At 41.7% G+C, this 72,089-nt stretch overlaps 1 protein-coding gene across 1 annotated transcript; it reads right to left on the reverse strand.

The window, feature by feature from the left end:
• Positions 1–2,105: 2,105 nt before the first annotated feature.
• On the reverse strand, positions 2,106–54,913 carry gsg1l (gsg1-like). Its single transcript, XM_063472477.1, has 5 exons — positions 54,327–54,913; positions 38,064–38,111; positions 12,920–13,072; positions 7,517–7,628; positions 2,106–3,178 (listed from the first exon to the last, which is right to left on the reverse strand). Exons 1-5 carry the CDS (start codon positions 54,661–54,663, stop codon positions 2,818–2,820), a joined length of 1,011 nt encoding a protein of 336 aa, XP_063328547.1. The 5' UTR covers positions 54,664–54,913; the 3' UTR covers positions 2,106–2,817.
• Positions 54,914–72,089: the final 17,176 nt, after the last annotated feature.

Raw genomic sequence — 72,089 nt, forward strand, 5'->3', positions numbered from 1 at the left:
GGAAAAAGCATGGCGGCGACAGAATGAAACGGATGAACCAGAATTGGTTTGTAAAAATGCTGCAACATCAGTGGTGTGGAACTGGTTTAGCTTTCGTCCGTCAGATACACAACAAAGCACTATTTTTGGTAGAGCATGCTAGCGGGCCGTCGTTATTACCGTTTTTTTTAGAAAATACGGCACACTTAAAATCAATCCTTTGATTTTTCTGAAAATCGACAGTGCTCCTTATAATCCCGTGTGCCTTATGTATGAATTCTGGTTGTGTTTACTGACCTCGAAACGATTTTATGTGCTACACGGCGCTCGAAAATCTGTCAAATGTTTCAGTACGACTTTGCTAAGCTACGAAGCTGCACCGCTTGTTTGTTGGAGCATTACCTCGCGGAGTGATACGTACTGTGCTTCAACATAATGTTACCGTATTGTTTGTGTATAACCTCTTTAAGTTTTGTGGATATTATACATGGTTATGCTGAGGATATGTTGGCCTTTATTTTTGCACTAATAAAGTTGTGGAGTGGTAAAGTATTTTGTCTAGTGTCAATTATATCGTCAGTTATATCGTTATCGCAAATTTTCAAATGTATATCGTGATAAATATTTTTGGTCATATCGCCCTGCTCTAACTCTACCTTTAATTTATGGACATTATTCTGCAGAAAAAACATTGTTACTTTTGATATTTTATGCACAGTTTTCCAATATTACAGTTTTATGTGTACCGAGGTGTTTTCATCGTGTTTCCTTGCTTCTTTTACCCAGTAGATCTTTATCCATAAAGTCTTTCCTAGTGAAATTTAACATGTTAACATTCAACTGAGAATTTCTTTGGAAAAACAAATGTAATTAGTAAAAATAATAAAGTGCATTAATTCATAAGTAAAATAAAGCACCTTTTTTAAATCATGTGTATCGAAAAAAAGGTGAATGTCACCAACTTGTGGACTGTTTTGGGGACCAGAAGTTGCCACATTTGGATCAGATGGTGGAGGACTAATTTATCAGCCTAAAGCCTGGGTTACATGTGCATTACTGCAGTAAAGTTGGAGATTTTAACATATGTATCTGCAAACACTGACTCGAGAAACTGCAGGTCTTCTTCAATGGCTTCTTTTGTCAGTCCTGGAAGCTGGTGGTTGATGGAGGCAAAGAAATGAAAGAAAAGACTGGACTGAACCCTCAGCGCTCAAGATTTTCGTTTATACACCAGCTCCATATTCAGCATCAGCAACAGGATGTGGCCTGAACACGACCTGTAAAAGTGCAACGTGTGGTATTTCATTTTAATCTGACTCAGGCCAGAAATAATCATAATCTCTGTTGCTTCCTGTCCTGAGGCCAACTTTTCTTGATTTCCCACAGTTTCTGTGTTTCTCTCTCTCTAAACGTTGCCTCATTTTTCTGCAGACTACATCAGATAAGAGATGCCAAGGCTCACAAAGAAGCATGTCTTGGAGCATGCTTGATCGGTTGGCAGTCTTGCTTGCCCGGGAGATTCTCCAGGGACTGCTTTGACCTGGAAAATTGAGAGGTCGCATGAGCTACAAAGCCAGTGTGTTAATCTAATAGCATGTCTACTGCAGGCATGTTCACTACCGGGCCAAAAAAATGTGGCTTGAATGATATAGTTTAAGGAAGGAGTGAACTCAAAATATTATGTTTTGCAGATTTAGCTTGGCTGTTTCTGCTCATTGGACCCTACTACAGCAGCTTTGCATGACTCAGCCCCGCACATCATAGATCTGAAACAAACTTTTAAACCAAAAAAAGAAGATTTGAACAACAGGTGGGCGGGGCTTCTGTATTAGGAATACCTCCTCTCTGTCTTCAAAAACCAACAGGTGGTGTCACAGTAACTACGTTCATCTTTATACTGCCTGTGGTGTAAAGTGTGTTCACAGCCCAGCACCCACAACAAAGAAAGTGATAAGAAATCAGTAATCAAGTAACATATTTGTTACTTTTTAAAAAAATTTTAACAAATAATGAGTAATAATTATTTTTTAGTAACAGTTCTAAAACTGCATCAGTTGCATCTGTTGAAAACAATTTTAAGACAAGAAGCGTAACATATTTGCGTTTTTAAATATTTTAATGACTATTTGAATATTTAAAAATCACGACCATCCCAACTGCAAAGCGATCGCACTCCATCGAAGTGGACTCGGGGGACAAACATGCTCGAGCACGTCAGTAGTACAACTCACTCTGATATGACAAGTAGCATATGTGGCTAATGTTAGCTAAATTAGATATTGCTGTTCCTCTACGTTAGCCCTGAGGTGCAAAACACACACATACACACACAAAATTTAACTGTGAATAAATTATCGTTACTGCTGAACAAACCACAAATAACGTTTATACCGTGTATAGTCCAATAACAGGGTATGCAGCTGTTCTTCTACTTCTGTGTTTTGGACTTCAGGGCCACCGTAATTTCCGCTTCTTGCTACAAGTTCGCTATTCAGCAAAGGCTTTCACCATTTTTCAAAACTGTGACGATGTATTGATGTTAAAATACTACACACAGCACCTCAAAATAAGCAGGAGAACACCTACTTTCACCCACAGTCTATTTCTCACACTTTACACTGACTTTCACTTCAAACACAGTGAGAACATTTGTATTTCCTTTTTGTAATCCATGTTTAATCTGCCTTTTAGTTGTCCTCTTAAAACAGAAAATAAGTTCTGCCTCTGCTTTCAGTTACAGTGGACAAACTAGCAGCCGGTCCACATGTGAAGGTGCAGTTCACCTCATCGTGTAGCCACGCCCCCAACCCAGTCAATCCCCTCATTCCAATGTGTGACTCAGCACTGCTCCTCCCCCAGTGAGTCCGTGTTCTCCCCCAAGTCTATTGAGGCAGACCCCGCTCTCATCTTCCCACGTCCCGGTCCGGGACCTGGACCGGGGCCTGCGCCGGGCCCCCCGACAACAAGCCCGGCTCTGGTGCCGCTGTGGCCGGGGTAGACCTCCACGGTGCTGGAGATGGACTGGAGTGAACGGTCCCGGAAGTAGTGGAAAGCTTCCTGGTCCAGGTAGTTCTGTTCCTCACGCAGACCCTGCTCGAAGAGCTTCCGCTTGTGTCTGAACTCGATCACAGTCTTGGTGTAGGAGTTGAGGGTGGTGACGGAGGCGGCCATGCAGCAGGTGAAGGATCCCCACGCCATGCTGAGTGGAATAAGAGAGAAGAAATCAATAAGTATGAAATATATCTTTGGAAAAATGTAATTATAATTTTACTTGAAAGCTTGAAAGAAGAAGGCAACTGGACTTATGTAGGTCACATAGATTGGGCCTGTGGTTTTACCCTTAACCTCCAGTGACAGTAATTACCCACACCCCTTTTCAAACCGTGGGTTATGTGACGACTCACATAGTCAGTAGTGGGCCAACCATCATCTGGACCACATAGAAAGAAACAACGCCCACTAGGAGTTGATAGACCTGGGACCCTCGACCTTTTGTGTCTAAAGAACCGTCTTGGATGAGAGGTGAAACATCTTCACCTTCTACCAACACAAACTACCATGAACTGAATGACTGAGAACTTGCACACTTATAGATATTTTTGCTCCTATTTAAAATAAAATAATCCCGGTAATCTTTCGATTCAGCACAAACAAGGGCATCGTTTGTTCATCAAACCTCAGTCTCCAGGTCTGCTGGGGAACACCGATGTGTTCCCAAATCGACCGGGAAATGTAATTCCTCCAGCGTGACATGACATCATCACGGTCCGTGTATAAACACCGCTCGGTACTTTGAGACTGAGGGGTTTAATTCTTACGAAATAAAACTCCCCCAGAGAAACATCTTTGAAGATCCAGTGAATATTCTGAGCTTTTCATCTTCATTCCTTCAAATGTTAGCAGGATGATGATCGATGCTCGGCTACCTCAGAGTGTGTGGTGACCAGTGTTGGGTGTAACGCGTTAACGCGTTACTGTAATTAAATTACTTTTCCACTGAAAAAGTAGAGTAACTAAATACTGTTCATTTTTAGGTATTTTAATTACAGTTACTTACAATGTACTTGCGTTACATTGTAAAATAATTAAACTCGCTGAATATCATTATTTAATTTCAATAATTTATCTTCTAAACGTAGAAGTAAACTCTGCTGCTTTAACATCGCTGTAGTGCAGCTGCACGTCATTTCGCGCCAGTTTGCTGCATAGTCGCATTCTACAGCGGAAGATGTCGGACTCGGCTGAAGCGTGTGGCTGTTTTATGAAATGGACATATTCCCGTCTCTTCACTTTTCTGAAACAAGCAGACAAGAATATTACAGTAATATGTAAGCTATGTCCTGGGGAGAAAAAACTATCGGCTGCTGTTAATAGCGCGAGTAATCTACTGAAGCGCCTGACACAGAGCACAGACGAACACTTCTGAGTGATCCTTGTTCATCATCCATGGATAACACCGCGGCAACTCCTGCTAAGCAGCAAAACTTGATTTTACTTCAGCAGCACAGAAAGTGTCTGAAGGTGAGCTTAAAAAATGATTGCAGCCTATATTGTGGAAGAGATGCTACCGCTGCGTACTGTAGAGCAGCGGTCCCCAACCCCTGGGCCTCGGACCGGTACCGGTCCGTGAGTCGTTTGGTACCGGGCCGCGAGAGTTGAGGCTCAGCTGTGAAATGTATGGTTTTCAGGGTTTTTATCGGTTTTCAGCGTTATTTTGTTATCGTTTTTATCGTTAACACAGTTTTCCTGGGTCTTTTCACGTGTGTCATGAATAAATCTTCTTTTTTTCGGTACCGGTACTAGTTTTATTTTGTTGTATTTATCCGCGACACGTTAAAGGCCGGTCCGTGAAAATATTGTCGGGCATAAACCGGTCCGTGGTGCAAAAAAGGTTGGGGACAGCTGCTGTAGAGTCTCCGTCTTGAAAAAAATGTATTTATTATTTAAAGAGTTTAATTTCTATAGTTTGTCCACTCAAGGTTTATAGGGATTTTAAAAAGTATTTAGTTAAATTACTTATTGAGTAATTAAGTTACTTTTCTGACACAGTAATTAGATAAGTATTTTAAATACAATATTGACTAAGTAATTAGTAATTAGTAATTAATTACTTTTTTAAAGTAACTTACCCAACACTGGTGGTGACTCTGGAGTGCCTAATGTTGAGCAAACAGTGTGGGAAATAAATGCTCTACAGCACAAAAAAAACAGGCAGCGGTCTTTAAACATGCTGAGCAAGAAAACCATGAAAGCAAACTCAGAGATAAAACAAAATGACGCATGAAATCCATCACGTTTTATCTTGGGACAACAGGAATCCAAAGTGTGATGTAATTTGGATAATGCACTATAAACTGTAATCAATCACTTTTCCTTCCCTATTGTAGGATTATGTTTACAACTGAACCATTATTGTTCCTCAGAGGAAGCAGAGAAACTGTTTAAAGGCAAAACCAAATAAACAATATGAAATTACAGCAATAAATCTTCACGTATAGCACCACAGTGAAGCATATAACAAGTCACCACAACGTAAAATATATAAATTACCCTCAGTCGATGACACAGTTTCTTCATTTCTTTTGTTATACGACAAATGATTCAGGTTTACTGATTACATATCAGTTTTACACCCGATTACTGTTGGAGCTACAAGCTTATTATAGTCAACGTTTTAGTTTGTTAACATTTAATATTACAGTCTGACGAATCTTTGATATGTTTATTAAGTATAAAATGAATATTTGGCATATGTCAACCATACACAGTAATCATTAAAACTAACACTGAACTAATAAAAATGAAATTGAAACCTCTGTAGAAACTAACTGAAACTAAACAGAATTTCAAACAAAATAAATAAAAACACAAACCAAGTAGAAAGAACTAAAATATAAAAACTGTGCAGTGGTGATCCAGAGCTGTAAAATACTTTAAAGCCTTTCGGATAGTACAGCTTTTATTTGTCCAGCACTGAATTTTCACACCAAGCACCAGACGTTTATTTTTAAACGTTTTAAAAGGCCATCGCTTTACACCCAGCTAGCACCTGTCAGTCAAAAAGGCCACGCCCCTAACTTTAAGCCTCAACAATTTTGTTTTTGTTTTGTGTCTGCGGTTTTTGTTTTTTTTTTAAATCAGACTGTAAACATGTTTGTTTCTCTGTAGAGTTGGACATTTTAACATGGGAGTCTATGGGGACTTGCTCCTGAAGCCCCTGCTGGGCGCTAGAGGAACTGCAGTTTTTATCTCTTGTGTGTTTTGTTTCTCACCAAATCCCTCCTGAGCATGTCTGCTCCGTCAGCCACACACCGTACCTCCACAAGCTCTGCTGCCTTTTCTCAGGGGATCTTTCTTTGTCTTTAAATATGATTCAAATGAAAACCAAAGAACCAGCGGTAGATGTGGTGGGGGTTATTAAAAAATATCCAAAATAATTTGGACTATAATTTCTTTAACAACATAAATGAAACAGACTTATCTTACTGCAAAGCATAAAGAAGATCCTCACAGTAGAGGCGTAACAGGGGTTACGCTCAGTCCTGATGAGTTTGTCTGACAGAACGTGACACAGAGGTTGTTTTCCCGTGAAAAAAGACTCTTTTCTGCGTCTTCAGCACAAACAGTTCTAAAAGCAGAGAGCTAGAAAACCCTGCCAGCGACCTCCTGCCAGCAGATGAAGAGCTGCTTTGTTTGTGTTTTTTCCGTCTTCATATTAAGCGTTTTCTCTTATTTCTAACACCGCTCGTGCTAAAATCAAATTAAGGTTATTGCTTTCAGTGGAGCTTTAAGCAGAAAGTTTGAGTGCACATCAAGCGTCCGTCGCCATCGTTTCATTCGTCCTGAAGGAGCATTTTGGCCTTCTGTTCCAGCAGAGGTTAATCCTCCTTTCCACTTTAACGATCCTGAATGGCTCCCTCGTGGTGGTAAATGGAGGCTTTCGCTTAAATGACTAACACTGAAAATCTTTCTATTAACAGGAGCAGGTGTTCTCGTTCCAGGTGTTTCCCTCCTTCTGTCCTGGTTTACTCGTGTTTGGTTGAAATCCGTGTTTGTGCTTCTTCATTTCTGCTCATCTGTATCACTTATGCACCTCTTTATAAGGCACAGTCACTTCTTCTCTCTGTTAGTTCAAAAAAGGACTTTTTTTGAACTCAGCAGCTGCAGCTCAGCTTTCAGCAGAGAGAAAGGACAATTATCAGAGTTAACAGCAGGTCCCTGCATACCTGCAGACCACCTGCTGACAGGCTGCTGCACACCTCCGCCCACAGTCATTACAACGAGGTATTTGGAGAAGTGATGGGTCTGTCTGTGAACATCTATGTGTCATTTTGTTGAATTCTTACATAAATATGGACTCTGTGGCCTGTCAGTCACATTCCATTCTTCACATCAAATATTTAGCAGCCATAACATGAAGAATTTTAACATCTTTGACTGTCTTCACATACAGTCATTAAACGTTATTATGAACACAGGTTTAATGTTAGGGTGAAGCTAGTTGGGGGTTAATGTGTGTGGGTGGGTGTGGACTGACCAGAAGGACCATCCGTAGTCCCAGCTGTGAGGCCTCCAGTCTTCAGGACCCAGACTGACTGTGATCTGGAACACCTGGGTGTACATCATGTGGGCCACCATACCCAGAAGACCTGCAGCACACACACACACACACACGCACACACGTGAACAAATTCATTATGGAAACCATTAAAAAGGGCTTTTAAGACACAAACCGATCAAAACATATAATATTGGAGCCAAATTTACACACCGTACAGCACAGTCAGTACCCCTGTGCAGCCATGGTAACAGTCTGATACTGTTGCTTAATTATAATGTGAAACTGATCTGCAATAGTTCTAAACCAGCATACTAAACCAACACGTGGTGCACAGTTATAATACTCCCAATGTGACTCCGTGCTCAGAAGTTTAGGTGATAAATACATGTCCAAAAAATGTCTGTAAGGACATTCATCAGGGACAGGTGTGTGTGTGTGTGTGCACGTGTGTGTGACATGATGTCTGATAACCATGTTTTTATCACAGATTGCAGAATGATACTGGGATCAGGTCGACTCAGAGATTATTCCAAATTTTTCAGGTGACGAGGTTCCTTAATCTGATGCTCTGTTCTGCTCCTTTTATAACACGCTAATTAAAAAATTATTAGAAAATGTTTGTGTGCCATTGTGATAACTGCTGATGGCTGATATAAAATATATAATTTTTTAATACTGTCTGTGGTCATCATTTACCCAACTTAACATTACATTAGACCAAGCTGGAATCCTAATTTTACATTTGATTTTTAAACCCAATAATGTGGCTGTAACGTAATAAGCAGAGATGGGCAGTAACTGCGTTACTTGTAACGCGTTCTGTAATCCGATTAGTTTTTTCAAGTAACGAGTAAAGTAAGGGATTACTATTGCAAAGAAGGTAATTAGATTACCGTTACTTTCCCGTAAGCACGCTGCGTTACTGCGTTACTAAAACCGTGAATTTTTTGCGAGAGTGTCTCATGACAATGACGTAAGCGAGTGTGACGTTCGTGGCAACAGCTGTGTGCAGATCAACAATGGATCATATATCGAGTGCGGGAGAGAGTGTGAGCGTGCAGCGTTTAAAGCGTGGAAGTACTGACCTTACTTTGAGTTTGATTCCGTAAAAAGTGACAAAAACATTAGCGTCCGCTGTTCACTGCGTGGGAAGAAAACTTCTTTTTACAGCGAAAAACCCCCTAAACGTCCGAGCGAGCACCGAGTGCGCTACCACGGAATGTGAAACTCACAGAGAAACTGCCGTATCCTTCCACTGACCGCTGCGGCACACCTGCACCAGGGCAAACCTCCGCCTGCCCCACTCCTGCTATACAGGTGAAAATAGAGCAACAGGACCGCTGAGTCTTTGATTTTATTTATTTTCTGCTGTGTTTTACTTGCATCACTTTATTTTATGTGCAGGAATGTGCAGAAAATAGGTTTAAATGTTAAAGAGAAAGAGAATGTTGCATATAATTTAATGTTTGCTTGATGCGTAAAGTTAAAAGATTAAAACTAATAAAACAAGTTTTAAACAGAGACTTTTTCATTTGATTACATTTTATATGATGGATTATGCAGAAAAAGTAGAATTGGGCTGAAAGATCTATTGCTTTATTACCTATTCAGGGTGTAAATCATGTTTTTAAAAAGTAACTAAGTAACTAATTACTTTTGAAAATAAGTAATCAGTAAAGTAACAGGATTACTTTTGGGGGGAAGTAATCAGCAATTAGTTACTGATTACTTTTTTCAAGTAACTTGACCAACACTGGTAATAAGAGGCAGAAACTGAAGATAAAAATCTAGGGAAACAGTTTAGTGACGGACCTGTGATATCAGCTCCCCACATAGACACAGACTCCAGGGGGATCTGCATTCAAGACCATTTTAGTTCAATAAAATAAACTCTTTTTGCTCAACTTTATGACCATTTTATTGTTTCAGTAATTGTTCAGTGAAATTTTGCACTCATGTGCTGTAACAACCTCTTTTTTTTCCCATTATCTCTGCGTTACTGGATAAAAACGCTTAATGAGATTTACAGGAAAAAGCTGCTTTATTGTTCCCCAGTGTAAACATTCATAATTCAATTCAATAAAACTCTATTTATATAGCACCAAATCAGAACAGCAGTCACCTCAAGGTGCTTATATTACAAGGTGGAGAGCCTAAAATAATAGAGAGAAAACCCCAACAATAACAACCCCCTCTGAGCAGGCTCTTGGTGACAGTGGGGAGGAAAAACTCCCTTTTAGCAGGAAGAATGCGTTCAGGCGGATCTGGTTCTGTGAAGCCGCCGAGACTGACTTCGGTGATTCTCAGTGAGAAATGTGGAGACCTTAATTTCTCCACTGAACCTTTAAAATATTGTTTTAATGACTGAATCTCAGTCTGTAAACACATTTCAACATTAAATGTAATCTGATTACAATCAGTAGTTACATTTTAGTTCAGTTTTAGAGTCTTAAAGTCATTTCAGCCTCATCTTCACTCAGATACTCATCTCTGAGGTTCAGCTGTGACGGACATTTTTCCATCCCTGTGAATGATTACAACACGACCAATGATTGATCACTGATCAGTGTGTTATGTGTCTAAAGCTTTACAGGGATCAGTTTGATTTAAACTGCGAGTATGTGCTTCCACTGCAGGAGAACGACTGTGTGTCAGCTGCATCACTGCCCACAGAGTCAGACAAATGAACACTACAGACTTTATTCTCAGCTGATAATAAACCTGTGACATAAGCGCCGTCTCCGTCCTTCCATACTGGGGACTAAATGATCATAAAAGTGCTCTTTTTAAGGACAAAAAATAACAATCTAATGTCCAATGTTTGACTTTAATGTTCAAGAATTTTATAAATGAGGAAATGAAACCGAGGGTCAGACAGGCGCTTCACATTTATCCATCAGTAAATCAAGCAACAGCACAATTTATTCTAAGGCCTTTTCTGGGGGGGCTAATTAAGTTTTTAAAAACTTTTCTGGACACATAAACACATTTAAGCATCACCATTAGACAAAATGTCTTTAACACATTAAATATTCCTGTTTTAATGAGTCCTCTTTAGTCCCAGGTCAGATCAAACCCTGTGAGAACGGTTTGGAGACACATTAGTGTGTTTTCTTGCTCTTACATAACAACAGAAACCCCCAGCACGAGACAGTCTGCCACCATAATTACCACAAAGCAAAAACAACAGTAAATCACTGCAGCCCAACATATTACCAGTAATGAATCAGAACACATGTAATTATCATAATTAGTCATTATACAGAATCAATTGAATCAATGAGCCCGCTCGGAAACATCCAATCAATTACAGAGAGCGACACAATCAGTCAGCAGAATTACAACAAAGTCAAAGCGGCGCAAACGAGTCGATGTGACATTAATGAAGGCGTTATACATCACAATCACGTGTGTGTGTGTGTGTGTGTGTGTGTGTGTGTGTGGTCAAACAAAAGCAATAGGGTCCTTTATCTCCTCCACAGTTTTCCCAGCTCCATATTCATCAGCTTTAAGACACCCACCATGACTTTTTATTTAAGACATCAACAAAGCTGTTTGTTGATGTCTTCACTTTTAATACGCCATATTTATATTCCTGAACTCTACTAGAGCAGATTTGCATGAGTCACAGTTTAAATTTTCAGCTTCCTCTGATTGGCTGGCCCTTGTAATACGAAGAAGGTTGAAGAAGAAGGTTGGCTGGGTGGGAGGGGAAAGGCGGAGCCTGGTAAAACAGGTGGGAGTCCTCATCAGGTGGCTGGGTTCAGGCCAACCGCTATAGGTGGCATCCAATCAGGACGCCGCCTGGGTGCTCTCAGACAGCGAGTAGGCCTTTGGGTAGAGCCACAACTTGCTGGTGAGATTATGTATTGCATTTAGCACGAAGAAGTAAGTGGAAAACTTTTTAGGGAAACTTAATTTGTGGCAGTGATAAATAGTTTATGTGGCTCACAGTGGGGTGGGGGCTCTTAGCAGAAGTTTGTTTTGGGCTCCTGAGAATGCAGGGCTCAGGTGTGGAGTATATACGTTGGTCTCCTTAGATGTAGCTACAGGTCTGAAAAGTGAAGCCGATGCAAAAGTGCTTTAAACCGGCATTCTCTTTAGTGCCCACCAGGGGGCGACCTCTGTGGCTGTAAAAAGTCTGAGGCAAAATGACCCTGGCTTCTTTTCTCTGTGACCTCTGTTGCTTATTTTAGGTCAAACTGAACAAAACATCAAGTGTCTTTTGTAAATGATCATAGCTAACGATGTGTGATTGACAGCTCCACAGACAGATCCAGCCCTCGGTGGCTACGCCTGGTTTTTGGAGTACGTGAGCAGAGGGAAGGCCTGGATTTTTATCTCTGCTGTGTAATAGTTTTCAAAATGTCAATTACCTTTCCCTGGTGGAGAATGAGCATGAGGTTTTTACATAATTCAGAGCAGAAGTGTCACTTGTGATATGAAGTGATTAAGGGAGCGTGCCTCAGAGGCTTGCTGCATAAATGCTGTAAAATGTGCCGCTGTCCTCTGAGAGGAGCAGACGAGCAGAGTGACGGACGCGTCGCCAACTTCTTGTGTAAGAGGTTTAACGTAAATTGGGAGAAAAATCCCTGGCACCGCCGCATCCAAGGCTGCCATGGGATAACCTCTGACCCTGGACGACCTCACAAATCTGCCTCAGGCTCTGTCCGCTCTGCTGCTGATTCTCACAGCAATACTCAGAATATATGTGGGTGTTTTAGATGTAAATGATGCCCAGTGGTGTTTAAAGGTTGTTCCTGATTCCAAATTTCACTGGACACAAATTATCTTTTACCAGGAAGACCAACAGAGAAGAAGAAGAAGTGAAGAATAAAAAAAAGAAAAAAAAGGAAAAAAGGAGGAGAGGGACTAAGAGACGAAAAACGAAAGAGTTAGATGAGGGAAAAGAGAAAAAGCAGGAAGAGGAAGCAGAAGAACAATCAGAACAGAGGAAGGAGGAAGATAAGAAGGTTGAAAAGGAGGAGAAGGATAAAAGTATGAAAAAGAACAGAAAAAGTAGGAGAAATACTGAAAATGAAGAAGAATGATAGTGGGTGAGAAGTGCAAAGAAGGAAGTGACAAAGGAGAAAGAGGGGAAAAGTAAGAAAGAAAAAGAGCATAAAGAAGGAACGCAAGAAGAAGAAGAAGAAGAAGAAACGCAAGAAGAAGAAACGCAAGAAGAAGAAACGCAAGAAGAAGAAGAAGAAACGCAAGAAGAAGAAGAAGAAACGCAAGAAGAAGAAGAAGAAGAAGAAGCGCAAGAAGAAGAAGAAGAAGAAGAAAAAGCGCAAGAAGAAGAAGAAGAAGAAGCGCAAGAAGAAGAAGAAGAAGAAGAAGCGCAAGAAGAAGAAGAAAGAAAGGGGACTTGCATCTTACCGGACAGCACGGTGAAAACGGCGGCGAAGGCGTTGAGTTTGAGTCCGTCGATGACGTTGCTGGAGTGGAAAAGCTCGAGACACATGAGGCTGAAGCCGACCACCAGCAGCAGGATGTAGAGCACCTCGGACACCACGGACAACCACAGCACGCCTACAGACACCAACAGACCGCTCAGTCAGACAGACCTCACATGGATGCTTCCCGTACTTCTGAAGCTACAAGGGCTCAAAACGCTGGAGAGAAACTTTGGAGTTTGAGTGTCCTCCCATTTGTTCCAACTTCAGCCATTCATTCATCTGCTGTCCAATAAGCCACAAACCTGTGATGAAACTTTGATGAATTCTCAGATAATGACACATCTCTCCTCTGTAGTGAGGACACGGCACTTAGAGCTCAAAACAAGGTGAGGTTATTTGTTTCTCATCATCCCAGAGGAGGAGAGGAAGGTGTTTGAGCCCTCTGGTCATAGACAGGGAAAAAAACCCTGCAGAGCTCAGAGAGACATTATAAAGGATGATGAACAACTGTTACAACCCCGCTGTACCGTACGACATTTTTAAAGCACAGAAGAGATGTCATCCTGTAGCAGAAGCTGCCCTTGGGGTCCGCTCTCACTACCACACTTCTTTTCTCCACATGTATTATTTCTAAAAAGGCAAAAAGCTCCTCACGACACAGAATTAAACAGGATTATCTGCTCCTCTCCGCTCTGCTCTGCTGGGGATGAAGAGGAGGTAAAATTACAACCTCCAGGCTGAATTTTCAATTTGAATGTCAGTGAGTTTTGGTGCGGAGCTTCAAAACCCCCAAACTGGGAATATTGATCACTAATTTTGTCTTTCCTCTTTTCTCTAGGCAAGGTGGCAACCTTAATTCTGTATTCAGTGTTTTACATAAGACATGGAGGGTAATGTCAGGACTAAAAAAGGCAACAAAAAGTGTAATTTAATCAAAAGCAGTGATGGATCTTTTTAAGCTAAGAAGAGCTTCACCAACTATTGTTTCCTCTGCATCAGGATGCTAACCTGATCCATGTCATCGTCTCCACGTGGACATATTTCTTCCAAACGGTCTAATAATCATTTCAGACTCCTTAATGAATTGTAATGAGCATCTTTAACTTCAAACAACTGCAAAGGAGAAGCCAGACTCTGTATTTCATGTGGTAGCACTGGTTTAAAGTCAGGGAACAACACTTCCATCCACTTCAGCCAATACAGATCATTTGAATATTGGCACCATGGAGATAAAGAGGAAGAGTCTGTGTGTCTCTGCTTAGACTGCTGTCAGAGAAGCAGGAGAGACCTGTTCACATTCCAGAACAACAAATTTAGTTTGTTTGTTTTGTTGTTTAGAAGTAAACAACAGTTAGCGGGTGCATTGACATCACAGTTCACACAAGCAGTGACACAGATAAGGTGTGGAGGTAAGTCATGTGGGATGATCTCACACTAAATTAATCCACATCAAAAGGAAGGAGGTGGTGTGGGCATCTGACTAAAATGCCTCCTGGATGCCTCCTAGGTGAAGTGTTCCTGGGAGGAGGTCCTGGGACAGACCCAGGACGTCTCTGCTGCGATGGGGACCTGATAATTGGTAAAGGATGGATGGATGGATGGCTAGGGTGGACAGACAGGTGGAAAAGGTGGAGGGATGCATGAACGCATGAATAAAAATACCTAATGGGCAAACTAAAAGAGCACCTGACTGACTCATATGACATTTGCTATTGAAGCGGAAACCAGAATACCACCAGCTTTATTAAACCATCTAAAGATATTTAACATCGAAGTTTTAAAAATTACCAGCGATGAATTCAAACCATCTGAAATGTGTAAAAATAGTACAAAGCTGAATCACTCACATCAGAGCTCATGCACATGATGCTCAGTATTATATTCTCACTGTGACTCTGAATTGGGAAAGAGGTTAATAAAGCAGATGAATGAATAGATGTTATTACCTGAAAATATAATAAAATATATGAAGAATAAATTTAACCTAAATGCACTGGTGCTTTATATGTCACGAGCTGGTGCTGGGAGACTCGTCGGGCACAGATGCCGAAGGACGCCTTGTGCTTGTGGAGATACGAGCAGGTTTGACGGAGCAGCAGAATCTGACACCCCGGAAACGAGAACAGGATGAATATCTCCCAGTACGAGCAAGGCCAGCGTGCCCTGTGTCAGTTATCAGTTCAGTGCACAAAGTGTCTTCTACTCATGTGAGGTTCTCCTAATGTGAAGTGTAAGTGCTGAGAGAGGAGGAAAATAAAGCACATGTGCAGCGGCAGCCCAACGGTGACACAAAGAAGCAGCTAGGAAACTTTCTCTCTCATCAGCCACACGAGCAGATTTTATTCAGATGCGTCCGAGCTCGTCCTGCATCATTCCGTTTATTTAATCACATCAAATTCCCAGCGAGAGATGAAAGATGACAAGAGACACTGCTCTGACTCGAAACCGTCTAACCGGTGTGACCCCGCAGGTCGCACGAATTGCATCTTTTGACTCCACGCTCTCTGATTTCTTATTAGCCGCCGCTGTAATTTCCACACAGTCGATACAAACAAATTGCAGAGGTATAACCGCCTGCGGGGAAATTCAGAGTGCAACAATATTGACCAAAAACTATTTTCTCCCCTGTTTCTGTCTTATTGAATATGCACCAGTAGACTGAGCAGACTTCATTAGACTGAAGGCAGAAAATAAAATGTGCTGTGAAGGACTAAACCAACACTTCCTGATAACAGGAAGGAAGCAGCTCATCAGACCAAGTCTCATGTAAATGATATAATTACACCTTTAATTACTCTGTGCGCGCGAGTGTGTGTGTTTTCCTGAGTTTGTCAGTGGTGTTTGAAGTCAACAGTTTCTTGGGTTAATACATTTCTGACACCATTCTTTGGGTTTTAGAGTTTTTAAAAACATTTTCATGTCATCAAATGCAAATTCTGGTGAATTAATGCTGCTGTAACAGTTTAACTCGATACCTGATAAGATGGTTTTACCTGCTGTCACCCCAGCAGGTAGGTTTGAGTGTTCAACATCCCACCAAAGGGATTTGTGTCTTCTCCTGGGATCAAACTGGGTTTCAGTTTTATCACATTTTAGGAGCTGAAAGTGTCCAAATTTGGATGAGAGGGTGGAGTGCTAAGTGTTCGGCCAACGCTAACTAGCTTAGTTATCTATAGACTGTATGGGAGCAGGACACAGACAGACAGGCCTGCTCAGTAACTTCCAAATTAATTCCTGAAATTCCTAGAAACTGGAGACTTTTGGATGGCCTGTGAGCGCAGTACCAGGACCAGCTACAACTATAACCACCTGTGTCACCATCCAGCTGTCAGCCATTAAGGCCATGCCCTTTATTTCAAGCATCGAGTTTCCACGGACGGTAGAATTATCAGTAATGACCAAACATTTAATGTAAACATGTAAAGAGTTATGACCTTTTGTACAAGGGTGTAAAAATATCTGTTTCTGCCATTGGTGGAGACTGACCAGTGACTGAGTTTCTGACCAGTTAACTAATCATATTACTTCTAATTTAGCTAATATTTAAGACAGCTGAAAAATCAGGTTCATTTATTAAATGTATCTGGGTTTTGGAAAGTTTTGGAAAATGACATTTTTTCCCTATTTTGCCTCAGTGCAGACTTTCAGCTTTCATTCAAGACATTTACCCAAAGTGCTCCACTAACTGTTTGGGCATTGTAGCCGTTTTTATAAACAAGTCCCCATTTTTAGAGGACCAAAAGTAATTGGACAATAGCCAAGCAGTTTCACTGCCAGGCGAGGCCAGGTCCCTCAAATTAAGCAGATTAAAGATCTGGAGCTGGCTTCAAGTGTTCACCGGAACTCTGAATCCAAGGTCCAAAGAGATATCGATGGAAGAAAACAAGGCCATCAGTAAGCTGAAAGAACAAAATAAGTCTCTCAAAGATGCAGGAAAATGTTTAGATGTGACACACTCAACAAACTGGTTAATTCTTAAAAAGAAAAATAAAATGCATTAGTCAGCTCAGAAATACTGAAGAGAAAAAACTTTTACAACAACATGCAAACCATCGATTAGACTCAAGATCAGGGAAGACAGATTCGGTCAGAAAACATCTAAAGGGCCTGCACAGTTCTGGAAAAATGAAAGAAATCTTTGGACAGATGAAGTAATTATGATGAAATTATAGCAGAATGATGGAACAAGAAGAGAACGGAGGAGGAGAAACAGCTCATCATCTGAAGCAGAGCACATCATATGGCGGAGGTAGTGTTATGGCACTGGACTGTGTGGCTGCCAATGGCACCGGGTCACTGGTGCCTATTGATCACCGACTGCTGATAGAAGCAGCAGAGCTCAACTTTCTGTTCAGATTCAGCCAAAGCTGATCAGGCAGAGCTTCACAGTGCAGATAATTACCCAAAGTAAACTGCAAAAGCAACTCAAGACTTTCCCAAGGAAACGAAATGAGATTTGATGGCCCGGTTAGTTACCTGATCTGAACCCACCAGCTTTTCAGTTATTAGTTACAAAACTGAAAGCTGAGAGACGCAAAACGATGCAGCAGCTAAGGCTGCAAATTTACATTTTTTTGGAATTTAGTGCAAACTTTTGCACACAATAAGTCGTGGGACCAAAGACGATAACTACCCACACCTTTCTGACAAATGTAACTTGGCAAATAAGACGAGAGCAGACCACGAAGGGTCTCGTGAAAAGTTAAAAGTCTGTTTGCATATGAAAATAAACAGAAGTGGCCCAACAGCAGAACCCTGGGGTATACCTCTTTAAACTCCAGGATGTCAGACCCATCTTACATCATGGATCAGATGCAGCACACTTTGATGTCAAGTGTCAGTTTAAAGAAGTTTAACTACACATTTGATCCTTCAGATATTTTAATATAAAACATTTCTATAGCAGATAGTGAAAAAACATTTTAATCTATAATCGAATAACCTTTGTGTAGCATAAAAATACAGTTAGAGTCCAAAGCTTATTCCTTTCGATGTCCAGTGAGGCTGAACTGGAGTCTTTGCTGGGTCGATTCTGGACCCGGGGCCTCATGTTTGACACCCCTGCTGTAATCTTTTCCTATGGTACGCACATCTGAATCCCAATCACAGTTTTCAGAATTCCCTGTTCCAAAGAATTTATATTAATTTACAGCACCTATGCACTCACCACTGATAGTCAGCTACATGTTCGTGCAACATGTTTGTGCATCATCTGTATGTTTGAGCTTAATGACACACAGAGATGTAAAGAAAAATAAATGGCGTTTGGTGGTTTGTCGTGTCATCTCTCAAGTGGGTCTGGTTCTGCTGGAGTGGGCGGGACTTGAATCCTGGCTTTGATTCGCGCTCGCTGACTCTTTCCGTCTAATCAAATTAAGAGTTGTTTTTTTTGTTTCACTTTTCATTAAGAGCAGACTTGGATCTGACTGAGGAGCAGCTGCGTGTTATAAAACCCAGCAGCAGGCATGTTGGGCCCAAAGGAAGGCAGATTAACATATCGTATCCTTGTGTGGAAAGCAAGGTCACCCCGCTCAATACATCATATCATCCACCTCTGCTCTATGCAACACTCCTGCTCTTCTTCCAGATGGCATTAACAGATGAAACCATCGGAGAACTTTCATTATTAACTACCTGCTCTGCATGAAGCAGAGAATTAGAGGCAACGCCCCACATGCAGCAAAATATTCCCTTTCTTCTGGATGCTCAAATATTCCTTTCATTCGCTGCAGGATATAAACACCATGAAATAATCTGCTCTTATCTGCAGTTAGGAGGAATCTTGATGAGCTGCAATATTCCCTCATTATTCAGCATCCTCTTCTTAATATATTCTGCACTTCATTTGGGTTTAAAAAGAGTTTAACGTTATACAAGAGGACCTTCTCATGAGGTAAGCCTTTCATGTTCTGGTCAGGTTACAGTCGGCAAAAGCAAACTTTGGAAATGTTGCTTAAAATCTGTCTAAAATTTTGATGTGAACATACGGCCACATCCTCATCTTTGTTAGGCGACAGGCTCCAATAACTTCCATAAATCACCAGTGACACCACACAGGAAAAGACTCAGCCTGTTTCATATCAATTAATAAGTGTCACTTTGCCTCTTCCCCCTCCTTTGTCAATATAATAACGATGACGGCCTCAGGATGCTTCGAATGAATCTCAGAATCTTAAAATCACTTTTCCGAAGACCCAGTTTAGAGATGTATTCCAGTATTTCCCTCATTTTCCCATTTCTTTCTTCAACTCATAGTTCAACTATGACTTTCCTTAGATATAAACTCTCTACAGATGTGCTCCATTATATCTCATTTCCAGCTGTGACACCAAACTTCCCATTGCATTTTTCAGTGGTGGGAACTGGTGTTACACTGGTCCCAGTTTCTAACTAATCAGTGCTGTAATGGTGCTGGTATTGCTGGTTTAACTAAAGTGCCTCTAGAAGCCTCTTGGTATCACATCATGGCTGCAGTTTGGCAGTTATTTCGAAGCTCTTGTCTAAATATTTGGAGGAAAGAGACATAACTTTGATTTTGATCTCTGTCACTAGGAGGAACTACCAAATACTGCAGTTCCTTTAATGCCCACTAGAGGCTCCAGCAGTAAATCTGCCTCCACAGTCTGCTACAAAAACTGTTTTAGTCACTTTAGTTAATTTCTTAAATTTCTTTCCTTTTTTAGGGGCGCGGCCTCTTGGCGAGACCCTGAACTGGACCTCTGGACCGTGTTTGTGCTGTTGGAGCCTTTTGGAGCATTTTTAATGACATCATCTGTCCAATAATATGGCAGCTGTGAGGTGACTACTAACAGACTGTCTGAGCTCCAGTTTTAGTGAGTAAAATTTTATGAATTTGACTGGATGTTGATTAGCACCAGGTAGCAGGTATCTGTGTCTATTTGCTGCACCCATACGTCCAAGGATCTGACACGCTAGTCATGACAGCTAACATTAGCTTAGCCACCCTCTGGTCCAAATACAGAACTTCTGTATTTTAAAAACAGAAAAATATTAAATTGTTCGGGGAAAACGTGAAAGATGAAGTTTAAAAATATCCAAGAACTAAAGTCCAACTTTTATATACAGTCTATATATTTAACTGTCATCTCCTGCTACATTTGGTAAACTGAACATATAAATAAATACACACTCTTTCCTCTACGACGACAGCAGTAATGATTGGAATCTTCTAATCACAAGTTTTAAAGTGCTTTGAGTTGTTTTTATAATTAGACAGAGGGGTTTGTGGTAAATGCAGTTTAAAAAACAAAACAAAAATGCAGCTATGTTGCTTTTGGAAGATTGCATCAGTTTTACTTAGTGAAAAACTGCATGGTACCACAAACTTCAGCACCAGTTGTAATTACAGAAAGGGGTCAGAGGTTAGTCCACATGACCTTATTTAAGGTAGTATGTCCCAACTCTCCGCATACTTCCTGCAGTAGAACGAGCTTTGGAAAGGCAGTTGCAGCCCTGCAGTCTGGCCGAGCAGATGTCACAGTTTATGTGGGACTCGGCATTTTTATTCAGCCTCCTTGTCTGATGTATTCAGCCGATGTCCCACATTTTGATCGGCTTCAAAGGAATTTCACTTTCCACAGTGAGTTTTATTTCCTGATGGATGTGAAGGAAGCAGTAAAGTGTAAGTTAACCCGTGTTTTGCTGCTTAACAGTGAAAGTTGCAGATCACCATGAAGTGTTGAGCAGATTCCAGATGGATACGATGGAAGATACCGCAAAGAAAGTCAAGTGAGCAGAAATACTGAGAAACTGAGTGTTGTCAGATGCATCCCGTTGACCTGACAGAGATAATTGGAAGTAGGAGATGGCAGTTAGAACATTTATGGAAGGCTTCCAAGCTTGAGGTTCATAGGGTACATCTCAAGGAATCAATTTTCTCACTTAACGACATGATAAAAAATGCCAGAACTGAATATTTTGCTAATCTAATAGCTTCAAAAAAGAACAATCCCAGAGTATTGTTTGATACAATTAAGAACATTGTCTCTCCTGATATTCCTCATGTACCAGTCTATACTGAATCTGATTGTAATGACTTTTTAAATTATTTTGTTAATAAGGTCGCTGCCATCAGGTCAAATATTTCTCCATCATCCTCTCAGTGTCACACTGACACCTTGCTTACCTCTGTTACCTGCTCCTCTTTTACTCCTGTTACCTTACAGGACATCAGTGCTCTGCTTGGTCAGATGAAACCAGTGTTGGGTGTAATGCGTTACTAAGTAATGCGTTACTATAATTAAATTACTTTTCCACTGAAAAAGTAGAGTAACTAAATACTGTTCATTTTTAGGTATTTTAATTACAGTTACTTACAATGTACTTGCGTTACATTGTAAAATAATTAAACTCGCTGAATATCATTATTTAATTTCAATAATTTATCTTCTAAACGTAGAAGTAAACTCTGCCGCTTTAACATCGCTGTAGTGCAGCTGCACGTCATTTCGCGCCAGTTTGCTGCATAGTCGTATTCTACAGCGGAAGATGTCGGACTCGGCTGAAGCGTGTGGCTGTTTTATGAAGTGGACATATTCCCGTCTCTTCACTTTTCTGAAACAAGCAGACAAGAACATTACAGTAATATGTAAGCTATGTCCTGGGAGAAAAAACTATCGGCTGCTGTTAATAGCGAGAGCACGAGAGCATAGACGAACACTTCTGAGTGATCCTTGTTCATCATCCATGGATAACACCGCCGCAACTCCTGCTAAGCAGCAAAACTTGATTTTACTTCAGCAGCACAGAAAGCGTCTGAAGGTGAGCTTAAAAAATGACTGCAGGCTACATTGTGGAACAGATGCTACCACTGCGTACTGTAGCGTCTACGTCTTTAAAAAAATTATTTATTATTTAAAGAGTTTAATTTCTATTGTTTGTCCACTCAAGGTTTATAGGGATTTTAAGAAGTATTTAGTTAAATTACTTATTTAGTAATTAAGTTACTTTTCTGACACAGTAATTAGATAAGTATTTTAAATACAATATTGACTAAGTAATTAGTAATTAATTACTTTTTTAAAGTAACTTACCCAACACTGGATGAAACTGACTTCAAGCCTCCTTGATGTCCTGCATTCTGGAAATAATTAATACTTCTCTTTATACTGGCTCAGTTTCCAGCTATTTTAAACAAGCTATTGTTGAACCAATATTAAAGAAACCAAATTTGGACCCATCTCTTCCAAGCAGTTACAGGTATTTTCCAGTCTGGTTTCTGCAAATTACACTCCACTGAAACCGCTTTACCTAAAGTGTCTAGTGACACTCTGATGGCAGCAGACTCTGGAGAGTACACCGTTCTGGTTATGTTGGATCTCACCTCTGCTTTTGATACTGTTGATCTCAGCATCATGATAAATAGGCTGAAGGACTTGTTTGGGATAACTGGTGTTGTTTTAAATGGTTTATGTCGCATCTAACAGAGATCGTTTACTGTGTGTATGAATCATGTGTTGTCTGAAACATCACTTCTGCCCTCTGGGGTACCTCAAGGATCTGTTTTAGGTCCGATTCTCTTTTTGCTGTATATACTCCCTCTAGGCCAAATTATCAGACGTTACAACAATATTTCTTATCATCTCTATGCTGATGACATTCAGTTATACTGTTCTTTCAAAACTTCTGAGTTTTATAAATTGTCGTGTTTAAATAATTGTCTGTCTGAGATCAAACAATGGTTAAATGACAGTTTTCTCCAGTTAAATGCAGATAAAACAGAAACCTTGATTATTGCACCTGATCGCATGCTCTCAGTTTTTTAGACCCTTCATTTCAGTCGCGTCAGAAGAATATATATGATACCTATTTGGGGGGGGGGGGGGGGGGGGGGGGGGGGTGAGGGGTGGGGGTGTGGGGTGGGGGGTGAGGGGTCAGGGGGTCAGGGGAGGGGGGTTTTGCCTGTGGGCATTGCCCCCCACACCCCCTTTGCCGAGCTTAAAAACTGACATCTTGTGCACGTACGAGCACGCGCGCATGCACTCTCATGTACGCGCTTTCACTCTTCCGAAAAGGGACGCTTCCTGCGGTCCCACTGCGCATGCTCTGTCTCCTCCTAGCAGGGTGTTTTTTTAATTAAAGGTTCATCAACCGCTGTAGGCATTTCGGGCTTTTCACGGTAAATTTACACAAACAGGAATGACTTTGTCTTTTATTCTATAGAAAGACTTTTGTTGTCAGAAAATCAAGCTGAAACGTCAGTGTGTTTTATAAGCAGATTTTCTACAGTTAGTAGCTAGTTAGTTGGCTGTTTCAGACTTTAAGACGCTGTTTATCTCAAGAAATGGTGAATAAGGATGTGGAGAGAGACCAAACTTTTATCCCTTTCATTAAATAACTGCATCCCCCCCAAAAAAACCTTTCACCTAAGAACAGCGCCGTTAGTTCGCATTCATTTTCAGTTAAAATTTAAAATAATTAAAACAAAAATAGGCGAGGGCTTTCCCAGACATTCTTTAAAACACAGATGTGCAACGCATTATTTAATTAGTGTTTATCAGCCGATGCGTTTTAGTTTTCAGTGTGAATATATACAAACAGGAGTTACTTTTGCAATAGTGTTTTACACACTCTAACCGAAATGGTAGATTTTGTGTGTTTTTTAACAACTGCACTTTGGGGAGGGGGATAGTTAAGGCGAATTTGAGGTCTGTGCTTTGGGGTGGGGGAAGAGGCATAAAGGTTTATAAAAGCCAGCAAACTCTATCCTTGAGCCTGACACCCGCACGTTAGTTTGTGTATTCGACCGTAAATTTTTAGAGAAAATACGCATTGAATTTTGATGCAATTTTTAAAACATAGATGTGCAATACATTATTTTAATGTCGTTTATCAAACGCTGTGTGCGTTTTGGTTTTCACTGTGAATGAGTTACTTTTGTAAATGCAGGATCACATTTTTTTAATGGTGCTTTTGAGACACTGATCTGAAAGATAAATGCTTTCGGTAGAAGCAGCTTTGCTGGATTTGTTTTTTAACTTGGTGAAACATAGTGCGAAACTCGTAATTTAGTATTTTTACAGGTTTTAACTGCGTTGTCTTTCTGTCTTTCTGGAAAATGTTGGTAAACTTGTGACATGAGAGCATGCACAGTACTCTTCAGACCTGTCAGCTTTGCTCGTTTCATAGATCCTCTGTTGATAAAACTGATAAAACTCTAGATGTAAAATTTTAAGGCTACATATTATTTATCTCGCACTAAGTCTGCTTGGCATATGCTATGTATAAAGGCTCTTTCCAAAAAAGTGTAGAGGCGACTTTAGCGTGATTAATTTATTACAATGTCAGTTTTCCCTCCTTTGTCTAGCTGGTGCAAGTTTTTTGTTTATTTGTGAAACTGAGCGCGGTTGTGGACAATTCCGACTGTGCTGTTTGATTTGTGTTTCGTGCTGGATCACTTTCTTTAATTGTTACTTCTCTGCGAGCAGTGAAGAACCAAACTAGTACTTCAAAGTTTAGAATCAGTTTTGCCCCAGTGGCCAGTGCGAAGTTGTGCTGCAGATCCCAGCATGAAAGCTGAGGGTCCAGCCAGCCGGCAGAAAGGCCAGTTGATGCCTCGATGGGCATTGGAACCGGTTTTGCCCGCACAGAGCGTTTCTGACATGCTGACGTTGCTTATGCATAAGAGAAAAGCAACAGTACAGCGGGCTTCTCTGCTCCAGGACATCCTTTCACACGGTATGTATGTCTGTCTGTCAGCGCTAATTATTCAAACCCTGTTTAAAAGGCGACTCATTTGTTGTCCAAAAACATTTCCTCTAAATTTGCAAAGTTACTGATTTAAAAATATATATTTTCGATTTTAGCTGGATGTCACACTCTAGACTCTTGAGCATATTTATATAGCAAAATTCACAATGGTATAACCATGTTAAATAAAAGATGCCCAAGTGTCCACCAATGCACTCTAATGCATGCCATTAATTACCTCTATAGCTGAAAAGAGTCTGTATCTATAATTTGTGGATCTGCTGATTTGTTTTTAATGTGGCACTTTTTTTTCCACGAAATGCAGATGATGAAATCCTCTTTATTTGAGAAAGTGTCCCTAAGCTATTGTTGTTCATACTTACTGAGTTCCCTAACCACTTCTTTGCTATGTCAGCAAACTTTCTGAACAGGAAAGGTATCGTAGATTTAAAGACACATCTTCATTGAAGCAAAGGCAAAAAATTGGAATGAATTTTATGTTCATATTAAAGAGTGAAAATCCAAAATCTGCTGCAATCTTTTGTATTAATGATCTCTCTCTCTCTCTCTCTCTCCCTGTGTGTGTGTGTGTGTGTGTGTGTGTGTGTGTGTGAGTGAGTGAGTGTGTATAATGCTGTGTGTGTGTGTGTGTGTGTGAGTGAGTGGGTGTGTATAATGCTGCGTGTGTGTGTGTGTGTGTACAGGAGAAAGGTGATGCCAGGAGCTTTTTTAATGCATTTCGAATCAACTTTTTTTTTTTTGTTTTACAAGAAGTGTATTTCATACATTGGAACAAATGTAATCTTTTCTATACTTTAGAACTATGAAACTCTAAAGATTTTAAGTTCATGCACATTGTCAGATCTAAATCTTTCTGTCACTATGATTTCTATAAACGCATGATGTTTATGGGGATAATGTGAAAAATCTTTTGTGGGCTCTAATAATGATCAGTGGTGATTGAAGAGGAAGCTTGAACCCTGGCTCTGGAGATTTTCATGACAAGTGACAGTGCAGACATTTGTTAATGAGAGAACATGTTTTATCATCATAACGACTGTGAATTTAAGCGTCGTTAAAGTGTCACTTCAGCAATACTGCCAGGAGAAAGAAGTGTTGACTGATGTTTTTTTAATAGAAGACTTAAAACACTAAACTCTAATTTCTGGGGTTTATTTTAAGTTTACAGAATATAACGTCTGGTATGACAATGAGTTTTACTCCTCACTGTCTGTGTTATGTGTATCCATTTATCATGTATGCTACTTTGCTCTGTGGACTAAAATGTTTCATTGTATTCATGAAATAAACCAGAATTTCAATGTCCGAATCTTTTTACTGTTTTTCTGCTTTTGTTCACTCCAAGTTTGATGAAACCCACAGCTCACTAACAATGTGGAGCAGTCTCAGTGTATTTAGCTGCTTTTTCCCTAAACACAATCAGTTGACTGAGAGAAATGCCTGTAGTCCTCACTTTGGTCATTGTGAATGTTGAAGGAGATTTGTTTCATAGACACCTTATGCTAGTGTTTCCTACACTTAATCCAACACTACTATGTTCTATTTAAACCCAGATTCCTTTTATAGTTTGCAGTGAAATTTGTTAAACCATTGCTTAATGGGACAGCAGTACAAGTCACTCTTCCCTAACACATTGTAGATAAGTTTATCGCTGGACAACACAGCTAGCAGTCTCACACACTCTTTAGGTTTTTGAAGTTTTGTGTGTAATGGTTTATTCTATCAAACCTTACCCTTTTCTCCCAGTATCACAACAGTATGACTCCCAAAGTACGGAGCAGTAAACAAACAAGGACTCTGAAGTCAGAACAGAAAGATACAGTTGGAAGATGAATGATTGTGTTTTTATGATGCGTAGTAAACTACCCCGTCTTCTTTTTCTCTGTGTTGTTGTTCTTGTGTGTGTGTGTATGCTTTTAAAAGTCAAAGTATACATTAGCCACACTTACAAAAAACATTTTGAATTTCATTTAGAACTGAGATTCTACGTTGTAAGCAGAAATCTTATGCTCAGCCAGAAGCGTGTTTCCCCACTTTCACAATGCTGAGGTGTCAAATCCACAACCCCCAACAGATGGTTTGTCACACACTGGGTTCAAACACTCAAAAAGCAACACAACAGCAGGTTCATGAAGGACAAGCCCCCCTTTATTTGCACAGCCTCACACACCATAGATTTTTAAAGTTGTGGTGTACAATGGTATAGCCACAGATGTGACTTCTACTTTTGATAAAGATCACTCCACATGCATATTTCTTAAGAAATGAAGCGTCTTTATTAAGCTCTTATTTATACATGTCTACACAATAATAGACACCGTGTGCTCTGTGACATTATAGTCTTCTACTTCTGCGTCCATTGGTTTGCATTTTCAACTCCCAACCCTTTAGGTTGTTATGAACGGCTTATATTTCTAACATTTTGTGATGTAAAAGTGAATCATGCAGCTTTTTTATTTTCTGTCTGATGGAAGGACTTAAGACACGAGTTATTTAAACAATTCTAAATGACAGTGTGATGGCCATAGTACTTTATGCGGGTGAAATATGTTAAGGATAATGTTTCTCAATGTAACATGGCAAAGAACTTTTGGTTAGGATACAACATTTTGTAAACAGTTACCTCAGAAGCTGTACTGTCAGATCTATGCATGTAAGGTTAAACTTTCCACAGTACTTCCACTTAAGTAAGTAACCAAACACATAAAGTCACCCTCACCAATAATCAACTGTTCCTTGAAAAAGGTAGCACAAACAGACAACTGACTCAGCAATGATAAGTAGAGCTACCCTAGGCTGATACTCAAGCAGAAGAAAATTAAAAGTTGTTTTGGCTCGAAAGATTGAAGAAAAATATGTTTAATAATTCAACAAGACCCTGCACCTTCAACACATGTGCATTCAAATTTTGGAACAGGCTCAACATTGCTGTTGTTCAATAGTTTTTATCCACTTTCAAAAGTCATTTTATGGTTTTAATATTTCCAGCTGATAAGGAGACTTACAGCATTTCAAATGCCCGTCCAAATGCTTTAAACATCCGCATTGTCTGTAACAACAGCATCAAACTGCAGAGCATTGTTTTTACTCAAATTCAGCATTTTCTGATGAAAATTTAGCTGCTTTTTTTTTTCACTGTAACACCCCCTCAGTGCCATTTTTTAGGATGATATTCTTGGAGATTCATTTTTTATATATATACACTTATGCTTTGGGAGTGAGGGTATCTAATACGCACGTTGTCACTGTGTTTTGTACTACCAACTGTGAGGGCTCTGCTTTTACTTTGAGAAGTCTGGTTTTATTTTGTCTCGTGAGTGTGTGTGTTTTTCAAAGGAGATCTTCATCAGTTTCATTTTGTTACCACAAACTTTGTGTAAAGTTCACAACAGAGGTAAAGAGATTTAAACACACCAGTTTAAGGAGGCATGCAGGGTTTTGGACCAGTTGCACAGGAGAGGTGAAGAAGAGAGTGTCAGCGGAGATGTGCAACAGAAGCAGAGGGAACATTTTACAAGATGATAAATGGCAGATTTAGATGATTACGAATTATGTTGACAAGATTAAAAGACACGTCCGTCAGAGTTCAGCAACATTTCAGTTTGATTAAATTAAAGTTGTTGTTTTTTTTTTTTTGTTTGTTTTTTTTAACTACACAGGGTTTATTTTCTCCTTTGATAGTAATCATATTGAACATGTCAGTGATGGAAACAAGAATATAAAGAAAAATGCTAAACGCGTGTCTAATTAAACTGTTCCTGTGAACCATAAATCATCCTTTAGTATGCTCGGTGTTACAAACTTGAAAAAGCACAGAAAAGATCATCGGACATTAATCTAATCAGTTTTCAGCCTTCATTCATATTGAAATGTTGAAATCTTTCCTGCTAGACCAAAGTGTAGCGTTTGATACCGTTGGCCATTACATTTTATTACATCTATTATTAAATGGAGAGTCCTCTTCACACACTGAAGTCAATTATGAAGCTCCACGGCTTCTGTGCAAAGACTAGTTCTGTTTACATTATACTTGCTTTAGAAGGCATAGCATACATTTTTACTGCTATGTAGATGATACCCGCTTTTATTGGTTAAACTGCTGGTATGTCTTAGATACATAATGAGCTTTAATTTTCTGCTTCTAAATTCAGATAAAACTGAGGTTATTGTAATATGGCATAAAAATCTTAGAAACACTGTGGCTAACAAGATCCTTTCTCTGGGTGGGATCGTCTGTTGTAGGGATTAGACACATTATAAGTAAAATTGAGGCACACAATCCCGTCGCACAACATCAACATTTATTTATATACAAAAATAAAAATGCTTTTTTTACATAAAAGAATTGTAACTTTACAATTCATCACCGATTACGTGGGTACATAGTCCTCATCCTTAACCCATAGTGGTTCGGGTAATTCCTCAGCGCCATATCAGGATACATGGTTGTTTTTTTTTTTTTTTTTTTAAAAGCGCTAAAATGTATGATACATGTTTAAAAATGTGCTAAAATGTATGATACATGTTTGAAAATGTGCTAAAATGTATGATACATGCTTGAAAAAGCGTACATGCTTTTAAAAGATGTGGCAAAATGCAGATTGCGTTTAAAAAAAAAATCAGTCTTTCAGAGAAAGCATTAGCGGCCTCCTTTGTAACATTCTGTGACCATCCACAGCTGTCCGATTTTCACCACATCCTCCCCCACTAGATTGTCGTAGGCCTCGGTAATGGCGTCAAAGACTTTCCTCACTGATTTGAGCTCATGCAAGAGAGTCTCCGCCACTGTGCCGACTTTGAGGTCGTCCGTTTTGATGTTCCGGGCAATCAGCAGGCGTTGAATGGAAGGAATGAAACGAGGGGTGAGGAGTCTTTTTCTGATGCTGTAATAATTTTCAGCGTAAAAGTCATCCTCCAACACTTGCAGACACTCGTGCTGTCTCTGGCTGGGTTGATCGAACTTACAGCCGTTGCATTCTTCGGTGCGGTACTTGTTGATTACAAGGTTGACTAGATGATACACCGCGGTTTTCACGGTATCTATGAATAAAGAAGGTGCCCAACCATCAAGCTCGTCGGCTTGCTGCAGTTTCTCCAAGGGGCGATAGTAACCGGGCGTGTCGGGTACTATTGTGCCCTCAACCGAGGAACTGGCCAAGGAACTGTCCTCCTCAGCGCGACGCAGGGGTGCAGAGTCCATCTTTCTTTCTGTTTTTGAGCTAGGTTTTTGAAAGAATGAGAAAGCGGTCTTCTTTTTAGAGTAAAATAAGGCGGGCGTGGTCTGGAAGTGGGATGTTCTTAGAGGGGCAGGTAGGAGTGGCAGCGATTTTTAAAACCGGAGAGCTGGCCGTCAACTTTAGAAAAGAACAGTAATGTCCTTTCTTATCTGTTGGGGTTGAATATCTCCATGAAAAAATGACACCTTGCAGCCCTTCTGCTCAATCAACCATCAAAGTGGCAGAACTTGGTACATACTTGGTACTTGGTACTATCAGGGACGCTGGGCAATCTTTAGTCTCTGAAGATCCATCCACAAACCCTACATTTGAAGATTGGAGTGAAGACGCACCGTATTCACCAGTATCAGAGTTGAGCCCACCCCCTTCACCGCCACAAGTGTGGACTATGGACACCGACGACGAGGAAGATTTTTTGTATTTCGGCGACTCTCCCGACATTGATGAGATAGACTGGGCATGGCCGCCCTTCCTAGGCCCTGAGGAATTACCCGAACCACTATGGGTTAAGGATGAGGACTATGTACCCACGTAATCGGTGATGAATTGTAAAGTTACAATTCTTTTATGTAAAAAAAGCATTTTTATTTTTGTATATAAATAAATGTTGATGTTGTGCGACGGGATTGTGTGCCTCAATTTTACTTATAATGTGTCTAATCCCTACAACAGACGATCCCACCCAGAGAAAGGATCTTGTTAGCCACAGTGTTTCTAAGATTTTTATGCCATATTACAATAACCTCAGTTTTATCTGAATTTAGAAGCAGAAAATTAAAGCTCATTATGTATCTAAGACATACCAGCAGTTTAACCAATAAAAGCGGGTATCATCTACATAGCAGTAAAAATGTATGCTATGCCTTCTAAAGCAAGTATAATGTAAACAGAACTAGTCTTTGCACAGAAGCCGTGGAGCTTCATAATTGACTTCAGTGTGTGAAGAGGACTCTCCATTTAATAATAGATGTAATAAAATGTAATGGCCAACGGTATCAAACGCTACACTTTGGTCTAGCAGGAAAGATTTCAACATTTCAATATGAATGAAGGCTGAAAACTGATTAGATTAATGTCCGATGATCTTTTCTGTGCTTTTTCAAGTTTGTAACACCGAGCATACTAAAGGATGATTTATGGTTCACAGGAACAGTTTAATTAGACACGCGTTTAGCATTTTTCTTTATATTCTTGTTTCCATCACTGACATGTTCAATATGATTACTATCAAAGGAGAAAATAAACCCTGTGTAGTTAAAAAAAACAAACAAAAAAAAAAAAACAACAACTTTAATTTAATCAAACTGAAATGTTGCTGAACTCTGACGGACGTGTCTTTTAATCTTGTCAACATAATTCGTAATCATCTAAATCTGCCATTTATCATCTTGTAAAATGTTCCCTCTGCTTCTGTTGCACATCTCCGCTGACACTCTCTTCTTCACCTCTCCTGTGCAACTGGTCCAAAACCCTGCATGCCTCCTTAAACTGGTGTGTTTAAATCTCTTTACCTCTGTTGTGAACTTTACACAAAGTTTGTGGTAACAAAATGAAACTGATGAAGATCTCCTTTGAAAAACACACACACTCACGAGACAAAATAAAACCAGACTTCTCAAAGTAAAAGCAGAGCCCTCACAGTTGGTAGTACAAAACACAGTGACAACGTGCGTATTAGATACCCTCACTCCCAAAGCATAAGTGTATATATATAAAAAATGAATCTCCAAGAATATCATCCTAAAAAATGGCACTGAGGGGGTGTTACAGTGAAAAAAAAAAGCAGCTAAATTTTCATCAGAAAATGCTGAATTTGAGTAAAAACAATGCTCTGCAGTTTGATGCTGTTGTTACAGACAATGCGGATGTTTAAAGCATTTGGACGGGCATTTGAAATGCTGTAAGTCTCCTTATCAGCTGGAAATATTAAAACCATAAAATGACTTTTGAAAGTGGATAAAAACTATTGAACAACAGCAATGTTGAGCCTGTTCCAAAATTTGAATGCACATGTGTTGAAGGTGCAGGGTCTTGTTGAATTATTAAACATATTTTTCTTCAATCTTTCGAGCCAAAACAACTTTTAATTTTCTTCTGCTTGAGTATCAGCCTAGGGTAGCTCTACTTATCATTGCTGAGTCAGTTGTCTGTTTGTGCTACCTTTTTCAAGGAACAGTTGATTATTGGTGAGGGTGACTTTATGTGTTTGGTTACTTACTTAAGTGGAAGTACTGTGGAAAGTTTAACCTTACATGCATAGATCTGACAGTACAGCTTCTGAGGTAACTGTTTACAAAATGTTGTATCCTAACCAAAAGTTCTTTGCCATGTTACATTGAGAAACATTATCCTTAACATATTTCACCCGCATAAAGTACTATGGCCATCACACTGTCATTTAGAATTGTTTAAATAACTCGTGTCTTAAGTCCTTCCATCAGACAGAAAATAAAAAAGCTGCATGATTCACTTTTACATCACAAAATGTTAGAAATATAAGCCGTTCATAACAACCTAAAGGGTTGGGAGTTGAAAATGCAAACCAATGGACGCAGAAGTAGAAGACTATAATGTCACAGAGCACACGGTGTCTATTATTGTGTAGACATGTATAAATAAGAGCTTAATAAAGACGCTTCATTTCTTAAGAAATATGCATGTGGAGTGATCTTTATCAAAAGTAGAAGTCACATCTGTGGCTATACCATTGTACACCACAACTTTAAAAATCTATGGTGTGTGAGGCTGTGCAAATAAAGGGGGGCTTGTCCTTCATGAACCTGCTGTTGTGTTGCTTTTTGAGTGTTTGAACCCAGTGTGTGACAAACCATCTGTTGGGGGTTGTGGATTTGACACCTCAGCATTGTGAAAGTGGGGAAACACGCTTCTGGCTGAGCATAAGATTTCTGCTTACAACGTAGAATCTCAGTTCTAAATGAAATTCAAAATGTTTTTTGTAAGTGTGGCTAATGTATACTTTGACTTTTAAAAGCATACACACACACACAAGAACAACAACACAGAGAAAAAGAAGACGGGGTAGTTTACTACGCATCATAAAAACACAATCATTCATCTTCCAACTGTATCTTTCTGTTCTGACTTCAGAGTCCTTGTTTGTTTACTGCTCCGTACTTTGGGAGTCATACTGTTGTGATACTGGGAGAAAAGGGTAAGGTTTGATAGAATAAACCATTACACACAAAACTTCAAAAACCTAAAGAGTGTGTGAGACTGCTAGCTGTGTTGTCCAGCGATAAACTTATCTACAATGTGTTAGGGAAGAGTGACTTGTACTGCTGTCCCATTAAGCAATGGTTTAACAAATTTCACTGCAAACTATAAAAGGAATCTGGGTTTAAATAGAACATAGTAGTGTTGGATTAAGTGTAGGAAACACTAGCATAAGGTGTCTATGAAACAAATCTCCTTCAACATTCACAATGACCAAAGTGAGGACTACAGGCATTTCTCTCAGTCAACTGATTGTGTTTAGGGAAAAAGCAGCTAAATACACTGAGACTGCTCCACATTGTTAGTGAGCTGTGGGTTTCATCAAACTTGGAGTGAACAAAAGCAGAAAAACAGTAAAAAGATTCGGACATTGAAATTCTGGTTTATTTCATGAATACAATGAAACATTTTAGTCCACAGAGCAAAGTAGCATACATGATAAATGGATACACATAACACAGACAGTGAGGAGTAAAACTCATTGTCATACCAGACGTTATATTCTGTAAACTTAAAATAAACCCCAGAAATTAGAGTTTAGTGTTTTAAGTCTTCTATTAAAAAAACATCAGTCAACACTTCTTTCTCCTGGCAGTATTGCTGAAGTGACACTTTAACGACGCTTAAATTCACAGTCGTTATGATGATAAAACATGTTCTCTCATTAACAAATGTCTGCACTGTCACTTGTCATGAAAATCTCCAGAGCCAGGGTTCAAGCTTCCTCTTCAATCACCACTGATCATTATTAGAGCCCACAAAAGATTTTTCACATTATCCCCATAAACATCATGCGTTTATAGAAATCATAGTGACAGAAAGATTTAGATCTGACAATGTGCATGAACTTAAAATCTTTAGAGTTTCATAGTTCTAAAGTATAGAAAAGATTACATTTGTTCCAATGTATGAAATACACTTCTTGTAAAACAAAAAAAAAAAAGTTGATTCGAAATGCATTAAAAAAGCTCCTGGCATCACCTTTCTCCTGTACACACACACACACACACGCAGCATTATACACACCCACTCACTCACACACACACACACACACACAGCATTATACACACTCACTCACTCACACACACACACACACACACACACACACACACACACAGGGAGAGAGAGAGAGAGAGAGAGATCATTAATACAAAAGATTGCAGCAGATTTTGGATTTTCACTCTTTAATATGAACATAAAATTCATTCCAATTTTTTGCCTTTGCTTCAATGAAGATGTGTCTTTAAATCTACGATACCTTTCCTGTTCAGAAAGTTTGCTGACATAGCAAAGAAGTGGTTAGGGAACTCAGTAAGTATGAACAACAATAGCTTAGGGACACTTTCTCAAATAAAGAGGATTTCATCATCTGCATTTCGTGGAAAAAAAAGTGCCACATTAAAAACAAATCAGCAGATCCACAAATTATAGATACAGACTCTTTTCAGCTATAGAGGTAATTAATGGCATGCATTAGAGTGCATTGGTGGACACTTGGGCATCTTTTATTTAACATGGTTATACCATTGTGAATTTTGCTATATAAATATGCTCAAGAGTCTAGAGTGTGACATCCAGCTAAAATCGAAAATATATATTTTTAAATCAGTAACTTTGCAAATTTAGAGGAAATGTTTTTGGACAACAAATGAGTCGCCTTTTAAACAGGGTTTGAATAATTAGCGCTGACAGACAGACATACATACCGTGTGAAAGGATGTCCTGGAGCAGAGAAGCCCGCTGTACTGTTGCTTTTCTCTTATGCATAAGCAACGTCAGCATGTCAGAAACGCTCTGTGCGGGCAAAACCGGTTCCAATGCCCATCGAGGCATCAACTGGCCTTTCTGCCGGCTGGCTGGACCCTCAGCTTTCATGCTGGGATCTGCAGCACAACTTCGCACTGGCCACTGGGGCAAAACTGATTCTAAACTTTGAAGTACTAGTTTGGTTCTTCACTGCTCGCAGAGAAGTAACAATTAAAGAAAGTGATCCAGCACGAAACACAAATCAAACAGCACAGTCGGAATTGTCCACAACCGCGCTCAGTTTCACAAATAAACAAAAAACTTGCACCAGCTAGACAAAGGAGGGAAAACTGACATTGTAATAAATTAATCACGCTAAAGTCGCCTCTACACTTTTTTGGAAAGAGCCTTTATACATAGCATATGCCAAGCAGACTTAGTGCGAGATAAATAATATGTAGCCTTAAAATTTTACATCTAGAGTTTTATCAGTTTTATCAACAGAGGATCTATGAAACGAGCAAAGCTGACAGGTCTGAAGAGTACTGTGCATGCTCTCATGTCACAAGTTTACCAACATTTTCCAGAAAGACAGAAAGACAACGCAGTTAAAACCTGTAAAAATACTAAATTACGAGTTTCGCACTATGTTTCACCAAGTTAAAAAACAAATCCAGCAAAGCTGCTTCTACCGAAAGCATTTATCTTTCAGATCAGTGTCTCAAAAGCACCATTAAAAAAATGTGATCCTGCATTTACAAAAGTAACTCATTCACAGTGAAAACCAAAACGCACACAGCGTTTGATAAACGACATTAAAATAATGTATTGCACATCTATGTTTTAAAAATTGCATCAAAATTCAATGCGTATTTTCTCTAAAAATTTACGGTCGAATACACAAACTAACGTGCGGGTGTCAGGCTCAAGGATAGAGTTTGCTGGCTTTTATAAACCTTTATGCCTCTTCCCCCACCCCAAAGCACAGACCTCAAATTCGCCTTAACTATCCCCCTCCCCAAAGTGCAGTTGTTAAAAAACACACAAAATCTACCATTTCGGTTAGAGTGTGTAAAACACTATTGCAAAAGTAACTCCTGTTTGTATATATTCACACTGAAAACTAAAACGCATCGGCTGATAAACACTAATTAAATAATGCGTTGCACATCTGTGTTTTAAAGAATGTCTGGGAAAGCCCTCGCCTATTTTTGTTTTAATTATTTTAAATTTTAACTGAAAATGAATGCGAACTAACGGCGCTGTTCTTAGGTGAAAGGTTTTTTTGGGGGGGATGCAGTTATTTAATGAAAGGGATAAAAGTTTGGTCTCTCTCCACATCCTTATTCACCATTTCTTGAGATAAACAGCGTCTTAAAGTCTGAAACAGCCAACTAACTAGCTACTAACTGTAGAAAATCTGCTTATAAAACACACTGACGTTTCAGCTTGATTTTCTGACAACAAAAGTCTTTCTATAGAATAAAAGACAAAGTCATTCCTGTTTGTGTAAATTTACCGTGAAAAGCCCGAAATGCCTACAGCGGTTGATGAACCTTTAATTAAAAAAACACCCTGCTAGGAGGAGACAGAGCATGCGCAGTGGGACCGCAGGAAGCGTCCCTTTTCGGAAGAGTGAAAGCGCGTACATGAGAGTGCATGCGCGCGTGCTCGTACGTGCACAAGATGTCAGTTTTTAAGCTCGGCAAAGGGGGTGTGGGGGGCAATGCCCACAGGCAAAACCCCCCTCCCCTGACCCCCTGACCCCTCACCCCCCACCCCACACCCCCACCCCTCACCCCCCCCCCCCCCCCCCCCCCCCCCCCCCCAAATAGGTATCATATATATTCTTCTCGCGTCTCAGAAACTTCGGTGTTATATTTGACAGTTCAATGTCTTTTGAGAAACACTCTAAACAACTTGTCCAGAACTGTTTTTATCACCTAAGAAACATTTATAAACTCAGACTGCTGGTGTCAAAGGCAGAACTTGAGATGATTCATGCTTTTATCTCTTCTCGTTTGGATTATTGTAATGGTCTTTTTCCTTGTCTCAACAAATCCGCTCTGGATCGCCTTCAGTCTGTACAGAATGCTGCGGCAAGACTTTTAACTGGCACAAACAAGAGGTCACACATTACTCCAGTTTTGGCTTCTCTTCATTGGTTGCCAGTAAATTTTAGGGTTCATTTTATAATTTTAGTTGTAACTTTTAGAGCTCTGCACGGTGAAGCTCCCCAGTCTCTGACCTGTTGAAACCTCATGCTTCATCCCGAGCACTTAGGTCGTCAGGTCAAAGGTTACTGGTGGTCCCACTCGGTTTAAAACACGAGGGGATCGGGCTTTTTTCAGGCACCAAAGCTGTGGGACTCCCTGCCGTTGTCTTTACGCTGTCTAGACTCCACTGACTCCTTTAAAAAGCTGCTGAAGACATTTTTATACAAACAAGCTTCTAATTAATTTTTTCACTGTTTTATATTATTTTATTTGTATTTCTGATTTTATTGTGAAGCACTTTGTGATTTTTATCTGTGAAATGTGCTACATAAATAAATTTTACTTACTTACTACTTAGTAGTTAAAAGAAGTTTAACAGTTTCAGGGATAGAAAAAGGGAATAAAGAGTATACGCAGGAAGAAGAAAGAAACTTCAGCTTTTATCTTCAGAGAGAGTTGGAAAAGTCTCCTTCAGATTAAAATCACAAGGTAAACACCAAACCTGTAACCTCCACTGTTCACTGCGAGTTTATTTCAAGTTTGATATGTCAAAATGACCGTGCAGCATTGGTGACGTGTCCCACACAAACACGCTTGTTGTCTCACATGAAAAGATACTGAAAGCATGTTTTGTCATTTTAGATGTGAAGTCATAACACACAAGGACACAGAACTACAGTGATCCAGGAGGTGAGAGGTAATGAAAAACTCTGAAAATCCAGAATTCACATGAATCACATTTTTCTTAGTGCACCACAGGTGAAAACCCTCTGAAACAGTGAAAGAGTCCAAAAACGAAAGATAGTGTGTGTGTGTGTGTGTGTGTGTGTGTGTGTGTGTGTGTGTGTGTGTGTGTGTGTGTGTGTGTGTGTGGTTTTTTCCCTGGTTTTTCCCTTGGCCCAGTGAACAGGTGGGGAGCGGCAGGGAGTGGCGAAGCTGCCTAATGACCATCATCACTCACCTCTCTCCGACGCCGGGGCCAAATCAATGAAGCTCCGACACTTCTCACCTGAGAGGAGAGAGAAAGGGAGAGGAAGGAGAGAGGGAGATGTAGATGTAAAGAGGGAAGAAGAGGTGGAGGAAACAAGGTGAATCGAGTTGGGAATAAAGGGAGGGGGGGAGCAGGTGCAGAGGATGAGGCGATTAGTGGGCAGGAGACAAGGATGGAAATGAATGCACAGGCAGGAGAGAAAAGGATAAAATGAACGTTAGTGCGGCGGACTGATACGAGCTGAAACTACGTCAGGCTCACAAATAAAGACACAGTGACTCCTCAAGATGATCCTCTTCTGATGTTAAGCTACACACTGCCAGGCGTTATTAAGTAGTTTTAAAAGCTGTATTAGTCACATTCATTTGCTTTTGTTCCATCGCATTAAACAAAAGATGTTTATAGCACAGAGCTGGAGTCAGGATGAAAATCCCAAAGCAGAGAACTCAGTTAAATGATTAGAACGATCAGTTGATCCATTTTCTGACAAAGATCTGGGTCATGGTCACGAGGGCAGAGACAGCCACCCAGATCTCCCTCTCCACAGTCACCTCCTCCACCATTTCTAAGGGGACACCAAGGTGTAGCCAAGACACCCGATCTCTCCAGCAGTCTGACAAAACATCGCCTAGATGTCCTCCATTGTTGTGTTTTTGTTGCATACAAATTACGTCATGGGTTTTTCGAATGTATGTTTGTCACACTTAAGTTTCAGATCATAAAACAAATTCAAATATTAGACAAAGATAACAAACCTAAACACAAAATGCAGTTTCTAAACTATGGTGTTTATTATTAAAAAGAAAATAATCCAAACCTACGTGTCCCTGTCTGAAAAACTGATTGTCACCGACCCCGTCATAACATAAATTAGCTGTGGTGTATCACATCTTTGGAAAGCTGAATTCAGTGTTTCTAGCCACACCCAGGTCTGATTACTGTCATACCTGTTCACAATCAAGAAATCACTTAAATAGGACCTGCCTGACGAGGTGGAGCAGACCAAAAGATCCTTAAAAGCCAGACATCACGCTGGGATCCAAGGAAATTCAGGAAGAAATGAGTAACAAAGTAACTGAGATTTCTCTGTTTCTGCAGGCCAGAGTTCATGACTCCACCATAACAAAGAGACCTGGCCTGCATGGCAGAGTTCAAGCAGAAAACCAATGCTGAGCAAAAGGACCATAAAGGCTTGTCTTAGTTTTGCCAGAAAATATCTGGATGATCCCCAAAACTTTTGGGAAAATATTCTGTGGACTGACGAGACAAAAGCTGAAGTTTTTGGAAGGTGTGTGTCCCATTACACCAAACCATAATAGACCAGCAAGTCCACCTCTGACTAGGTCGATCCAGAGTCTTCATTTTGCTTTTCTTAAGCCACTCAAAGTCCTGACCTGAATCCGATTAAGATGCTGTGACATGACCTTTGAAGGCAGTTCATGTGTGGCTGAATTATAACAATTCTGCAAAGTTGAGTGGGCCAAAATTCCTCCACAGCTGTAAAAGACTCGTTGCCTCTTATCATGAATTAAAACTGGTAACAGCTGGTGGTTAGTTTGTGATATTAGTCATTACTCTGACCTAGATTTACTGCTCTTGTATTAAGGTTTGTCTCAGTGGCAGGTGGGTCACATATTAGCCTTAACACTTTGCATATGACTGGGTAGCATTAGGAATTTATATCCAACAGCATTTTTAGTTTATGTGTTTTTGAGTACAGTTTTTAAGGAAGTGCTTCGCTTTCTCTTGTATTTTGATCAGAGTGAGGATTTCGGGCAGGGTGGGCTCCATGGGATGTTCTGGGATTATTGAGAGTCAGAAAGAAGTGGGTACGGTCATTGGCTGACTAATTGTCAATTACAAGTTTGTCATGTGATTAAACTTTTCTTGCTCATGGTTGCTAACCTCTTCATAACTTTGTGATGTGGAGCGATACTGAATGTGTAAAAAAGAAAAAGTGTGACTCTTTCTCAGATTGTTCTAGTTTCAGTTTCGGGTGTCCTCTTTACTTCATTATATTTCTTCCTGGCACACTCGGGCCTCGGTGAGTTCATCAGAGCTCGTGGGACCCTGCAGGTCACAGATCAGCAGCCACAACATGAGCTATAATTCAGCCCGTGCAGTGTCACAGGCAGCAGGCAGGCCCATCTATAACCAGCCCAAACACCGACGCCCACACACGCACGGAGCCATACTCGCTGAACAGCAGATGAAGACACACTCTGTTTGTCACACTGATGCTGAGGACGATTTAGGTTTCCTGTGGTGAAAGAAAAAGAACAGAAACTCCATGTCAGTCCTGCAGACACTCTCTGAGATTCTGGAAGTGCCATTAACTCAACAGTGCATTCAGAAAAATAGCTTTTATGTTTAATTTGCACTTTTATTCTACAGTTACAGCTCACATGATTCTAACCTAGACAGCAATCGGCCGCATTCAGACTTGGCTGACAGCTATGATTCAGGGTCGGTCTGGCTGACTAAATTTAGCCATAGCTTCAGCTCACATGGACCAAATTTCAGGTGTTCTTTGGCAATTGGGTCACCTCTTAACCACAAAACACTTACCCCTGTCAAGCCCATCTCATGACTGATGGGCCATTTCCGCTTCTCCTATAACAGAATAAAAACGCTGCTGGAAATGAGCTGAATAATGACCCTTAACCTACTCCTTCCTGCCTGCTACCTGTTCTCCACCTGGTGCTTGTATCCTTCCTTCCTCTGTTCTCCCCTGGCTTCCTGTTGGGAACTAAACTGAAATAAGATTAAATGTATGACTGTAGCTAAAATCAGCTCTTTGATCGTTTCCTGTTAGCGATGCAGGATGCCTGTTTGACAGAATCTGAAGAGGATGGTTATATTTCATCTTTTCCAAGGTTAAATGTGAATTTTCTCACACCTTGGTGAGCTGAAGTGAAGCTGTGACGCAGCCAAAAGGTGAGCGTCTCAGCGTCTGATTAGGACATGAATCTAAAATGTAATTAAAGAGTGAGCGGGCTCGTCTGTGACCTGATGACAGGACTAACAGCACAATCAGTATTCCTACGCCTTCCTGCCGCACACAGAAGACCGCGCTGCTCTAAAATGTCAATTATCAAAAAAAAAGAGAGAAATTCACGCTCGCAGTCTATCAGGCTGTAATGAAACGGATCCATTTAAAGAAGCTTCAGGTGTCTTCTGTTGTAATTTTGGTTCACAGTCCCGGCTCTCACTTTTGCACCACTCTTTCATTATTCTCCCTTCTTGCAGCCGGCAGCTCTGCAGACTGTTTAATCAATGATCCGATGTCATTTGGGGGTTAATTGCAGCTGTAATGAGTATGAATGCTTTTGTGAAACAACACCTAATGTGCCATTACTTCTACATTTAAAACCGACCGTATAAAACGTCAGATTGAGAACGAACTTAAAGAACATAAAGGCTCCAGTCTCATTTCTGTGCTGATCCAACACCGCAGTTCAAAACTGGACGTGTCGAGTGATCGATGGACGTGACTGAGAAACTGAGGAACGCTGCACAGTCACACGATTATGACTTGCACGGCGTTAAAGCACATCGTCCTTTATCTGCGATTGTTTTTACTCTAATTGGATCATAAATTTCTAAATTAACACCACGTTTTATTCAATAAGACTTCAAACCAGCAACTGAGACCATAAACCCATCAGGAAAGTGTTTACTGAGCCCACAGAGCGAGGCACCGGACCAGTGGAAGCCCGAGGAGTTGCAGCATGGTGGTTAACTCTGTTGCCTCACAGCAAGAACGTCCACCATGTGGCCTTGTTCACTTTTTCCAGTGTTTGCATGGATTCTCTGCGGGTACTCCGACGTCCTCCCAGTCCAAAGACATACAGTTAGTGGGTTTAGGTTAACTGGTGACTCTAAAGTACCCACTGGGTGTGAGTGCGACTGGCTGTCTGTCTCTCTGTGTTGACTGGTGAGTGGCAGTGTGCAAGCTTAATGTTGTGAAGGACGGTGCTTTGAACTGAAACTACAAACTCTAACCTAATTAACTAACTGTGAGCGCCGAAATCAGGAGCAAAAGGAAAACATAAGGTTACACAAATAAACCCAAGACTCAGGACACTTTGTCTGCAATGGTGAGACGCTTGCAGCATCTGACAGAACATCAGTATTTCACACATTGCTCCATGCCAGAGTCCTCAGCAGCCATCCTGAGCCATCTCGCGTGTAACTGAATAATTTTTGTGCTCACAGATATGAAAACATCATCAGTCAGATCAGCTCCAAAGGTTTGGTGGATTTGCCTCAAAGCAACATTTTAAAGACTTTTTCCTCCACAGGTTATACTTCTACGTCACAGTCACACAGCTTCACTGAAGGCTCTATCCACGGCAACAACGCAATCAGCATCTCCAGCTCACCAGAGCACAACTAATGGTCTGATTCACGTTATGGGTACTGGAAGGGAAGAACAGTACTTTTACCTTCATCGTCACTACAGTAATGAGTAAATATGTCTGCACAAACCTCTGCTGTGCATCTTTGATAATGTGCCTGATCATTTTCAGATGCAACCTCCTTCAGCAGTGATGGTTTCCTGTGTGACTTCATCAGTCTGTCACATCACTGTGGAGGATTTTTGGCCCACTCTTCTTTACAGCGTCGATCAGATCATTGAGGTTTGCAACATTCATTTATGCACAGAAAAAACTGTGAAAAGGGCCCACCACAGCCTCTCAGTCAGGCTGAGGTCTGGATCACTGCAGCTCCTTCTTTTTTTTTAAGTTGGAAATGTGCTGCTGTGCTCGGGATCGTCGTCCTGTTGATGACCCAGTTTGCTTTAGCTGTGGGACACAGCCTCACATTTGGCTCTAGAACACTTTGGTGAGGTCACGGTACACTCAGTGACCGAAGGGGCCCAAATCATGATCGGTCCACCGCCGTGGTGAAGGCTGGGTTTGAACTTTGGCCTCATTGATCCTGAAGTCTTGTTGTTAGTTCAGATGCTGTCATGTTGTTTATAGAGAGAAGAGGTTTTCTCCTGCAGCCCTTCCACACAGCCATACTTGTTCCCACATAGCAAGTAGGTCTGGCCCAGGTCTGGCATCAAGCTGGCACTTCTGATTGACTACTGTCATGGCAGAGTGTATGTAAACCAGATGTGCGCCAGGTCTGGCAATGATGCCACTGCTTATGCGATGGCATGCCATATCTGGCCCGATTGTGGTTTAGTGTATGTGGCCCAGGCCCATAGAAAACAGGTCTTCCCCGGATCCGGCATCAAGCTGGCACTTCTAACCGCAATGATGCCACTGTTTATGTTCCTATTTTCCTATTTTCCTATTTTCGTTAGAAGACCCAAATGTCATGTTGCAATACTATACTGCTATGGTAGCCAACGTTTCAAATGCAGGTTTGACAGGTTTGTGAGTTTACACTTTATCCAAAACCTAGTGACAGTTTACTCATGTTTACCACTGGGTGGCTGTAGCTGAGGAGGTAGAGCAGGTCACCTACTGATCGGAAGGTTAGTGGTTTGATCCCTGGCTCCTCCAGTCTGCATGTTAAGAGTGTGAATGTGTATGAATGTAGTCAGGAAGCACTCAGTTTAGAGAAAGAGTGTGAATGTGGTATAGAGCACTTTAAGTAATCCGGGAGAACAGAAAAGCGCTATATAAGAATCAGTCTGAACAGAGTCTCATCATGTTACTTTTGCACTGTTTTGCATGTTCTGGCACATGTTGTTATTACATGGCTTGATTAAGATACACATTATTCTGACATCTGGGGCCAGAGCTGAGACTGTTCTGGGCCAGCACAGGGCCAGCAGTGTGTCTGCAACTGGCCCGTGGCTGCACACAACTTACACATGGCCCACATACCGCAAAGAATGACGGCCCTTTGGTGGCCCAGATCAGGTTTGCCAGAGGTAGTCCACATATGGGCCAGCACAGGACCACCAGTGTGTCTGCAACTGGCCTTGTGCTGGCCCATGTGTGGGCCACCTCTGGCAAACCTGATCTGGGCCACCAAAGGGCCGTCATTCTTTGCGGTATGTGGGCCATGTGTAAGCACATTGTGTGGGCCAGATCCGGGCCATACCAATTTTGCTATGTGGGTTCAGTCTTTTTCTAACTGTGCTGTCCTGAACCATTAAACTGGCCTGTAGAGTCTTTGATGGAGCTCTTGGGTTTGTTTGCAGTTTCTCTGAGTATTACGCAGTCTGGTCTTGGGGTGAAACAGGTTCTTCCTTCTACAATATAATAAAAAGAGATAAAAGACATGAAACAGGCTGCTAAAAGGCTCAAACAGTGACAGTGAGGATTTCACAGAAAGGTCACGTCGATGTAAATTGAACTTTTTTGCAAATTAAAGCCTCTTTTTGGAGCGGCCGACTCTGTTCTCATTACTGCTGTCACTGCGAGATGAGCTCCTTATGAGTCTGTTTGCCAGTCGTGCCAGATTGAAGTGATGTAATGAAGTGAATAAGCCTCGCTGAAGCTTTCATGACGCCATGGCTGCATGCTTTCACTTAACCTCTTATTGCCTGGGTGGAATACAGCATGTCTGGATTCAGATGCGATACCAAATCATAGTCAAAGAAGGTTTAAAAGTTCAGTGAAGTCTGAATTGACGGCGAGACTCCAACATGAGTTTCCCAGCAGGGTGTTCGAGGAGCAGGAGAACAGGGACAGTGAGGAGCAGCACAGTGAGACTGATGAAGAGAAGCAGTAAAGTCGTACCACAGGCTTCGGTAACTCTGGGATTGGCCCCTTCTGAAGCAGTCCAAAGCTCTGAGATGATGGCTGTTTTTAAAGGAAAAAATCCCACTGAATCATTTATTTCCCTCCATGTGTCATTTTTCACAGTAGCTCCAAAGTACGGACCTTTCATAGGAAAGCAGACTGATAAATAATTACTGTGTAGTGCTTGGATAAGTTTCACACAAGCAGAAAAGCTTGAATTATTAATTCAATTATTAATCTATTTTTAATAATAAGCTGCTGTAATATACGGATCAGCTGTGCAACAGGTCACATATAGCTCCAGCTCCAATGGCGGATGGCCACATATTCCAATAATGAGCTCAGCGTATGTGCAGCCATCAAACACACCAAACAAGGAGGCGTTTCTAATATGGAAAATGGCTTGTTTCAGGTAGAGGATGAATTGGCCCACTTTCTAATAGAGCTACACTGAGCACAGCAGGTCTGCTTTACAACAATTACAAATATTTTTTCAAACAAATATTAAAAGAAGAAAAAATAATTTTACTAAGTAATACTAATAACACACAACAGAATATTCAGTACTGGTGAACTTAAGGCCCATATGTTTGTTAAAGTATCATCAGAGATAAGGATCGGCGTGATCATTTTAAAAGTGGATCCTATTTACAAGTCCATGGCACGCAGGTGTGCTGAATGCAAAAAATAGATAAAGATGTTGAAACACTTCTTCTAAGAAATTCATGACATTGTGATGAATGAATAAAATACTGTTGTTTTTTCGGTGGCGTTACATAGAGCTCAAAGTGGTTAATCTTTTTCAAAATGAGCTATCAGCCATCAGCAGCTATCACAATGGCACACAAACGTTTTCTAATAATTTTTTAATTAGCGTGTTATAAAAGGAGCAGAACAGAGCATCAGATTAAGGAACCTCGTCACCTGAAAAATTTGGAATAATCTCTGAGTCGACCTGATCCCAGTATCATTCTCCAATCTGTGATAAAAACATGGTTATCAGACATCATGTCACACACACACACACACACACACACACACACACACACACACACACACACACACACACACACACACACACCTGTCCCTGATGAATGTCCTTACAGACACTTTTTGTATTTATCACCTAAACTTCTGAGCACGGAGTCACATTGGGAGTATTATAACTGTGCACCACGTGTTGGTTTAGTATGCTGGTTTAGAACTATTGCAGATCAGTTTCACATTATAATTAAGCAACAGTATCAGACTGTTACCATGGCTGCACAGGGGTACTGACTGTGCTGTACGGTGTGTAAATTTGGCTCCAATATTATATGTTTTGATCGGTTTGTGTCTTAAAAGCCCTTTTTAATGGTTTCCATAATGAATTTGTGCGTGCGTGTGTTTTTGTGCGTGTGTGTTTGTGTGTGTGTGTGTGTGTTTGCGCGCGTGCTTGTTTTTGTGCGTTTGTTTTTGTGCGCGTGTGTGCGTTTGTTTTTGTGCGCGTGTGTGCGTTTGTTTTTGTGCGCGTGTGTGTGTTTGTTTTTGTGCGCGTGTGTGTGTGTGTTTGTGCGCGCGTGTGTGTTTGTTTTTGTGCGCGTGTGTGTGTTTTTGTGCGCGTGTGTGTGTTTGTGCGCGTGTGTGTGTTTGTGCGCGTGTGTGTTTGTGTTTTTGTGCGCGCGTGTGTTTGTGTTTTTGTGCGCGCGTGTGTGTGTGTGTGTGTGTTTGTGCGTGTGTGTGTGTGTTTGTGCGTGTGTGTGTGTGTTTGTGCGTGTGTGTGTGTGTGTTTGTGCGTGTGTGTGTTTGTGCGTGTGTGTGTTTGTGCGTGTGTGTGTTTGTGCGTGTTTGTGCGTGTGTGTGTTTGTGCGTGTGTGTGTGTGTGTTTGTGCGTGTGTGTGTTTGTGCGTGTGTGTGTGTGTTTGTGTGCGTGTGTGTTTGTGTGTTTGTGTGCGTGTGTGTTTGTGTGCGTGTGTGTGTGTCTCACACATGCGCCCTGCAAGCTGGTACGTTTCTCTCAGCTGTGTGGACGGGTTGTTTAAGTTGTGGCTGTTCCCTCTCATCTGTTGTGTGCAGTTTCATCAGGAAGTTGCATAACTCACATACATTTGTAGAATTATATTATATCTTGGACTCTAGTAGCTTAAAAGTAGGATCGATAAGATGTAGACAGGCAACCAGAACTTCAATCCCAAACAGGAAGCTCCAACAGAACAAAAACAAACACTTGAGTTAGCTGAGGTGAAGCCTATCAGACAGCTAGCAGCTCCAGCTGCCTGTGTCACCATCCACCTGTCAGTCAAAAAGACCACGCCCATAATAATGCAAACTTTATACAGAGGAATTCACCCTCGTACAGCTGTTATAGATGGAGAAATTATCTGTAGAGACCAAAACTGTTTCTGTATCAGGCTGTAAACATGTTTATTTCTGCTGTGAAGTTGAACATTTGAACATGGGAGTCTATGGGGACTGACCTCTGCTGGACACTAGAGGTACTGCAGCTTTTGGCGCTTCTCTGTTGACTTCTTGAGCTTTCAGTGAACAACACGAGCAGTAACACAGAACACAAAACTGATAAAAGTGGTGTAAAAATATTATAGAGAATATTACTGCAAACAAAGGTAACCGAGAGTCTGCTTAAATCTGTGACAGAGAGTGTCATATTCACACAGTAATTATGTATAATGATAATTACATGTAATTTTAATTAAGTCCTAACATCTTTGGAGGTTAATCAATGTTAATTAGTGATGCTCTCGGTGTCTCCATCACCTCCTCAGGATGATCTCACTCGTAATCCTCAAAGGTGATGCTAATAACGTGTTTTATTTCTGTAAAAACAAACTGAGAGTGAGAGCAGCAGAGCGAAGTCAGAGAAGAAAAAGGAATCGATGGCTGAGAGAGGGAGTCACACTGTAAAATTTTATTATCATAACTCTCCGCTCAGCGATGCCAGAATGCCTTTTTATCCAGCACTGCTCGGCGAACCACACTGTAATAAAGATACAGGCCTTTAGCTCGCAGACCAATCACACTGAAAGGAGAAAGGACCGGTTACTGACAGGCAATTCATAATGAGTTATACTCAAACAGATGTTTGATTTTTTTAAAACAAAAACTCAGAAAAAGTCCCGTCAACAGCACAGTGAACACAGTCTGTCTGCAGACTGGGAAATAATCGATACTTTACAGACTGATTTGTGTTCTTAAAGACAGTTTTTGTCCTCTTTTAATTTATGAACATCTTTTATGATGTCATTCAACTTGTTTTTGGCTCTAATTTGGAGCCACATCAGTTCCGAAAATCCAAGAATTTCACTCATTAAACTGGAGCTCAGACTTCCTGGACGGTGCTCCAACAGCACAAACACAGTCCAGAGGTCCAGTTCAGGGACTCCAGTTAGCTGAGGTGAAGCCGAGCAGACAGCTAGCAGCTACAGCCGCCTGTGTCGCCACCCACTAACCAGAGCTGCCATGCTCCTAAATTTATGCCTTAACAAAATCCAAATAGATGCATTATAAAAACATTTCCCCTGTACGGCTGTGATGGTCTAAAACAATGAGCCATTACTGATTTCTGACTTCATACTAGACTCTAACCTCAGTCTCCTGTGTGACAGTCCTACATTTAACCCCATTCATCCACCTGGAGCTTCCCACTGGACTCATGTTAACGTACACAAAGTGCAATTGAAATTGTAGAAGTGCAAACACCTCATACCAAAACAATGCACCTTGAACCCACACAGAAGAAATGATTTTTACTCCTGCTTTGGTTAGCATTAACCTGATGTTAGCAACAGCTAATGCTTAACACGTGCAGACAACAGGAAACACTTGGATAAAGTACAGCAATCTTTTCCCTCTCAGGGACCAGAGCAGGCTTGTTATAATGACCCAGTGACACTGATGTTATTGCACTTAGTCTAAAGGTTCTGCAGCACATCTCGGCCACACAGCAAAGCTTCATCCCAGCCTCTTCATTAAACTGTCTGGAATCACTGCAGCAGCCTTCATGGTGGGAAAACATGTTAGGTTTATGAATTATGATCCACAGCCCCCCAGTACTACCACACATCAACAGGTTTAAGTCCTCTTTATCATTAACAACACAGGGAGAGCCAAAGAATGAGCCAAGATTAGTTTTATATGCATCACCAATCAGCAGCTCGAATCTGTGAGGAAAAAAGACAAAAATCCACAACCCTTTGGTCCAAACATCAACTTTATCATCCAGGCCAAGCTGCAAATCAGCACGTGCTGCGTCACGCCAAAGAAGTCGTCCAGACAAATAAACTACGTATACTTGTTTTATCACAGTCGAGACAGCCAGCATCTCCAGCATTCTGAATTTGTTCCAGAACTGAGGAAACAGCTGAATAAAACATTGGGCTTGGCAGGAAATCCACCATATTTTCTGCTGCTGGGCTTTTCTGTAGAGTTCATCATCACTGGGACAGAAGAAAACACACACGCACGCACACACACACGCACGCACACACACTTATTCAAACTCTCCGGCTCCTCCCAAAGCTCCGCGCTGTGTCACAGGTGTTTGCGTACCTGATCTCAGGTAACACTCTCTTTGGTCTGTTACGCATCAGCGCGGGAGGTTAAATGAGGAGGCGGGTATGATGTTGAATCTTTATCAGCTGATAATTAAACAGCTGGTGTTTGGAGTTGCTTTCATCATTATTCAGCCTCTGCAGCGCATGTATAATATCTGCTTATTAATGTGGGTTGTTTACATGGTTTGATTAAAGTCGGCACACGCTCGGTTCAGCCATCAGGACTAGTAAGAGTGACAGGCGCTGTAAACATTTTTAAAAAGTGCAAATACAAATTATCAGTGGTCTTCAACTCAGTTTGAATCCAATCACCTCAACTGGCATTCCTCAACCTAACCAAGAAGTTTTAGCGCCCAGCGCCTCAGTCACACCGGCCTACAGACGGTGCATGGTGTTGGACCAAAAACTTCCTCCAGGAACTGTTTGAGGTTTGTAAGGAGGGTCTGCAGGCAGGTGAGGCAGGAAGGTAAGACTCCTTGAAAGAATCCTTAACAGGGAAGTATTGACTCAGAGACGACAGGTGAGCAAGTTCAGGTAAGTTTCAAGACCAAAGTGGGAATCAGACTTTACCCCAAGACCCAAACACTACAAACTGATTCCAGTGACACCAACTACATGCACAATGTTAACGAGACTAAAAAAAACTGATGCAAGCTGGAAATGGAAACTGTCGCCTTCAAAATAAAAGCTGCATCTTTCGAAACGTGTTCATTGAGAGTCCGCTGGGGAGTGTTTCCATGCAAGCTCCTGCTGAGGTTGGTGCACCACACGCTTTGCAACCAGTTTCACCCAGCAACAACAGACTAGTTGGCAAATACACATTTATCGATAGCAACATGTGGTTGCTAAATTTAATCAGGCAAAAAGAAAGTGGAAAAACAAAGCAGAGCAAAGAGAAATTTTAGTGCAAATCCCAAAGTTTTCAAAGACAACAAATAATTTAGACTGGATGTTGGGATTGATCTAAAATACAAAAAGATGAATGCATAAAATCTTTGATGAAAATGCAGCTTTGGGTTTAAGTCTAATAAAATGTGCATTCCTGTTGGTGAGAGCAGGGCCGAGAGCAAAAATGTAAACACCCTGTTAAACAAAAAAGGTGCTGCTCCACCAGCAGCTTCTGTTCCAGTGTTGGTCTCAGTGTAAACATCCTGTAGATTTAATGAAGAGCTAGAACAAACCGATCCTTTCAGAATGTGAGGGAGGAATTTAACAAGCTTAAGCTTCGGGGCGTGACAGGATGTGTGTTTGTTCAATACTTGATGTGCTGGATGGGAGACTTTCTTAGTTTTGTACTTACTGCGATCTGAGCTGTCAGAGCTCAGTTTGAGTCGATGTATTAACAGAAAATTTAGAGCAGATTAACAGATTCAACCTTCCTGAGGCCGAATCTGCAACACTCCTGCTCACACCGTGCAAGGCCGCTGAACAGCCACTAGATGGAGCTCAAACTGACTGCAGATGTTAGGCTAAGTGAAGCCAGATAAGAAAGTTATCCTGGGTATGTTGAAGTTTGTAGCACAGCCCCCAGATATCCTCTGTCACAGAGGAGAGACCTCTGACATCAAATAATGCAAAGAAAGATGCAAAGCTCAAAATTAAAACTAACTAAAAAAAAGCTTGTGTCTAAATAAACTCATAAATAACTTATTTTAAGTCATGCTTGAGGAGATATGAGCGTTTAAGTCTCAGTTACATTAAACCATATTCATGTATATTATGTATTAAACATGAATAATAGTTTTTAGGTGCTGTGATGTTTAAAAATGCTCCCCTGGTCTCAGCTTTCCTGTCCTCGATCCACCTTCCTATCGCAATAAAAGCTAAAAGACCAAATAACATTAAAAACACAAGGAGGCGCTACAGGAAGAGCTTAAATATGAGTTTCTCGTTTCTGCTTCCGAAGAATTAAAGGATCCCTCACATGTGGGTTAGTGGTGGTCATCAGTGAGGACTTAAGGCCTCAGGCTGAGCATTTTATTTCCTATTTGTCTCTGATGTGAAAAAGTCTCACAGAGAAATAAGGTTAAAAATGCATTCACATTCTGAACAATGCCGCGTGCCACTGATGCAAATAATGATTCTTTACAGTTACAGGATTATAGAAAATCTGCTGGTTTTTTACACTTTAACTTCACAGATGCTGCTGCTCCTGCACGGTTCATTCATTCGCTCTGGACTTTAAATGTGGAGAAGAAGGAAAGCTCATAATATCAGTTAAACAGATACACACTAACACACACACACACACACACACACACACACACACACACACACACACACACACACACACACACACACACACACACACACACACACACACACACGCATGTGCGGGTTTGCTATCCTCGTGGGGACATCCCATGGACATAATGCTTTCCCTAGCCGCTTACCCTAACCCTAACCATCAAAAATGAATGCCTAACCCTGACCCTTACCCTAAACCTAACCATAACCTAATTGTAACCCTGACACTACAACTACATTTTGAGTGTGAAAATTGCTTTCAACCCCGTGGGGACCTGGACTTGGGTCCCCACGGTGCAGAAAGTCCCCACCAGGATAGTAAATGTCAGGTTGTGGTCCCCACCAGGATAGTAGAAACCCGTACACACACACACACACACACACACACACACACACACACACACACACACACACACACACACACACACACACACACACACACACACACACACACACACCTCTGTGTCCCTGGGATGTTTATTTACTCTCACAGAGTTACAGCGCACAGATCCACACACCGACTGTTTTGTCCTCTTCACTCCCACTCATCTCTGCACAGAACAGATCCTGTTTGTTTGTTTGTTTGTCTACAGCTTCTCACATGGGACAAAATATCAGAAACACTTACAGGACCCACAGAGGCAAAGCTCACTGTAGACTTCACAGCTAAAGCTCCAAGTAATGGGGATCAATCCGCAGCTGAAAGTAGTCCCTGACAAACAGAGGTTTCTCCTGTTTGGTCAAAAACTGCACTGTGGAGCAGTTTTAGGAAGTTCATCACAAAGATGGAAACAGAGAAGGAAAGTCAGAAAGTAGAGAGACACTGGCTGAGGTAGAAACAGTTTTCTTAATAAGAGTCCTGACAGATATGGAAATGTCTGCGAGGGAGCCACAATAAGTCTCACCGGATTATCTAAATACTAAGAACAATGCTTCAGAGTTATTGCCTCTTTTGGCAGAGGATACATTAGACCCTCCTTTATTGAAAGGTAAGGAGATGACACCATCCCACAGTTCAAAGCCGTCCACCATCAGAGCATTCACAAAAACAATCTGATCAGTGATCTGTGTTTTTCATCCCCTGCCATCTTCCATTCAAAAGGCCAGAAGTTAACTTTGAGTTATTAAAACCTGCTTGTTATGAAGTTTGTTTCCCCTGTGAAGCACTTTGTTTGGCAGCTTTAGAAATAACTGTCATGAGGCAGAGTGCAGAGGTGAGGCAGAATAATTCAACAGGAAGCCAGCTTCAGCAGCTGAAAACAAAGTCCAGGAAACAAACTGCTGGAACTATAAATCCAAAAACACAGGAGAGGAAAACCAGGAGATTGGAGAGGGCAGCACCTCCTCAACACACCGTTTGGATAACATGGACGCAGTTACAGCGAAAAGTCCCACTGGTATGAGCTTCTATGTGAGGGCGTCCAGCACATCACCTGAGTGCCTCCTCACTGTGGACTGAGGGAAAATAAGTGATTTGAAGACGTGAACTTTTAATTTTTGAGTTTTCCATTAAACGTCTCATCAGCAGGAAGAGAAAATGTGAGCAGAGAGCCTCATGTGTTATTTATTTATTTATTTATTTATGTTTTACCTTTATTTAACCAGGAGGTTCACAAAGAAACCCAGCCAAGACAGCAGCCATGATGCAAACATGCTAAAAATGCACCAATTGCAACAGAAAATTCAAGATTTACAACAATTTATACAAAATACAAACACCCACAACAAAACCCACCAGAGACCTCACAAGAAAAACATTCACATCTCCTTCACTGCACTCCTTATGATGCTTTTCAATTCAGCAGCAGGTATGCTGAATGTGTTTAAGCTTAGATCTTTCTGCTTTTCTGAGGAACTAACCAGAGCAGAGAAGAGTATGCAGATAAATGGGGACGTTCTTTTTAGAGTTCCAGCTTCAGTCATATTCATCACCCAGCTCTTCACATCTATCCAAAACAGTGTGAATACATCAAAGATGTTTGCACAGAGCAGACCCACACCAGCATCATCCACCATCACATGAAAGGTTAAAGTCTCAGTGCAGCCACACTCTGTTCCTAACTGATGAATTCTCCCTCACCTCATGATGTTTTCCATCTAGGATTACTTGACTTCAGACGTGGTTTGGAGTGAAGGTTTTGTGCTCCTTTCTGGCACTAACAAATTCCCTGAATTCTGTCAACTTTTATCTTTATGACAAGAAGCACAGGCCGAAGAAAAAGCATAAAAATATTTATTTTCAATTTAAATCTAAAAATGTTCCATTTGTTGTCCTGTTATTGAGGGAAACGGATTTAGAAGCTCAATTTCTGCTTGAAAAATGAGAGCGCATTGACTTAAATTGTCCACATCGATCAGCGTGCAATGAGTGAGAGCAGTGTGCTCTGAACGCACCACATCTTATCATTTTAAAATTCTGTCCAAAGACTAAACATCAGTGCGGCTCAAACTCGAAGTGAAAACAGGTTTTACGCACAAACATTTTCCTTTGGTTGTGCGTAAAAATGACGTGACTGGCCTGTTAGCTTTAATTTCAGGGGTACATTGTCTGACCTGTTACTGCAGGTGAGCTAAAAAATAAAATAAATAAAAGCTGAAGTGAAGAGGAGAAAGTATTCCAGATACATCACACTCATCTTAAAGCCAACACTGCTCTAGTTTTATTTTCTCTTAACAACTTTAAGCGACCCCAGAATCTCCCCAGCCTCTCGGACTGATGGACCCACCTGACTCGTGGATGTTCTCCTCGCAGGAGTACCAGATGCCCGTATGGAAGCGGCGGAAGAGGAAGCGGTCGTCCCCGGTCTCCCAGCTGTAGTGCACTTTGTTCTGGTCCGTCTCGTTCACGCCGTAGTCGATGCAGTTGTGGTGCCGCTGCTTGCTGCAGTTGGGCTTGGGGACGCGCTGGGTGCCCTCGCACCAGTACGTGGTGATGAAGGCGGTGGTGGAGAAGAACAGGGCCACCAGGTTCAGACCCACCGACAGCAGCGCGCGGCATTTCCGCGTCGTCTTCATGATCTCGGAGCGAGCGGCCGCGTCCCCGCAGGCAGCGAGAAAGTTCATCCAAGAAGGAGTGCGAGGAGGTCAGACGAGGAGGAGGAGGAAGAGCGGCATAGCGCTGCGAGGACGCACAGAGAATTACGCGCGTGTCCTCTCTGTGCCAGCGTGTCCTCAGTGAGGAGCTCCGGACCCAGAATTTAAATCTTCCATCAGCGTCACAACTGAGAGCTTCCGGCCTCGGAGAGGAGACGGGGAGCTGCTCCTCCGTCACAGAGCAGGAGGCTCACTGAGGAGACGTGATGCTGAGAGCGGAGCACCTCTCTCTCTCCTGCTCTCCCTCCCTGCGTGTGCGTCATCACAGTGACCGGTCACCCAGACAGCTCACACCTCAGCCACACCTACTCCCGTTTTCCCTTTTAGAAATCAGTCATTTTGCATCTTTTGGTATTAAATCTGTGACTCTTTATGGGGGTGTTGATTCCATCACAAAGAAACCCAGCTCAAATAAGACAGCAGGTAATTTGATATCATTTTGTTTGATGCTACCTGCATCTCCTCTCCACCTTCAAGGTGTCCTGCGAAAGTCAGAGATCTAATTTTAGTCTCATTTCAGAGACAAAGGGTCACAGATGCCAACAGACTCAATAAACTGATAAACTTTTAATGACAACATGTGCATTAGGAGGTTGGAGAGGTGCGGCTCCAGTTTGGGGCCACTGTGTTTCGCACTTTTGTGAATTTTTTCCTCTGGCTTATTATGTTAATTTACACTCTTAGTTTAATTTAATCTGTTTTGTTTATTTATTTAAATTATTTTATTTATTCATTCATTTTGCTTTCACTTGACCTTCCTGGTTGTCACTGGAAGGTAAAAACTGCGTAAACATTTGGTTTAAGCTCTAACAAGCGCCTGTGGTTTGAGGTTAAAAAAAGTTTTGGCAAAAGGGCAGGAACAGCTCGACAACCAACTCACAGTTAGTATTACTGTAACGTTGTAGAAGTGAGAACCCAACCGTGACATCTTAGCCAGTAACACAATGACCCAGTAATGCAGTGAGTGTATGTAAACACAGTGTTACTGGGTCAATCCAAAACAAAATCCATCATAAATGGAAAAACCCAAAGATGAGCTGATTTTTTTATTATAAAAACTTTTGCATATCAAATGAAGCCAAGTTAAGTTTTACCTGCATATAAATGATGACAATAAGAGCCCCCATAAAAACATCTGCAAGGTTAAAATTTGATGCTTTTTAAGTACAGTAGATGCCCACGTGAAATTTCCAGGACTGAAAAAACACTTTTAGGCTCTGTTAAAAACTGTGAATGTCATCAAATCAGTTTTTCTCCACATGTCACAATGCAAAAGCAAAATCTCATTTTTCTGAACATCAGTGTCAGCATCATGAATAAATACTATATATATATGTACCCTGGATGTTTGCTCTGTTTTCTGATCATTTACTGCAGAAAACAAGAAGAGCATTCTGGGTAAACCTTAAAGATTCACTTGTGGGATGGATGTCTGCTCAGAACATGTTAGACATGTTCTGAGCAGACACCCGGCAAAAAGCAGAGCTTCGATGTGCTCTAGAGCACATCGAAGCTCTGCTGTTTAACTGAGTCCTTACAGCATCAGTCACAACATTCTCTGGAAGAAGAATCTCAGCGACTTTGGTGATCAGACTTTTTCTCCAGAGTGACGAACCTGACTCGTTTCACTCAGGATGAATTCTAATAACTGGGACCATCATCGGGCTGTACTGTTCCAGTTTATGACCAAATACCTGCAAAGTTTCATTTGAGTTTGCTGCAAATAAAAATGTATCCACCAAAGAGACAGGATGACAAACAGTTCAAGAACACAAGGAGACATCAAAAACCCAGAAACAGTAAAAACACATCACAGAGTTCGATTCATCTAACTTCTATCGATTCTCTTGTTCTTAACTAATTGTGAGCACTTTGGTCAACTTTGTTGCTTTTAAATGTGATAAAGAAAACTGATATTGATTGATATTGATCTTCTTGTGATTCCAGCATTTGGTTCAGTCTTTCTTCAGTTTTGATTATTCTTCGTGATTTCTTTTGACAGTTTCACTTGTAAAATTATTTGTCTTGGTTTCAGTCCTACTGCTGATGATTGCATGCACCTCCGGTAAGTCCATGTGTCGACACTCCTACTTTAGTCATTGTGTGTTAATTGCTTGAATTAAGAAGGTTTTGTTTCCGTTTGTTAGTTTCTCATTTTGTTTGGATTTTTGCTGTTTTTCTTTATTTCTAAGTTCTTTAAAGTTACTCCTTTTGCATGATAGTTTGTGTCCACATCTACATATCTATCTACTAGTTGCTTTAAAAAATTCCTCACAGTGTCTCATTATATGCAGATTGATCTCCACAGTTAAACAAAAACTGTTGGCAGCAGCTCAAGTAAAACAAAACCCTTTGACTCTCTGAGTTGAGACAGGAGAAAGAGAGGAAAATGATCATGTTTGCAGTAAAAAGTTTAAAGTGATGCTCTGAAGAGAGGGGCTGGAGGGGGTAGATGCTGGTGGCAGGAAAAACACCAGCTACAGGAGATAAACAGCCACGATGTGACCGAGCAGTGGTGAAGAGTTGGTTTAAACACAAAAACAACTTGATTAGACTGAGAGAACGATCACAGCCAGGGTTAAAATAACTACCTTTTAAGGTTACAGGACCATCATCGTCATGGTAACAACAATAAAAACCTCAGGTTTTTGTGCTTTTTGTTTAAATTTCCATCTGAGAAAAACATCCCTAAATCCAGTCAGTAACAGCTGTGAAGCCGTGAGGCCACATGCACATCCGTGGCCTCTGCGGATAGCGCACACTTGGGTATTTTGGCTGGGTTGATTAATTATAAATTTGGAGGTATTTGGTTTTCTGGTTCTGACAGTCGAGTAAGTCTGTGTGTTCTTTATGAACTTGGTAAGGTTTGGGCACCAAAGACTACTTGGTTATGTTCAGAAAAAGATGTTGGCTTGGCTTCAAATGCACTAAACAAAAAATTAAGCTTACCAGTTGCTTCTAAATGTGATACTGGGGTACTGTGATACCCTTTTAAGTATGCTCATGACAAGCTGAGCGTGAGAAGCTTTCAGTGTTGGTGCCATGACACATCGACACAGAAGGACACTGTGAGACACCAACAGTTTCGATGGTACAGCAGAGTTTCACAATTTGGGATTGAAAATGGGCCGTTCCTTCACTTCATCACCAGACCAGAGTGGGATTTGAAACTGCAACAAGGACTGGAAATTTAATTTTTATCCAAGCAGCAAAAAAATTTAACCGACACAGAAGTGCCAAAAACCCCTGCAGTTCCTTGCATGTCCACTAGGGGTTCCAGCCAGTGGCGGTCCTAGCCTGTTTGGCGCCCCGGGCGAACACGCCCTCTGCCCCCCCCCCCCCCCCCCCCCCCCCCCCCACGCACACACGCACGCACACATATATGACCCTATATATGAAGAGAGAGAGAGTATGCATAGTATGCAAACGGCTACCAAACAGACATCATAATTCGTCATACAATGGGAACAGGACAATTCAACAATTGACACTGACTAATTAACATTATATTATTGTATATATTGTTTGGAGTTTAGTCTCTTACTGTTACTATTTTTACCATTTCTTCTTGGAGGAACTGTAACCCACATAATTTCCTTAGGGATTAAGAAAGTATTCTGATTCTTAATGTTTTAGGATACATGACCTGCCATTATCCAATGACACATCTGCTTACCTGTATCTTTTGCTCGTTTCTCCTTGTAGGAGCCATAATTAAATGTACTGAATTTTAATGATCACTGGGTTTTCATTTGTTTGGTTGCTATGGTGGTGTGTAACGGGAGTCACATGGGTGCTAGCGGTGACATTAAGAGGGCGTTGTCAGTCTGTCTTTCACTGGTTTGATTTTGACAGAGAGGAGGGCTGGGTAGCCGTAGTTTTTGTTGACCGCAGCACAACGAGTTTCCCCTTGTTGCATTAGAGCTGTGATGTTTTAAGAGTTTGAATCGCGAGCCGATCACATTGCTCTGTAAACTTTTCAAGCACTTTAATAAACAAGCAAGCAATTCCACCTCTCGCATTATTGCGTACAGTTGACAGCGCGTCAGGCAAATAGGCAGGCTCCATCCCCGGCCTCTAGCGACTGTGGAAGTCGCTACACTCCTCCTCTTCTTTTCTCTTTTTTTTAAACTTTAAAAACAGGTTGTGTGTGAGACTTTAAATCAACAAAATATAAAATATACATTTTAAATTGTTATTGATCTCTTTACCCCTGGTCCTAAAGTGTATATTTATTTTCTTACTCTTCTTATAGTTATTATTTGTTTACTTGCACTGCTGTAACTGGAGCCTCGTCGTCTCGTCTCTCTATATACTGGACTGTATGTAGCGGAGATGACAATAAAGTTTACTTTGACTTCAGCAGCGAGCAGGTGCACCGAGGGCTCTCGCGCTCACTTTTCACGTATAGAATTCCGAAAAAACATCGGTGCAAATTATAAGTCTGTATCATAATGTCTGGTGTTTTCGTGTTTGTTGGTTTGTTTTTATTTTGTTTTATTTTGCGAGTTGGTTATTAGACGCTGCTCCAGCCACCCAGAGAATCCCCCGCCGCCCCGCCCTCTCCTCCCTGTGCCGCAAGCAGCAGGCGCACCTCGCAAACGGAGGGCGCCCTTACTCCCAGCAAATGGGCGATAGAAAACCAATCGGTACCTATGCCATTCCCAATATGCGCTGGCTGATGTCGGGGCAGCATGAGTACGAGCAATTTTTTTTTTCTTTGCCGATGCCCATGATGCCGCCCCCCACCACGATGCCGCCCCGGGCAACCGCCCGTGTCGCCCGTATCTAAAACCGCTACTGGTTCCAGCAGTAAGTCAGTCCCTATAGACAGTAATGTTTTGGTCTTTATAGATAATTTCCCCCGTTATAACAACTGTACAGGGCTGGAGGGCTTTTCTTATAATTCACCTGCTTAAAGCTTGCTTTATTAGGGGTGTGGCATCTTTTACTGACGGGTGGATGATGGCTGTAGCTGCAAGCTGCCTGCAAGGATTGACATTTTCCTCTAAACTGTAAAATGTTGTCATTTGTTATTTTACTGTAGAGGATGTGCAAAAGGGTGTTACAACTGCAGTGTGTGCTGTGCATTAGATGGAGGAGTTGTACACAGATAGCCACAGGCAGGGATGATTTTCGGTGTATTGTTCAGCATTGTCCTTAGCTTGGACAACATCTGCCTCTCTGACACCACCCCAAGGAAGGTTAACCCAGTCCAGAGGGGGAGGACGGTCCCTTGTGGTGCCCTTGTGTTGCCCTTGTGTTGCTGATCACCTTCTCAGATACACAATGTTGAAGTGAAAAAACATGACTCTCCCAGTGCTTGCCAGCTGGTCCAGATGGGTGTAGACACGATTGAGCAGGTAGATGATGGTGTCCGAGCTTCAAGGCGTGCTGGTAAGCAAACTGAAGGGGGTCTTCATGACGTGGTAGGTCAGTGCCACAGGTCTGTAATCCTGGGGGCCACTGGGATGTGACGTCTTTGTTACAAGAACAAGCCATGATGTCATCCTCAGCAATGGGACCCTCTGCAGACTCAGACTCAACATGAACAGTTTTTGAAAGACTCCACAAAGCTGGAGGCACAGACTTTGAGGACACCGGGACTCACCCCGTCTGGTCCAGCAGACTTGTCTGAGTGGATTCTTCTCATTTATCTCTGAACCTGGTCATGAGTGAAAGTGACAGGTGGGGGAGGGGTGTCAGGACTTTTACAGGAGGCAACGATGCAAGGTGGTGAGTAACTCAGTGGGGGGGGGGGGGGGGGGTGAGCATTCACTGCAGTGTTGACACTGTTGAAGAACACATTCAACTCATTTGCTGTGTGCCGACCAATTATCTGACCAATAGTATGGTTGCTGTGCAGTTACCATAGTAACAGACCATCCAAACAGATCTGAGCCCCAGTTTTGGTTCTAACTGGATTAATTGGCAGTTCTCTGTGTCTTCAGTATGACCAGTGAGTGTCAGATAAGCGACTGAGCCCATAACCTCAGCAGGATTCTGGGCTGAAGCCTGTTTTCTCGTACACTTCTGTAGGTATTGCCCCCATGTGGCCATTAAAAAGGAGGCGGGTTTAAGCCACTTCCAAGCTAGCTTGCTTTGGCAAACCCAGAAGCTACTTCAGTCACTTCCTGAATGAGTCCATAAGCCAACACAGTGTGAGACTTGCAGAGTCCAGGGTGGCATCCCGGTGGTTACTAGCTGCCTGCTACTGGTGAAAACAGTAGATACAGATGTGTTAACTAAACTGAAGCTCCACCCATTTCAGATTTTATATTTTATCGTGGTTTTACTTGGTGACTGCTTCTTTAAATGCATCGTTTTTTGGAAAACGGCGCTGGTCATGTTTAAAAACAGAAGGGGGTGGAGCTGGAGCTGAGCCTCGTCTCTACGTCACCTGACGTCTTCTATATAACATGCGTCGTTAATCACGCTGTCACGATAAAAACATCACTGGGGCTCGTAAAACGCTGCGTGCACAAACAGCCTGCAGGGTCGTTTTTTATGGGAGGGCAGTTATGTGAAGGCTTGTGGCATTAGATATTGTTTTTCATCTACACAGCATTCGGGACTTTTCTGTAAGGCTTGATAGAGATTGAAGTGTCTCCTGCAGCCTACCAGGGCTTCGTGGCTTTTACTTTATGCACGTCTAAGAAGATTTATCAGTCTCACCCTACAGAGAAGACAGTGCAAGCTTTGAGCTCAAAATCAATCAGTCAGGTTATGACAACGCTGAGGTTATGATGCAAAGGAGACGATGAGTATTTCAGGCTGTATACGTGAAAGAAGGGAAATTGCTGCTGTTTGTTTGTGCAGGTGTGACGTGCTCGATGAATATGTAGAAACCGAGCGTCCCTCTTTATCGATCAGCTGAGCAGAGAGCTCACATCTCCGGCCGCGAAAATCACCAGCGACAAGGCCGAGCCGCCCACCGCTCCGATCCATCACCGCTCATTTTATGGCTCCCACCTCCAGATCAATACAGCCGGCAAGTGTGTGTGAGTATATGTGTGTGTTATATATGTGATGTGTGGAAGCTAAGGACGATTCAGACTGACAGAGAACCTCAGGAGAGTCAATAAACAGAGCAGAACAGGGTGCGTTGATAAATGTGTTATAATGCTGTTGGATTTATCCGCAGTCAGATCTGAACACTTAAAATATTAACGCTTAGCTCATCGAGACCAACCAGCTCATTTTTTTAACTCCAGTACAAACTGGAAAAAGCCCAAACTGGAGAAATCCTGATTTCAGAGCAGAGGAAACCAAGAAATGAGCTTTCATGGTGTCAGTTGTGCCTTTTGTTTGTGTTTCTTTGTGTTTTTATTTTTCTTTAGTCTCCCATAATTCCCTGTTTTATTTTTCAGATACTTCCAGTCTCGGGTCATTTGGCATTTGAGGGTTGAGTTAGAGGTTAGAAGCAGGAATTCAGCTTTATCTGTATCTGATGATGCACCACGGTCCGACTGAAGTACATCTGAAAACTCTAAAAAGTACAGCTCTGCTAAAACTAAGACAAAAAGACAAACACTAAACATCAGCGATGTTTAGTGTTTGTCTTTTTGTCGTTGTGTGTTGTGTGTTGATTTGTACTGCACTGTTAACTTTTTAAAGTACAAAAGGAAAAAAGAAAACAAAATGAATATACTGAAAGTTAAAGCAAATACTCCCCAGAGAGAGAGCCGCCTTAGCCAAGGTGCAGAGTTATTATTTTAATTAAGTTCATGTTTCTGGTTTAAACGCACAAACGCCATCACGTGGCAGAAATAAGATCCTGAAAAACGTTCAAACTTCAGCCAGCAGAGAGTCTGAGGTCATCCAGCCACAACACGAGGTTAGTCATTAATACGTCGCTGCGTGGTTTGCATCACTCTGCTGATCCTCAGCTTCATGTCCACACCGAACAATCAGTCAGCCTGGCACCAAATATTTGAATGCTTTTCTTAAGTGTTTAAATATTTGGTGTCTGGGACACTGTGAACCCTTGGGCAGCAGTTATGCTGTGAGTTTTTAAAAACTTTACTCAAAGACGAGCTTCACATGAGCAGTGCGAGCTGGAGAGCCGAGAATGAGACTGAAGAGTTTCCAGTAGAAAGCAGGAAAGCCCCACAGGAGACCACTGGACACAAACAGGGTAATCTAACATCATCTCTACAAGTCCTGTTAAATGTTTACATCACAGTAAGAGTAGAAAACATGGTGACTGTGACCTCAGTGCTTTAAACACACACTGAGAGGATGAAATATATTTTAGTTTCTGCTTTTACGTCAGCACATGATTCGGTTTCCTTTCATTTCCAAAAATAGAGCTTTGAATCATTTCATCTGTGCAAGGACCAAATCCCCTTCCTGGCCTGAAAACGCACACCTGCACTCTCTTACACACACACACACACACACACACACACACACACACACACACACACAGTCCCATATAAATGCAGTGCTGCTGGATTGATGCCCCTGACTAGATTTCCCATTGGACGTATGGGACCATCTGTGGGTTCGCCCAGGCTTTGTTTGCCGTCTGAAATGAATCCTGGCACCAGCGAGTTGATCACGATGGCCGAGTTAACACAACTCCCTCCAGCGGCGGCGTGTAACACGATATACCCAGGTGGCAACAACAACAACAATAACGACACACCCCTGATATCCACACACCACCCAAAGTTATCTTCAAGTGTGCACCCAGAATCTTAAATGTGAGGAAATTCAAATTCAGGAATCTTTTATGCCTCGTTCCAGTTTTCTCAGATCAACTTTTGCCGTTTACCTTACTGCTGATAACGAGGCCTGATGCAGTCAGCAAGGCTAGTGATTTTTGGAAAGCAGGTATGGTGGAAACTCTAAAGTAGCTAACCCTGAGATGTGGGTGGGATGTTCCAGCCCTAACACAACAAATCATTTGTAATTTAGCAACATTAAGGCCAAACAAGTGCAAGTTTCTGCTTAAACAATTGGACAGGTCATTTCTGAAAAGTCAGTGCTCAGTGTCTTAGTTACACACAAGGAGTCCTTTAGGCCTGATTTTAATCGCAACCCTGATCCGGTAGAAACTGCGCAGAGAAGAAGAACGAGATGGAAAACAAGAAACTAAAGCACGTATAAAGCGATTCTCTCGTTGTGCATCACTCGTGGGCATTACAGGCTCCAGCTGTGCAGGTAATTCTCCCGTGTGTCAATCAGCAGCCTCTTTGCTCTTATTGGTTTATCGGATCAATCACTTCCCTCACAGCTGAGGAGAAGTTTGATTCAGGACCGGACAAATCCGAGTCATCAGACATGTTTTCCCCCACTTGTTGCTTGAAGTTGCTGAATGTTGTTGACTTTCTGTGGTCTCGGGGATGAAGGGCACTCAACCCTGTGAGGGCCAAGTCATCATAGGTGCTAACACGAACCCTGCCCTCGCTCTGTGTTTATTATGGAGTCCAAACAGATTTTTGCAGAAAGACTGAAAAGAAATTAGACATTTAAAATGATACATGTCTTTACTCCTTGGCTGAAAAGACTCTGGATGACAACTTAATAAAACATGACATATTCTTATTGCCGAGGGTGAGTGTTCAGGTTAGGGTTAGGGCTGACATCAGCACCAATAAGAGAGTCTCTCTGCTTGAAACTGTCACCTTGTGCCTCCGTAAATCTCCAACCTTTTCTTCTTGGGTCTATTAAGCAGGGCCAAGGTTGCCCTTACGTCAAAGCACCAGTGTCCAAAGACACCTTGTGGATAATGAGATGCGAGCAGCAGTGATAAAATGGCATTGTGTGTGGACGTAGGTACCAAGACATCACAGACTGCATCCCGAATTCCCATTTCGGAATCTCTAGAAGATGTTTAGAACATCACCAAAACATCAACATAAAGGCATCAACATAGAGCATGTCTTTAATCTCGTTCACACAATCACACACACATTCATACAAGAGCTTTTTTATACACATGAGTATGTTGTCTAACATTTGATAACGAGGACGGGAAAAGGGAACAAAGTGAGGAGGTGAAAACCCACAAAGGCACCAGAGGAACTAAAAAAAAAAAAAAAACAGGAAGTGAAGAGAAAAATAATGACTGATTAAAATATACGCCACAAGTTAACGGACAAAAGTGACGTATTCTTATCCACAGAACTCTTCAGAGTTTGCTTCAGACAGAGCGGTCTGACTGCAGGTAAACAGACCTCATGGGAAATATTCTGGTCAACATCTGGATCCCTGTAGGAGATGTCAGAGGTGGAAAAATGCACTCAGCACCTCCGCTCTGGTGACACATTTCTATCTGCTGCTCAGAGATGCGGATGTAAACACCCGGTCGGACGTTCGGCTCGTGCCTGAGTGCTGTCGCCAGCTCAAAGTGACCTTGGATGAAACTCTGCTCTGTGAAGTAAAGTGGACGTTGTAGTTAATCACTGTCGGTGGTTCAGGTCAGAGACTCAGATCAATAAAACTTTATTTTTGTGTCAACTTTACAAGTGACTGACAAGCTGGTAAGATCATCTAAATACAGGTGCAGCGCTGAGGTCAGTGGAGAGCCGAGATTTAGAGCTGAGATCTTTGGGACTCGAGTACGGATTTACTTCTCATTAGACGTTTGTTTTATATTCAGTTTGCGTAGGAGCAGAAATGAACCGTGTTTAGAGTTCTGAACCAAAGCGTTTGCTAAATCTGATGCCATTGGCCTTTTTGAGCTCCAAATTTATCTTCTCTGACCGGTGTCATATCCATGTAGATATGTGGGAATGTTGAGTTGGTAGAGGCCCGAATTCTTCAATTCGAGGCTTAAACTGGAGGCCAAAGATCGATTTTCACGCTTTGTGCTTCTATGGTCTGGCTCGTGCACGATCTCTAGAGGCCAATTTGGACAGCTGGGACGATCCCCAGTGGGGTGTTTGAGCGTCGCACGATGATTTGACCAGAAACATAGTCAATCTGAACAGGTTTCACTTTTCATAACTACTGAACCATAAGAAACGTATAGATGGCTGCTGCCACTTACGGTGATCCTCCTTCCATAAATCCATAATCGTTTAAGTTGGTTGTTCCCATGTTTCAGCCCCGAGTAACTGTAATAAATAAAAATCAATAAAACCCACTGAAGGTAGTGAAAATGAATATATATATATTTTTAAAAGACAGTGTGAACACATCTGAAGTGGGCTGAGCAGAGTATCTTTGCCTAATTACCCCAAAATGATCTGAGCGTAATGTATGAACACAGCTCTGGTTTCTTGGGTTAAAACTGGGACACTTTCTCCCCCACTATAGTCTCTTAAGGTGGACTGCCATGTTGTTTTTCATGTACATGAACACGAATCTATAGACTGAAAGTCATGAATATTTCACAGACTGCTGTGAGACTGCATTGCAGCGAGTTAATGTGAACAGACTGGCCATAAAGCGATACAGGGCTGGCGGTGGGTTTACTCCCCGCTGCAGCTCCTCCTCACACCTGTATTTACCTCAGTCAATCATCTTGTTGGACACGCTTCTCCAAGAAAAAAAGAAAAGAAAGGAGGGAGGGAGACAGAGCAGCAGTTTGCAGTGAAAATAACCTGCGAATCAATTCCACGCTCAGCAGATTTCACCTGGTTCTGTTTTTCCAATTATGTGTCTGGATGGGAGAGTGTGAGGAGGTGTTTATTCTGACCAGTAAATGACATTTATGCAAATGGCCTCAGGACGGATTGCTGACGCAGGTGTGTGTGTGTGTGTGTGTGTGTGTGTGTGTGTGTGTGTGTGTGTGTGTGTGTGTGTGTGTGTGTGTGTGTGTGTGTGTGTGTTGTGGTGGGATTAAGTGACAGAGCAGCAGTCTGAATTCTGCATGACACCGGAGCTGCTTTCCTACCACTAATCAGCTGCAGGCCGGAGCTTTCCTCCATGTAATACAGAGTGAAGAATCACATGTCAATTTTATGAGTGTCTCCAAAGAAAAGAGTAGTAAGATATTCTTTCAAAGTGTACAAAGACAGAATAAAAGGTGGAGATAACCATTGTGATGTCTGAAGTCTCATTATGAAGCCTCGCAATGAGCATTTCCACCTTTATCATCTTGATATTTAAAAACCGGATGTGATTGGTCTTCCTTGGACTCTTCTGCTCTGGGGGTCTCTGGATGTCTGGAGCCTGGATCTCCTCCATACCTGCTTCATGCCCTGGAGGACGGGGCTGTGGCCCCCCCACACCCTCTAGCAGATCATTACATGAAGGAACCTTTTAAATACAAGCGCGCTCACGCTCACAGGTGTACACACGGGTGCTCTCACACACAAACTACACCCTTTTTGGCTCCTACCTCAAAGCACACTGTGCGCTGTCGATCCTACGTGCTGCACAATAATGTTTAATATTTAGTATTTACTGTTATATTCACATAGATTATTGCGATGATGTTGTTTCTTATATTGCTCTCTTTTTTTGCTTGTTTTCTCTTTTCTTTTTTCTCAACAGGTAATCCAGGTGATTGATATATGTATTTTTTGCCCCACAGTTTTTTTTGTGCCCTTTATCACCGTTCTTCTTCCCCGCTGTTTTTCTTTCCCTCCCTCTCTTTCTTTCGCCCTTTCCTTTCCCCGAGTCATGTCTGTCCCGTATGTAACAACTGAAAATAAAATAAAATAAAGAATAGAAACAAAGGTCAATCAAACGAACCAATACGGCAAGGCCGGGATGGTCCACTTGGTATAGCAAATCTGTTGGGCATCTTTTTTGGCCTTCAGACAATAATTCTGATGGCAAAAGAACCAAACGGGACAGGCGACCTCCTGATCCAAGCTTACTGGTGATTCTGAATTGGCCCTAGGTGTGAATGTGAGTGCCAATTCTTAGCTCACTGTGTTGGCCCTACAACATGTCCAGGTGTACCCCGCCTCTTGGGCAGCTGGGATAGCCTCCAACGCCCCAATGACAAGGATAAGCAGAAGAAAACAGATGGATGGATGGAAGCCAGGGTGCTAGAGAGGAGAGCTCACCCCTTAGTTTGAACATGGTGGATTTCATCCTCGTTATGGAATAGTGGGCCAACTCTTTATCTCTGAGGGATACTTGAGGGTTGGTTTGACTTGGCCTTTGACCCCGTCTCCCTGGTTGTTGGTGGAGTCTCAAAGAGTGTGGGTCAGGGTCCTGTTCACCAGTTCTTTTTACAGAATTTCTAGGAACAGCTGTAGTGGTAAGAGGTGGAGGAGGCTGGTTTCAGTGGTGTTAGGATCTCGTTGGAAGACTGACAGACAGACTGGACACCTTTTCCAGGGATTCGGATGCTGTACTAGTGTCTTGTGATGAAGAGAAAGCCGAGCATGAAGCAAAGGTGATGACTTATTGATTGATGTGCACTAGTAAGTAAGTAAGTAAAATTTTATTTATATAGCACCTTTCCAGATAAAAGATCACAAAGTGCTTCAAACAGGGATGACAAAGTATAAAACAAAAACAGACAAAACTTAATGAAACGCAATTCTAAAAAGATGTGTTTTCAGTTGTTTTTTAAAAGAGACTACTGAGTCCACAGATCTTAAGCTCAGTGGGAGAGAGTTCCACAGTCTGGGAGCCACAGTGGCAAAGGCTCTGTCTCCCTTAGTTCTCAGACTTGTATGCTGAATAACAAGTAGGCCCTGATCACAAAGGTCAGAACCAGAATCTTAAAATGGACTCTGAATTCAATGATGAGCCAGTGCAGCTGTATTAGCAACGGTGTCACATATGAGTACTTAGATGTTTTGGTCAGAAGCCTTGCTGCAGCGTTTTGGACAATCTGCAAACACTCCAGGGAGTTTTTGCTTAGAGATGTAAACAGTGAATTACAATTGTGATGAAATAAATGCATGAATGCATCTCCAGTTCAGTACGAGATACAATAGGGCTCAATTTATCAACGTTTCTTAAGTGATAAAAGCAGGACCAAACCAGAGATTTGATGTGAACATCCACAGTGAGAGCCGGGTCAAAAGTTACCCCGAGGTTCCTGATGGACGATTTCACAAATGTTGAAAGAGGACCAAGAGCATTCATTATCTTAGGTACGTGTCTGTCAGGAGCACATACACTTCAGTCTTTCCTTCATTAAGTTGGAGGAAGTTGTCTGCCATCTAATCCTTAATGGATTCTAATCACTCATTCAGAATCTGCAGCTTAGAAACATCTTGGGGCTTAAAAGAAATGTATAACTGGATATCATCTGGGTAGCAGTGGTAGCAAATGTCCTCAAAGGGGCTCAAAATATGCTGGAGAGGAAGTAGAAATATTAAAAACAATAAAGGCCCCAGCACAGAACCTTGTGGCACACCATAGGTGAGGGAAGTGGAAGATGACCTGTATTTAGAAACTGCCACAAAAAAGTATTGTTCGTACAGATACGAGGAGAACCACTCTAAGGCAGATCCAGATACACCGACCCGGTATTTCAGCCTTCCAAGCAGAATGTGATGGTCAACAGTGTCAAAGGCCGACGTGAGGCCCGGCATCAGCAGAACAGAACTACCCTCACCAAGTGGTGGAAATGAGCGTAGTCTGGGGGGGTGTTCAAGCTCAGCCTTTGAGAGAGGGTGAGAAACTCAGTCATTTGGGTCATTTGGGTGGGGGTCAAAGTAGAGCTGCTGCTCCCCAACATTGAAAGGAGAAAGCTGAGGTGGTTCAGAATCTTCTGGATGCCTTTTAAATGAGGTGTTTTGTGCATGTCCAATTTACGAGACCCTGCTTCAGACCCAGGATATGCTTGAGAGATTTCGTCTCTCTGCTGCCTGTCTGAAGGAGGGGACCGTGGAGAGGAAGGTCTGGACATCTGCAGCCTTGATGGACTGGACCCTGAGCAGCTGCAGTAAACCAACGTATAGCATAAATCTTGTACCCGTGTAAAGCTTTAGGTCACCTCATTGCTTTTGCAAGTTTGACTCCGTGTCCTTTCCGAACTAATGCTATGCTCGATGAGTACACAGTCACGTTTGTGCTCTTTTTATTTGGAGCAGAAACCTGGCAGACACATGATGTGAGGCTTAGTCTGACCCGTTGAAGACTGGTTTCACATTTTAAGGTTAGGAAATCAGTGTGACCCGATGCTAACTTCTTTAAGCTGCAGAGCAGTTTTGTGAATGCAACTATATTCACTCTGTGTGAGTTTGCAGTCGACTGCTCATTCCCAGTTTTTCCTGATTTCCCCTTGGTAAAGAGCTGTGGCTGACCTGCAGCTCATTATACCCTCAACTGAACCTGCTCTCCATGCTTCTCTCCCTTCCTAATCTAATGGGACTCTCTGTCTATCAGTCTCTGGCAGCCGTCCGTATCAGGGTTCCACCAAAATGACTTCCTGAAGGCCACTGCCAGCATTTTCATTATCTTAAGACATTATCTCGGACAGATTCTAAGCCAAAAGTTTTCTAAAAATTACAAATCTGTTTCTAGCAGAAGTTTTTATTCTTGCCAAAGAGGAAAAAACCTCTAAATATGAAATGAAAACATAATATATTAATGCACGTATCAGTATAACTAAGGGGCTGCGCAAGGACAAGCTAAATGTGAGCTGCTGTAGTCGATTTAAAACTGCCTGAACAACAGATGACGTGGATGCTTTGAGTTGGTTCCACATCAGTTTTATTTGACTAAATGTGTCTTATGTAACCTTTTTGTCATGTGTTAAATCAGCCAATGTCTGAGCAGGATAGGCCTGTGTGACCTGCTCTGTAGTCTAATCGTCCTCTTGTCCCCCTGTGGGATCGGCAGTAACTGATTGGATTGGGCAGCAGAGGAGGTTAACGTGCACCCGTGATGGCAGAACAACGTGCGGCCCAAAGGCAACAACTCACTCGACTGTGTGAGAGAGAGAAGGACTCACACAGGGACTTTATTACAGTTGTTAATTTGTTACTTTTTTACCTTAGACATACAACGTCTTATGAACTTGTGCGCCCCCATGTGGGCACGCCCAGACACGTCCGTGTCAGTTATACGAGCAGGAGGAAGATCAAACCAGAATGAATATCATGTGAGCTTAAAATCGCCATTGGCGACGTCTGTCTGATTTATATGTGAGGAACTCCAACAGAGGATCTCTGTTACATTTCTGTTGTCTTCTGCTCCTCGCATCAACACAGAGCACCAGCCTAATGGTAGTTTTTTTAAACACAACTGACTGGTGTGATTAGGATGGAGGAGACAAAGACAGGAAGTAAAAACACTTGAGAACACACAAAGTAAGTAACACTTCAAAATAAAACAGCACTTGTAATAACTTAAAATCGTATGTGGATTATACTGACTGTGTTTACAGTGATGTGTGAGGACCCAGAAAGGCAGATAGGCACCATTTAGGCAGGAAGGATTCAACAAAAGGAGCTGTTGAGGCTGTCCATGGCTGGGAAAACATGAAACGAAGAGGAAGAGTACTAAGGCTGCTATAAATACACTAAGGGATGACTGGGGCAGAGGAGACACAGCTGAAGTAAATCTAAATGCAAAGCACCAGAGATGAATGACTAGCAAAGTAAGATGGGAAGTAAAGAAAGAGAGATGAAAGACTCTAACATTTGACTACAGGACACAAGAAACACAAAAAGTTAAAATAGACTGAAATATGTACTAATATACAAACCTCAGCCAGCCCAGGGTTCATGACAAAAACTACATACAGACTACAAAGAACATGGCATTTAGATTATTTTAATACAGATTATTCTACTAAGTCCTGCCTACCTGCTCCCAGCAAAACTCCTCACATCCTGGGATTGCTATGGGAGCGCCAAACACGTGGATTCTGATGATTTTCATGGCTGCTTTTGTGTTTATGCTGGAATCAGAGGAGGCAGTTTCAGCTGTTGGAAAGCGATCGCTCACATGAGAGAAATCACAGGGAGGATGTTTAATGCACATGAATGGAGAAGCTTACCTCTTTTGTGTGAGGAAAATACTTGTAATATTATGGTTCATATTGTGTCAGATATGTGGAGAAATACGAAAAACGAAAGTAATTTTTTAAATGTCTCTGCTGGCTCTGTGGGTGGCTCAGCAGGGGGAGTGGGTTAGAAAACAGATGGTGTCCCTCAGTTTCTGCTTCAGGGTCCATGTAGACAAAAGAAAGGTTAACTTGCTCGTATAGTGACGCAAACACCGTGGTGTCAGTGTAACACCGGCAATCAGTCCGTCCACGTAGCCTGACTTCAGAGAGCAGAGAGCTCAACAGGCCTGCGCTTGTATTTCAAACCACTCAAGTCATAATTTAATTTCACACCTGCTCCTGCCTTCGTGGGACCCGGGCGAGCTGTCTCTCAGCTGGAATGAGACGCAAATTGTGTCAGCACCTGCCACGACGTCTCGGCTCAGCTCGCTCCAACCGAATCATCTGTTCAGCTCCACGAGAGGAAAAATGGTGCTGGAGTGGCGAGGATCCCTGAAAGACCGGAGCAGGGCTG

The sequence above is a fragment of the Pelmatolapia mariae genome, linkage group LG4, assembly GCF_036321145.2.
Source record: "Pelmatolapia mariae isolate MD_Pm_ZW linkage group LG4, Pm_UMD_F_2, whole genome shotgun sequence".
NCBI lineage: Eukaryota > Metazoa > Chordata > Actinopteri > Cichliformes > Cichlidae > Pelmatolapia > Pelmatolapia mariae.

Bases quoted from the DNA above. Each gene is read 5' to 3' on its own strand.
- gsg1l (XM_063472477.1), bottom strand. From the start codon at position 54,663: ATGAACTTTCTCGCTGCCTGCGGGGACGCGGCCGCTCGCTCCGAGATC. The intron at 38,112-54,326 runs GTGGGTCCATCA...CTCTCCTCTCAG, and splicing joins GGAGAACATCCACGAGTCAG to GTGAGAAGTGTCGGAGCTTC. The intron at 13,073-38,063 runs GTGAGTGATGAT...TGGTGTCTGTAG, and splicing joins GGCCCCGGCGTCGGAGAGAG to GCGTGCTGTGGTTGTCCGTG.